Source organism: Cryptomeria japonica, chromosome 8 (genome assembly GCF_030272615.1).
Source record: "Cryptomeria japonica chromosome 8, Sugi_1.0, whole genome shotgun sequence".
Lineage (NCBI taxonomy): Eukaryota > Viridiplantae > Streptophyta > Pinopsida > Cupressales > Cupressaceae > Cryptomeria > Cryptomeria japonica.
In genome coordinates this window covers 718,480,260-718,552,348 of record NC_081412.1, presented here as the reverse complement: position 1 = coordinate 718,552,348, position 72,089 = coordinate 718,480,260, and the positions used below count along the sequence as shown (strand labels likewise).

At 34.5% G+C, this 72,089-nt stretch overlaps 1 protein-coding gene across 1 annotated transcript; it reads left to right on the top strand.

The window, feature by feature from the left end:
* The first annotated feature begins 24,360 nt into the window (after positions 1-24,360).
* LOC131074205 (serine carboxypeptidase-like 45) lies at positions 24,361-65,491 on the top strand. Its single transcript, XM_058010766.1, has 10 exons — positions 24,361-24,604; positions 24,861-24,962; positions 25,064-25,159; positions 63,315-63,407; positions 63,542-63,627; positions 63,800-64,084; positions 64,193-64,350; positions 64,921-65,013; positions 65,106-65,223; positions 65,321-65,491. The coding sequence occupies exons 1-10, from the start codon at positions 24,361-24,363 to the stop codon at positions 65,489-65,491; spliced, it is 1,446 nt and encodes a 481-aa protein (XP_057866749.1).
* The last annotated feature ends 6,598 nt before the right edge of the window (positions 65,492-72,089 follow it).

Below are 72,089 nucleotides of genomic sequence, written 5' to 3'. Positions count from 1 at the left end.
ATGTGTTATGTAGATGATTTGTGGTTGGTATCCACCCTTTAAGGGTTGATTTATATGGTGTCATAATTGACACTACTAATTCTGATAATATTAAGTTATATCAAACAGTGGTTGCTTTGTCAAATATGTATTTGTGTAGAGATGTTCTTGATGATGTCCTTGGTTGAATGTCCACCATCAGGGTGGTGTTGATGCCTCACTATGTATTATGATGATAATAATGCATTAAAGAGTAGTGATAATTAAGATGTTCATATTATGATTACTATTGTGTGCTTATGGATGTAATGTTTCTTATACTCATATTTGGATGAAAAATTTATTATCACGATGATATAGTATTAAGATGAGGATTAAAATCATGATGGTGAAATAAATTTTTCTCATTGGTCTTATGCATACTACAAGTTGTTGTAGTATCTTCTTTGTTGCTCCTGAGTGAGAAAATATTGTTACAAAGTGTTATGGTATCTAGAAGTTGATGAAGAGTGAGAATTATAGGAAAGTGTTGAATACAATCTGGAAGAATGTTCCACATTCCTTTTCATTTGGTGCTATGGTCTTGTGGTTTTTTATATAATTTATATTCTTTATGGATCTTATACTCCTATCTTTTTAGGTCCCTATTGTTGTATTTGATGTTTTAAGTTAAGGTAGTATGTTGGTAGATTGATGACTAGTTAGGACCAGTTTAGAGAATTCTTTGCATTTCTCCTCATTGATTTTTTTGTTGATATAACTTGAAGTACATGTTTATAATGCTTTTGTTGTTTCTTAGTTAAAATTTCAAATGATGAAGTATTTCGGAAGTGTGTTTCTTAATGTCTTAATGACTATGTTTTTTGGCATTCTAATAATGAAGAATTATGTATCGGTTTGGTTTTTCTAGCTTGTTTTGGATTGGACATGTTGAATAAGTGTATGAATATTTTTTTGAGAGCTCATGGAATACCTCTATGTGGTGCACATGATATTGGATGATTTGATTGGTGATGCATTTTGTGTGGTGTTCATTTTTTAGGGTAATTTATAATTGTCTGGATGATAGGGCTTATTATCTTACTTTTGTTGTGTCCTTAGGGATTTGTGATATCATTGGAGTTTGTGTTGATTTTTATTTGGGTCCTAATATGTTTTCTGGGGATACACATTGTGTGACTTCACTTAGAAGAAGCGTTTCTCGACTTACTAGCTATGTGCTACATATTTCAGCTACATGTTACCTTGTTGTTGACCTTGGAGGATGTGAACTAGTGTGAGTGAGGTTTGGGGTTACATTAAAATATGTTAAAAGATGTTTAGGTCCTCTTTATGTCCTATAGTGGACTTCTTTCACCACAATTATGTTTTGTGGCCTACCTAGTGGGATTACTCCAAGTGTACCCTATTTCTGACAACTTAATTGATGTTTTGAGATGATTTGGATGGTATATATAAGGTTAAATAATTTTTCAAAGTGTGTGGTTTAGTTTGGACTATGGAAAATGTGAATGTGGAGTAAGATTGTGTGGTGGAAGTATTGGAGTTGAATTTCCTACTGGTTGAGGCAGAGAGTCAAGAGGAGCTACATTCAAGGGAGATTGATGGATGTAATGATGCTAAAGGATTGTTTTATTGTAACTCATTTTACATGCATCTATCTCAGATATAGTGTGTCTCCTTAGCAAATCCATTGTATCTTTTCCTGAGGTAGCGAACCTAAGTTTGCAAGTCCTAGGAGTAGTTAGCTTCTTTGGGCAGTGAGCACTAAAAAAAATTGTAACATTGCCACTATTAAGAGATGATGAGTCACACATGAAAATGATCCCACTTCCTTGTCAAAATATTTTAATTTACATAATGAATCTCAACTTTCATGGTATGCAATCCATATATGTACATCTCTATTAAAATATAAAAATAGACATATGATATAGATTAGAAGCTAATAGTCATATATTTTTCTTGAGATTACTCTATACATATAAGATAATTATTTAAATAATATTACATTTATTATTTTAGTTCTATAAATCTCTTGATATTTAATTACTTTATCTCACAAAGATTTTACAGACATATTTAACTTCATTTATATTTTCATCTAGAGAGATATCCATAAGGATTAAACTTTATTACATGATCTCTAGGGTCAACCCAATCCTTGATCTCTAACACATCATATTCTCTGACTCTTTTAGAATTAGTTGATTGGGCCTCCCTTGCTAGACCTCCTTTATGCATTTGCATTAGGAATTACTCCCAATCTTTAATCCCAAATTATCTCACTTGATAATACTCAATGAATCAATGCATTCTTCTATTTTGCATTCTATTTCATATAAGGTACCTATGGTAAGGTCAAATTCCATTTACTAATAAGTCTCATGTGTTATGTGTCTAATTTTTTTAAAATATTAAATTGTTCATTGATAAAGAGATTAGTTTCTTATAATAGTGAAATTGATAAAGAAAAGTGGCTCCTTTTCAAGGAAATATTCCCCTTGTGGACATAGTGAGATCCTAGATGAAATCTCTAAGGTGCATACAAAGTTCTAATACAAGGTCTTCTCAAAATTCCCATCTTGAAATACTACAAGTTCACAATTTTCAAACATTATTTGGTGACTCTTGGCCCCAAAAAAATTAGATTAAAAAATTCTCTATGTTAAAATCTTTGGTCTTTGATGTTTGACACAAGCTTAACCTAAAAACATTGTAACAACTTACCATTATAACAACCCTAACATGAATATATCTCATCAAACCTTTTAACTTGTTATTATCAAAGCCATCCATTCCTATTTGAACTTAATAATCAAGTACTTATTGAGATATCTCACCAAATGGAATACAAAAAATACATTAATCAAGCATGTATCATGTGCATAATAATTGTGATAGCACACATTATTGACAAATACATAATTGTGAATTATCATGGCTTTCTTAGACTACATTAGGAAATCAAATATTTATAATCTATTGGATATTAAAAATTATGAATAATAACTTTATCTCTTTTTCCCACATCAAGTTCAAAGTTTTCATAAGAATTATGCTCAAAGAAAGTATTCATATGCATTTTCTCTAACTTGCTAAAATCATGGGTTGGATCCAAGTGAAAAAAAAGCAAGTTAATAAGAGCTAGAGATGTGGGAAAAACTAGTTAAATCATTATATAAAGTTTTCTTAAATAAATTATAAGAAATCATATAATTTACCAAATAAAAAAAATGTTAATACTCAAGAATATCTTATATTTGAGCTACATCGAACTAGAAATCACGTCCTTTTGAAACTACAACTCATTTGTACATCATTATGTGTCCCAATATTTTGTAAACAAGACACAAATATTATAGAAAAATCCTTATCAATAGTCAAAGCATGATTCCCAGAAATATAATTATCTTCATATAACCACTCCATATGCTGACAAACATTCCCAATTCAAGTTGGAGAATAAAACATAATACATCATTTAAATCATCATACGATGTAATATGAAAAGCTTCAAAACATGAATTAAATATTTTAGATTGTTTCTCTAGTTTAAATTATTCATATCCAATTCTCAAAATATAGTTTTAGCTAAATGAAAACTCTAATCAGCCTCAAAATCTATAGAGGTAAAAAGGGGGGGTACAATCACCTTTTTAAGTGTTTCTAGTAATATTCTTTCACCCTGGCATCCAAGAGGTTCACAAGAGGAGAATTAATTAAAGGAATAATAGACCCTATCTTCTAGGAGTTAAAAAAGTAAATTTTTCTACACTTCCTTTGTGTAAGGCCAAAAGTAGATCATCCTCCCTCTATGAGAAAGTCACTTGGTCGTCTGCTTCAATACTTTATTCTAAAATATGATAGTGCCTTGGGGAGTAGCAATTGGTCCACATAATTTGGAGGCATAATTGAATAAATTGCCAAAGGTGTTGAGGAAATTTTTTCCTAAGTTTAGAGATGGAAAAGTGTCAATAGACAGGCATTTGGTTGCATTCTTCACTGCGTGCAGAGTTTTGAGTGTTCAACATGAGGATGTTGGACTAAGATTATTCATTTAGACATTAATTGAAGGTGCTACAAAATGTTTTTATCATATTACAACTAGGTCAATTACAGCCCAATAATCCTCATCCAATGACATATTTAGACCCTATGGTCTAGAGACTGGTGAATGCCATCATTGCATTGAAAGGGTAGTTGCCTAAAGCTAGCTATTCTTTCCAACAGCCATACCAAGATCTTTTAAGGAAAGGTGTAGATCTACACTTTAATAATAACAATGGTGGTAGGTAGTTATAGCTTCCATCGAATCGATAGAGGTTGGCGATACAAGCACCACCTCAAGTAGGTAATCCCAACATGTATGTATTTCACTTAACAATTGATTATGATGGCAATACCTACCTTAAATGAATAGATAATGGCTACTACAAATGAGGTAGTGGAAGAGGTTACAAATGTAGGTAGTGGAAGAGGTTACACATGTAGGAGATATTAGAGTACAAGTGGCAACTATGTAATTAATTACTTGGAGTATGAATCAGATTCTAAAAGAGGAGGTGATATTTTCACCACCTTGGATGAACCCTATCACCACCTTAGATGAACCTTCATGTGACGTGCTAACCAAAAGTCAACAAAATGCAAGTGAAAAGGGTGTACCTATTATTTAAAAGTTCAAACCTATACTATAAATAATAGCTGCCCACCCAAGGCTCCAATTCTTGCCATTGCAACCTACAGGTAGGACCACTAATAATTTTGATGTTATTGGATTTTGTAAGTCTTTTAAAATTAAAATCTCCCTTACTGAATATTTAAAGATGGACCCAAGTGAATTAGATAGACTAATCAAATACATCAAACCATAAGCTACCCAAGCTAACCCATATGAAGATCAACTCACCAATTCTAATGTTTCTACTTCTCATCTTTCATCAGATACTAAGAACCAAGCCCCTACTTTACTAGATATCAAGCCAAATCTATTTTATGTGTCTTTTTTCATTAATGGTCGTAGGCTTAGCAATTACATAAACAACTTTAGAGTGACTAACAATGTGATGCACTAATCTATAGCTAAATATGTAGGGCTCTCCTTGATCAAAAGGTACTACTCTATAGATTCTAAAAATATTCCTCTAATAAGATAGATTAAGGATGGTCAAGTACCACTAGCCACCTATCCTGGAAAGAGACTTAAAATGACTATAGTAAGTTCTGATATTCCTGTTGTAATACCCTAAAATTGGTCATCTAAACCATGGGCCCCTAATCTTGACAACATCAACAAGGTCCTAACCAAAGGCAATTAAATTAATCTTGAGCATATTATTAATTCTTTAATTATCAAAAATCACATGGCAAATCAACTACTCAACATTAATTAAATATTGATTTAATTAGTCAAATCATTTCCAAGAATATCATTTTGATCAATTATCCCATTTTAATTTATTAAATATCTTTGCATATTTAATTAAATTAATAAATTTGCCATTCAATCATGCAAAAATGATTAATTTATTACAAAAGATGAATTAATTTATTACAAAGAGTTGAATTGAAACAAAACAAAAATAATAAAAAGAATTGAATTAAGAGAGAAATCAAACTTAAGATATTATTTCTTTTTCTAAATTTAGAGCTTGAAATCAGAAAAGCAATTTAATTGAATTATTGAATTATTCTCTAAAATTGGAACTCAAAGCTTTTCAGAAAAAGAAGTTCAGTTGCATTGAAAAGACCTTTTTCTTGAATGAATCAAAGATGTGCATGGAATTAATTTATTATTATTTTCCAATGCAACTTGGACTTCTAATTTGAATGCATTTCAATTAAACTATAATTGGAATCTATCTCAAGGTTAACTCAACCCGATTTCTCAATTATTTTCAATTAATCCTAAATTGAGCTTTTTGTGATTCTCTATAAATGTAGTCTTTAGCTCTCATTCCAATTCACCCCAGATATTTTTGAGAACACGCTTGGAGATTATTATCATGCTAATTTCGCTCTGGAGTCATTGAAATCATTGTGCTTTTTTAGATTACTTGCATCCATTTTACATTCATTATTGCTTGCATCCATTATTGCTTAAATTGGTTATTATTGCTTGAATTATTCATCCATCTTGCATCCATATAGCTTAATATCATATAGATTAAATCCTTCATCTTGGTGTAGTCTAGTCACTAGTATTGCTTATAAAAAATCTAAGAGCAATCTTATACTCGCATCTTTTAGAAGGCAATTAGTCGCTTTGCTATGGTTTATTTCTTATTGATTATTGATTACTAACCATGCATATAATGACTTAATTGAAGTGTCGTGCTTGCAGCTACAAGTTCACTTTTTCACACACACATATCTGGCACCCACCGTGTGGCTCGAAGACTACATTTTTTTGGCCTCCAAGACTGACTGCTTTATTTTTTTGTTATTTTCCAGGTTTCAGATTTTTTTAGTTCTTTGTCCGTACATCTCGTATGACAATTCTTACAGGCTGAAATGACAAACTACAGGTGTCGCACGAATTACAAACACATTATCGTATGAGTAAACCTTCTGTCATACGAGCAGATCCTCTGTCGTATGATCAGAAATCATCTGTCGTATGAGCCAACATCATCAACAATCTAGTCTCGTACTATACTGCATCTTGTCTCGTACGAGTCAAGTGCCTGTCGTACAATTTTGTATTTTTTGGTAAAGGAGGCAAATTTCATATTTTTTTCATTTTTGATTGATTATTTTGACGACTGACCCTGATTGTTTATCTGTCTATCTCAGATTTTTTCACAGCCTAACTAGTTTTTACAGAACACTCATCGAAGAATATGCTTGTCGTACAAAGACAATATGACTACTGATTCGTTGTCTTTGCAGGTTGCTTGAAGGAGAATCGACTAAATAGTGTGTATTATTTAAATTCATTTTTAGGAACCTAACTTGCTATTTGGTTAAAGAACAAATCTATCTTTTGTGCTTTTAGAAGATTCTGAGAGGTAGGAGAGTATGCTCTCATCTTTTTCTAGACAATCAGAAATCCAGACCCTTGAAGCTTTTTCTTTGTTTGAGATTTGTACATCTTTAGCAGGCTTGCCCTCCCAAGGGGTTGAAAAACTCTTAAAGCTGTTACGGCCAGTGTGAGGGGAACGACCTAAGTGGGAACGACTAGACACCAAGTACTCCAACCCACTATAAAATAAACGTGATTTGATGAAAATCAAGTCAACGGTAGTGCTCCGGAATAGCTCTCCTCCGTACCTTCGAGTATATTAAACCTTGGTTTTCAAGGCTGGGAGACCTCTTAATTGAGTTTATACCTCGATGCGCTGAACGGATCCCTGACTAAATCTAATTTAAAATTAGAAGCTACCCGGTTCATCTCCGAAAGGGGGATAATCTTTGTGCAAGAGAGATAGTAACTCTCCCAAGATACTTGTCATTTCGTGCCCCCATTAGCATTTGGAGTCGGATAATACGGCATTGAGAATCCATTGTGTGAGACTCAGCGGTCGTATTCTGATTAGCTATTGGGTGTGTACCTGAGTCTACAAGCAAAGGTTTTCTTTCCTCACCAAATTCCTTAGGGTTTGCATGCTGTGATTGGAGTCACTATACATACTACTTGTTTTATGTGTTTTCATCCCTGAAACAAAAAACTGAAATACAAAAAATTAGTGAAGACCATAAACAACTTAGTGAGTCGAAACTCTGTCTGTGTCAGGAACTAGTCCATCCTCAGTCAAAACTCTGTTCGTGTCAGAAACTAGTCCATCTTGAGTTAAAACTTTGTCCGTGTCCAAAACTAGTCCATCCTCAGTCAAAACTCAGTCCATGTTAGAAAATAGTCTATCCTGGTCAAAAATCAATCCATCTCATAATTGGTCATACTCAGCAATCGAAAAAACTCAAAATTTCTAGGCTTTGTCTTGTAAATAGTCATACGAGTCTGATAATTCATCATCCTATATCACATCCTATGTCGTACAAGTCTTCCGGTTTGTCGTTATAGACCCAATTCTGTGTCGTACGAGTCATTTCATTCTGTCATCTGGCTCTGTATCCTATTTCATACTAAATAGAACTGCTCTTAGTCTTTTGTCATCCTACACTTGCCCATTTGTTGTATGATACGAGGCAGCAACTCATACGAAATAGAATTATTGTCATCCTGAAGTTGCTAAATTGTCGTCTGGTCCAGAAAATCCTATCGTACGAGTCTCTGGTTTTGTCAGAACAGAACAATCAAACTTGCCTAAAAATAGCTTGCAGTGAACATAATACTGATTATCATTTTCTTGAGCATTAAACAGATCAAGACAATGTACCTCTGCCATTTACGTTGCACGATTTGGTCGATCACCTCTCAGCTATTTCAATCAACTACCTATCAAATTTTAGTTACTTAGATAACATCTTATATAGGATAGATCGTTCCTAAAACCAGACTGCATCTTACACTATGCTTATAATCAACTTGGATAACGTCTTAGACAGGTTAGATCATTCCTGAAATCAGACAAAATCTCAGTTGTTTCTCCCAAACAATACTCTAAACAGAACAACTAGCTTTGAAATTGATCTTGACCTCTGCATCACAAAACAACTCTAGGTCACACTAATCCATAAAAATGCCTATTCAAACCAGGAGTTCTGGTAAGAAACAAGCCAAAGGCAAAGAACAAACCTTCACTTGTCAAGATAATCCATTCTATGTGAAGGATCCCCTCACTGACATGCCATCGCCATCAGGCGGACCAATTTTTGATGAACCAAAATCTCCCATTATACATGAGACAGAATACAATGATGGAAATAAAAATGACCGTAATATTCCTAAAAATCATAATGACTCATCATCATCAAGTGAGATTGACGAAGCTACTGAACCTCCAGAAAAAGAAATCCTTGACTATCAGAAAGACAAAGACTTTAGAAAAATGATGAAAACTATCATGACCTGAGAAAAGGAAGACTATTTCTTAGAACTAGGAAATCAAGGTGCCAAACTTCCTATTGGATATGATGTTCAAACAATTGTTACTAAAAGGGAAGACTCACCTATAATCATGGTACACAAACAGTTACTAGCTTTGCGGACAGAGCTCATAGAGCTGAAGAATAAGGACAAGTCCTTGAAACAATATTCTCTGGAAACAATATGTCCCTTTCCATTTGACAAGAATTTACACATGCCTCCATTCCCTTCATGAGTGGAAATCCCAAAATTTGACAAATATGATGGTACCTTAGATCCTCAAGATCATGTTAGGGAATTTAGTGCTGCTTGTATGGAATTCATGCATGATAAAACGTACCTCATGCGTCTCTTCCCAAGGAGTTTAGGGGGTCAAGCAATGAAATGGTTCTCAAGTCTACCCAAAGGAATAAAAGCATTCGAAGAACTAATCCAACTATTTTTACAACAATACTCATACAACATTCGACATCCTGTGACTATGATCGATCTTTGTAATACTCAACAGAAAATAGGGGAACATCTTCTCACTTTTCTCCAATGCTGGAGAAGGATGTTCTCTAGGTACCCATGACCTATTCCAGACTCTGAGAAAATGGATATATTTGTCAATAACTTGGTCCCCGAACTGAAATATAGCGTACAAATGCAAGTACACCCATCAATTAACAAAATGGTAGACAATGCCATTCGAATGGAAGATGTGCTCATAAAGAAGGGGGATATCACACCTTGGAAAGAAACACAAACAAGATCTAGCTCTAAAGAGAAGAACAAGTATTGGAAATTTGCCAAAGACAACAACAAGAATGTTGTTAATGATGGAGTAGTAGACACTGTCAAAACCAACTGAAAATCCACAATATTCAACCTGGCTAGTGGTAGACAAGCACTTAAAGCCGTTGAGATTGCAACAGAGAATCCGCCAAAGAAAAAAAAGGAATGGTTCAAAGACAAGCCTTGGCTTTCCAAACCTAAGCGTGATTTTACTCCTCTTGAAGAATCATATGAGTCTGCTTTCAAAACTTTGTTGGCAAACAACTTGATAACACTACCAGATAACTCCAAACCATATGATCCAGATGTCAAACCAAGATGGTGGAGAGAAAATGAATACTGTGACTTCCATCGGAATAAGGGTCATAACATAAACAATTGCATGAAGCTAAAACATGAGATTCAAGATCTCATAGATGCTGGTAAAGTTGTTATTGGGAATCATCCAACCAATGCTGATCATAAAGCATTTAAAGACCCTTTGCCTGCTTATGAACAAGGTGATTCCTCAAAGACCAAAGGAGGTGCCAAGGTAAATTATGCTTATGCCAGCTAGGACAACGTTATCAACATGATTGAACCTTCACACTCAGAATATTGCAATGTGATTATAGTTCAAGATAAACCAAATGAATCATGATATGCAAAAGCTCTGACCAGATCTCAAAAGAAAGTTACCCTCCAAGGAGCTAGTTCTTCCAAACCAGCTCAAGAAATATCAAATCCAATAGCCTTGCCAAACAAACAAAAGGAATCAACCTTGGACAAATTTAAAAGATTAACCTTATCATCATCCTCTAGATACAACGTGGTTGAACAGTTGAAAAGGATAAATGCTCAAATTTCAATTTTTGAACTGCTACTCACAAGGAAATCCTAGACAAAGCATTGCTCACTACCAACGTTCCAAAAGATTTAGACATTGATCGGTTTCAGTCTATGGTGGGTCATTTGACTTCACCTCACTATTTGACATTCTCTGAGGAAGATGACAATTCATTAAATCATCCACATAACTAGCCATTGCATATTGAAGCCATGATCCACAAATATAGAGTTAAATGTGTTTTGATAGATGGAGGTGTGGGGTTGAATATCTATACTTATCATTTGCTTACACAACTAGGATTCTCTGAAAATGTCATTGGTCTAGGCAAGAAAATAACAATTAAAGCCTATGATGAAGAAGAGAGGACCTCCAAAGGTTTGGTATCATTACCAATTAGAGTGGGATCGGTAGAGAGTGATGTCCTTTTCCAGGTTCTTGATATTCCATTGTCATACAATATATTACTGGGCAGGCCATGGATTCATGAAATGAAGGCAGTACTATCAACATATCAACCATGCTTAAAGTTTCCTTATAATGGAGCTGAAGTCAATATTCCTGTTGATACAAATGTCATCTGTAATGCATTGACAAAAGGTGCAGATACTTTTGTGCCTCATAATAGGGTAGCCTCTCCAAATGAAGATCCAGAAACATTGATGGAAGACTTAGAAAAGAGATTGAAGATTACAGATACCGACATGGATGGCTACAAGATAGAACCAGTACTATCATTAATTTCTCTCCCTCCATCGCCAAAACAGTTGGGCAAGCCATCAGAGGCTATGAGAACACAAAATTCAGTTTTGAATACTATATATTATGGTCTCTTCATACAGTCTTCTACCTCCTTGGTGGATGAAATAGAAGAGGATGTTGTGCTTAACTGGCTCTTTAAGGAAGATAGTCCAAATGAGGAGGTATGACATTGTGAGATTTCCTCAAACCAGTATGGTCGTGGTTACAAAATGATTCAACGCATGGGGTACTCAGGTACTAGTCCTTTGGGCAAACAAAAAGAAGGTATTACTGAACCAATTCAGCTACAAACCAAATCCACACATGATAAGGTTGGACTGGGATACAATTCTAAAAGGACATCTGAACAAAAACATGTTTCTAAGTCTAAAGGCTTGAAAAAAATATCGCCTTTAACATTACATGAAGCAGACACTAAACAAACAAAAGTAGAGTGTAGAAAAGAGAAAGAAGAATCAACGGTCAAGAAAGAAGAAATAGTCAGTGCTCAAGCTTTGACGGTATCAGCTACAATAATACAAGAAGTTGAGGTTCCTGAGGATATAAGAGATGAAGTTGTGAGAATCAGAGAATTGTTTGCACCATTAAAAGTTCCAGTCACATATACTGGTAGGCAACAAGTAAATGATTCAGAGACTGATTCAAACGAGTATGAATGGGGTCCTGACTATCTTTCAGACACATCTGCTACAGAAACTCTAGAGGAATCTAGTGGTGTCATAGATGATACTCAAGAGCTGATGCACATAAAACTAGAGAGGGAAATAAAAGAAATTAGACAAAAGAGGCAAGCAAATTATGAACAATCATTGAAAGAAGGAACAATGCTAGAAAGCTTCTCATCTATGTGTCCTTGTCCCAAAACAAAACAAATTAGTTATAGCACTACACAGGAAGAGTTAGAAGCTGTAGAACAAGAACTAGTTATCAGTCCAGAAGAAGCTGAATGGAGTAGATGAAAAAAAATCACAGAAATAATGAGATCATGTCAATAGGTGTGTCAGATACAAATGACAAATGAACTACAATATGAAGGAATTTGTAGAATTAAAGATGTTAGTATTGATACCATACATATGCTTACTAAATCACCTAACAGAGACTTGGAAACTTCATTCGACAACTCTGATGATTCTGAGGACTCTAATAATAGTCCTATTCATGATGATACCCACTCATCCTTAAATTCTGAATCATCTGATACAAACAATGAAAAGTTGTCTACTAGTCTTATTGTTGTTAAACCACGACATGATGTCCAGTCCGGCGTAGTAAATGACGTTACAAGTATGTCTATTGGATTAGATCGATTAAATATTAACGTGAACTTTAATAATCATGATCTGACTCTTCCTGGTCTCGAGACACTTACGCAAGGTATCATTCTGGAACTTGACTTTTCAATCCGCAGTTGTGATAACAATACCGTTAATGCTCTTGAACCTATCCAAAATTTGTCCTTAATACATCCCGAATTGATTGACTGTACTTTACAGAATCAACCCATGGATATACCTACTTTTGCCAATGACTATACATTATCCTATTATCTCAATGCAGTTGAACCTATGAACTCTTCCACCAGTGAACGGAGTGAAAATATGACTGAAGAGGATATCAAGTATCTTAGTCGCAAAAACAAGAAAAATAAAAATAAAAGATCTGATGGCGAAAACCATACAGTGGTGGTGTTAGAATCTAAAAAAGAGAAAATAAAGGATGTACCTAAAGGTGAAAACCTCTCTGAGGCGCCTGAAGGTGAGATACTTGGTATATTGCCCAGTCATTTTCAGGAGTGGTCTTCCATATTGATCGAGCCAACTCAGCCACTAAATATCGAGAATCAAGAGACACCACAAATTATTCACGTAGCTCAATCACTATCAGCAGAGGAATTGAAGGATTTCACTCAGCTATTCTTAGAGAAGAAAATAAATTTTGCATGGACGTACTCTGATATGCCAGGCTTGGATCTTGATCTCATTATGCACCATCTCTCAATCACACCAGGAGTAAAACCAGTTAAACAAAAACTTTGTAAGATACACCCGCATGTCACACTATTGGTCAAAGCTGAACTAGAGAAACTACTTAAAGCTGGATTTATCAAAGCAATAGATTATGCTGAATGGATTTCCAACATAGTACCTATGTCGAAGGTAGATAAATCTATTAGAGTTTGTATAGGTTTTAGAGATCTCAATAAAGCATGTCCAAAAGATGACTTTCCATTGCCAAATATTGATATGATAGTTGACATGACAGCTGGGTATGAGATGTACTCACTAATGGATGGATTTTCTGGCTACAATCAGATTAAAATTGCTCCTGGAGATCAAGAAAAGACAGCTTTCACCTATGCATAGGGAACCTTTTGCTGGAACGTTATGCCATTTGGGTTAAAGAACATAGGAGCGACCTATCAGAGAGTAGTTACAACTATCTTTCATGACATGATGCATAAGAATATGGAAGATTATGTTGATGACACCTTAGTGAAGACTATGAAAAGATCAACTCATATTCAAGAGTTAGGTCTTATACTTGATAGAATGGAAAAGTTCTAACTCTGATTAAATCCAAAGAAGTGTGCATTCAGAGTGACATCTGGTAAACTACTTGGCTACATCATTTCAAAGAAGGGCATCGAGGTTGATCCTAAAAAGGTCCAAGCTATAATGGAAATGCTGCCTCCAAAGAACATCAGTCAAATGAGAAGGCTACAGGGATGTCTCCAATCCATTAGAAGATTCATTTCTCAACTAGAAGACAAGGCTCAACCTTTTACAAAAGTATTGAGAAAAGGAATAATATACAAGTGGGATCAATAGTGTGAACAACATCTTCAGCAGATAAAAGAGTACCTATCTAATCCACCAATATTGACGCCACCTATTCAAGGTGAGCCACTAATCTTATATATATCAGCAACTAATTCATCATTGGGGGCACTTCTGGTGCAACAAGATGACAACAAAAAGGAAAGAGCTATTTACTACATCAGCAGGACATTGGTGTCTTATGAAATGAGCTACAGTATAATAGAAAAAGCATGCTTGGCATTAGTCTTTGCATCACAAAAACTGAGGCACTATATGCTCGCACATTTAGTCAAGTTGGTGGCCAAAATTGATCCACTTAAGTATCTTCTTAATAAAGCAACACTCACCAGATGATTGGCAAAGTGGGTAATGATCCTTACAGAGTTTGACATTGAATATGTGGAATGCAAAGCCATAAAAGGACATGTAATTGCTGATCAACTTGTTGAAGCTCCACTTGAGGATATTCAACCACTACACATTGAGTTCCCAGATGAATCACTAATGCATCTTACTCAACAAACCTGGAAGATGTTGTTTGATGGTTCCTTTACTCAAAATGGTTCAGGTGCTGGCATACTATTCATTACTGCTCAGAAGTACTCAATTCCAAAGTCTTATACGATTCTATTCCCTTGCACAAACAACATTGCAGAATATGAAGCTTTGATGAATGGAATAAAACTAGCCATTGAATGGAAGGTTGCTGAATTACATATTTATGGAGATTCTTAGCTGGTCATCAATCAAACCAATGATATATATCAGACTCGAGATGAGAAATTGATGCCTTACAAGAGGATGGTAGATGATTTCAAGAAGTATTTTTCTTTTGTATCATTCCAACAAATTCCTAGATTAGCGAATAGAGCAGCAGATGCTATGGCTACCTTGGCATCTATACCTGAGCTACAGGAGTCCAATTTTCGCTTTGATTTCCTGGTGGAAGAGTTATATTACCCTGCTTATGATTCTCCTGAGACCCAAATAATCTGTTCTATTATTGGACATGACTCATCCCAATACAACCACATCTATTCTTATCTATGTGATCAAATTATCCCTGAAAACTTTACTCGTAATGAGAAAAGAAACCTAACTCGAAAAGCTTTGTGGTATGTTATCATAGCTAACGATTTATTTAGATGAGGTTTAGACGGTACTTTTCTTAGATGTCTAGAAACTAAAGAATCTAAACGTGCATTATCAGAAGTCCATGAAGGTATTTGTGGATCTCATTCGAATGGTTTTACTTTAGCTCAGAAAGTATTACGGACTAGCTACTACTGGCCAGATATGGAAAAAGATGCCATTAAATTTGCTAAGATTTGTGAGAAATGTCAGCTTCATGGAAATCTCATACATGCCCCGACAAGGGACCTCATACCATTTATAACACACTGGCCTTTTTAGCAATGGGCCTTTGATCTCATTGGTAAGATATATCTGGCTTCATCCAACGGACATAAATTCATCATAACTGCCATTGAGTATTTCACCAAGTGGGTAGAGGCAGTTCCGCTCATCAAAGCAACTGGTAAACAAGTCGCCTTGTTCATCCTAAACTATATAATTTGCAGGTATGGGATACCTTCATCCATCGTGACTGATAATGGAGGACAATTCAAAAATAAAGATTTGGATGAGCTTTGTGAGAAATTCAAAATAAAACAACACTGGTCATCGGTATATTACCCTCAAGGTAATGGACAAGCTGAGGCATCTAACAAAAACCTATTGACTATCTTGCACAGAACAATGAACATGTCTAGGAAGGATTGGCATCTGCAGCTCAATCCTACACTATGGGCTTATAGAACCAGTATCAGAACACCTACTGGGGCTAGACCTTTTTCTTTGGTGTACGAGTCCAAAGCAGTATTACCTATTGAAGTAGAAATACCGTCTCTAAGAGTTTCGTTGCAAGGTCTTGTTACTGATGAAGATCGTAGAATATCTAGATTGCAAGAACTTGAATTGCTAGATGAGCATTGGCAAGTGGCATTTGATCATCTCAGAGTGTATCAAAAGAGAATGTCCAGAGGGTATAACAAGAAAGTTCGACAAAGAGAATTTCAAGTTGGTGACCTAGTTCTGAGAGAGAATCCAAAAAATCAACAGTTTCACGACAACAAAGGGAAGTTTGAACCCAACTGGATGGGTCCCTACATTGTTACTGTAGTATTCGTCTCTAGTGCCTATCAACTCTCAAAATCGGAAGGAGAATAGCTCCGTGAATCGATTAACACCATCCACTCGAAGAAATTCTTTGCTTAGCACTCTCTGCTCCAGCAAACTTGTACAATTGGAAAAAGTCCTTAAAAAAATCCTAAAAAATCAAAAAAAGTCGTGAAGAAACCAATTAAATAAAAACTAAAAAAACTAAAAAAAACTAAAAAATAAAAAAAGAAAAAATTGCCCTGGTGAAAACCTAGCAAATAGGCACCTTGGTAAAAAAAAATTTGAATCTCTGCCAAGAAGGTGAAAACCTAGCAAATAGGCACCTCTTGTACTCAAGCACTCCATCTATCAACGCAACATTGGCATTTCCCGCTTTCAAGTATCTTTTGCTTTCGCTTGTACATATTTTTAGTCACTTTTGTGACATCCTGGCTCGTTGGAAACCTCATGACTTGAAACTGATCAATGTCCTAGTCTTAGGTTACTCGACACAACACATTACATATCCTAAGCAGTGTCAACCAAGTCATTATTCCGTCAGTGAAACCTGGTCATCCACTCCAAGTTAGTTACCTGTCTCCTGACTACTACAGAGTTTTTATCACTGAGTTCACAAGCAAAACAACATAATGGAAAACAATTACTAAATAGTTTGGGCTATGAATGAAAATTTTCTTTGTATGCTATCTTTTATATTAATTTTCAATTATTGTCCCTCTAAGTAACTTGAGGAAGTCTATTGTGACTAAGAGAAGCAAGGATTGGGGGCATAATATTTTCTTTGTTTTCTACTTCTTGGAATGATTTCGATGATTTGGAAACATATAAATTAGCTGGGTGTCTATGATAAGAGCCTTCACATTAAGGTGAAATCGCCTCACATACCTCGACTCCGCTTATTTGTATGCTATAGGGAGGTCCATATCATTTCTTTGTCTGTTTTGAGGGAATTTCTTTATGATGCAATTTGGGTCCCTACGAAATCTGTCCAAGGATATGAACAAAAAAAGGGTCATTGCGGACAAGATAACTAACATTGCAAATTGAAAAAGAAAGGAACTCTAACCTGCCTGTTGTGTTCGTTATGCTCAGTGATGAATCTTAAGTATTTTAAATCTAGTGACTAGGTTTAGGTTGCATTCCGCATATCATTTTGCATTTCATTCTGCATTTTTGTGAGTCTAGAGTGATTTCAGTATAGTAATAATCTCCTTATCTTATGAATGAGTGCTGAGAGCGTCATCATTTCTTATGCTAGGTGGTCTTTTTTATCATTATTTCTTCGATCGAGTACTTGTGTTTTGAGATGTACCCTTAGCTAATATGCCTGTTCTGATTCCATTTTCGGGATCGAAATCGAAATTTGAGATCGTTTTACTAGTCAATTTTAAAATTTTGACCACTTAGCACTTTTTTCTTTTTTCATCAAATGCTCATTCTTTCTTCAAATTGCGCTCAATTTCAAACACTGAGTCTTAATTCAATTTCATTCTACGCTCAATTTCTTATCAATCATCGGCAAAATTTTCAAAAAAATCGTCATGATCATTTTGTGCTCAAATAAGTTATTTTTTTCACACAATTGCCTATAATCAATCCCTCGCTATCTTTCGATTTCGATCTCGAGGGGGCATACTCACGACCTTATGACTTCACATCTCATGAGTTGAGAAAAATTTTCAAAAGTTGAGCAAAATCTTTTCAATTAAAGAAATTCAATCCTTATTGATAACGGACATCTCAGCTTCATCGCTTCACATCAAGTTGAGATCTCTCGATCATCTGAATCAATCAATCGCTAAGGGGCATATCAGTTTCATCACTTCAAATCAAGTTGATATTTGTCTTTCATCTGAATTAATCTCTTAACATTAATCAGTTTCATCACTTCAAATCAAATTGATTATTCGTTTAAACTCAATCAAAAGTTTAAAGAGTTTCTTTGATCACACTAAATCTAAGCAGGTGTTCAGTATTCATTTCTTGATCAAGCTGAATGGTTCATTCTTCGCTCATCATGTCTTGATCAATCAAGTTCAAGATCAATTTTTATCATCACTCACTATATCTAAGATCAATCAAGTTCTAGATCAGTAAGATCCGCTTCTTGATCAATCAAGTTCAAGTTCGGTATCTTTGTTTTCTATCGTTCCTCAGTTCAATCAAGTTTGGGACCAGTATCACTTTAATCAGACCTCATTTAGATTTGTCGCTTCGAATCAAGCTAAACACCTTGCTTTTTTATCTAGTTCGTGATCAATCAAGTTCAAAACTGGCATCTCCTAGACATCACACATTCTTTGAATCAAAGCGCTGCTCGCACATTAATTCAAAGAGGGGCAAATGTAATACCCTAAAATTGGTCATCTAAACCATGGGCCCCTAATCTCGACAACATCACCAAGGTCCTAACCAAAGGCAATTAAATTAATCTTGAGCATATTATTAATTCTTTAATTATCAAAAATCACATGGCAAATCAACTACTCAACATTAATTAAATATTGATTTAATTAATCAAATCATTTCCGAGAATATCATTTTGATCTATTATCCCATTTTAATTTATTAAATATCTTTGCATATTTAATTAAATTAATAAATTTGCCATTCGATCATGCAAAAAGGATTAATTCATTACAAAAGATGAATTAATTTATTACAAAGAGTTGAATTGAAACAAAACAAAAATAAAAAAAAGAATTGAATTAAGAGAGAAATCAAACTTGAAATCAGAAAAGCAATTTAATTGAATTATTGAATTATTCTCTAAAATTGGAACTTAAAGCTTTTCAGAAAAAGAAGTTTAGTTGCATTGAAAAGACCTTTTTCTTGAATGAATCAAAGATGTGCATGGAATTAATTTATTATTATTTTCCAATGCAACTTGGACTTCTAGTTTGAATCCATTTCAATTAAACTATAATTGGAATCTATCTCAAGGTTAACTCAACCCAATTTCTCAATTATTTTCAATTAATCCTAAATTGAGCTTTTTGTGATTCTTTATAAATTCAGTCTTTAGCTCTCATTCCAATTCAGCCCAGAGATTTTTGAGAACACGCTTGGAGATTATTATCACGCTAATTTCACTCTGGAGTCATTGAAATCATTGTTCTTTTTTAGATTACTTGCATCCATTTTACATTCATTATTGCTTAAATTGGTTATTATTGCTTGAATTATTCATCCATCTTGCATCCATATAGCTTAATATCATATAGATTAAATCCTTCATCTTGGTGTAGTCTAGTCACTGGTATTGCTTATAAAAAATCTGAGAGCAATCTTATACTCGCATCTTTTAGAAGACAATTAGTCGCTTTGCTATGGTTTATTTCTTATTGATTACTAACCATGCATATAATGACTTAATTGAAGTGTTGTGGTTGTAGCTATAGTTCACTTTTTCACACACACACCTGCCAGTTATGACATGTTGTTAAGAAAAAACTTCTACAAAGATTTGGGAGGTGAAATATAAATGGATTGGTCACATGCTCTCGTCTCGATAGGAAATAAGAAGGTTCAGTTAGAGCTAGAGGCCAAAGATAAATTCATAGATTTGAAATTAGCTGATCCTAGGTCTCAAATGCTTTATGACGAGATGGAGTTTCAAAATTATATACTTTTCTCTGATAATATACTAGTCAAAGAGTCATTGAGACCTGACATTACTTTAGAACTATGGATCGTCAAATTTGATAATAGTTTTTCATCTTTTGGTTCTACCATAGGAGTTCTACTGGTCTCACCAAACATAGAGAATTTTCCTTTTTCTTACAAGTTATAATTCACGAACAAAACAACAGTCTCGAGTATGAAGAACTCATTTTGAGAATAGCCATGGTCAGAGAGAAAGTATCAAGATGTTGGTGGCAAGAGGTGATGTAGATTTGATTATGAACCATAACTAGTTTTGGGATGAAATTGAGTTCTTTGATGTCTTTTTCATCAAAGTAGTTCTGAGAGAAAAAAAGTCTAGAGCTGTCTCACTAGCTATATCGACATCTTTATTGCCTTGTCAGGTCTAGATTTTGGGATGAATTCTTATAGAATTGAGAATGGATATTAGCCAAATGTACCTAACAATGTAGAATCTTGGCAATTTTTTGAAATTAATAGGTAGATCAAATCTTTCTTAGAAAATGTTGAGGGATTTGTAGAAACCTACTTTGAGGGGAGTGAATCTAATTGCAAATAATTCTACCTAGATGAGAAGAAGGCATGGAACAACTCAAAGGCAATAAGGTTCCTAAAGACCTAGTTTTGCTTGAACAGTTCTTCAATAGATGTGATGGGTATATTAAAAGGAAAATGATTTATTTTTTTAATACCTATGGTGAATCTAAAACTATGACTATTGGGAGCCTAGATAACCCAAAGTTGTTATGTATCGGTAAGTGTTTTACACCTATACAAAGAGATAAATTGATTAAACTCTTGATAAAATATAAATATGTATTTCCCTGGTGATGTGATGATCCTAAAAAATTCATGAAAGAGCTATTTCAGCATCATATTCCTCTTTAACCTATAATTTCTCCTATTTGGTAAAAATAGAGGAATTATAATATGAAGATCATTGATGCCCTTTTTAGAGAAATAGATAAGATGTTGAAAGCCACAATCATGTACTCCATTCATCATTCTCTTTGGGTAGTCAACATATTTTTTCATTTTTGTATGGTATTTTGGTAAATCTATCACACTATGATCATATGATTGAAGACATCATACATTTGCAAGAAATAATTTCCATATTGACAATATATCATCAATGGTGCCTTATCATATGCCACCAATATTGGATGACATGTATGATAACATATACTTTTAGACATCAGATTGACATTAATGAAAACAGATATTGCTAACACGTGTCCTGCCCACTTTTATTGATAGAAAGGGACATAGAAAGTGTGCATGTATAAGAGTTGGATATGGGGATAAATATATAGATGGTAAATTATATATAAAAAATGGAAGAGGGAGGGACATAGAGAGAAGAGAGGAAATATAGAGAAATACAAAAATATGGAGAGAGAGAGAGAGAGAGAGAGAGAGAGAGAGAGAGAGAGAGAGAGAGAGAGAGAGAGAGAGAGAGAGAGAGAGAGAGAGAGAGAGAGAGAGAGAGAGAGAGAGAGAGAGAGAGAGAGACTCCAAATGTGTATGAGAGAAAGATCATAGGGTAGAGGGAGGGAGTGATGGAGGTACAAGTCTAGAGTTAAGGGGGAGAGTGTGAGATAAAGAGAGGTGGAAAAAGGGACATAGAAATATGATGATTTATACAAATTTTTTACTCACTTTAGAACACAAATTCCAAATATTTTATTATTATTATTTTAATTTTTTAAGTATTTTGAGATGATTTTTGTAAAAAAAATAAAAAGGGGACTTTGTATGCAAAAATTGTGATCATGATGTTTAAAAAATGAAGAATTAATTTTAAATTATTATAATTAGATGTTGGTGCACAATCTAGAAAAATTGCATAGTCCATTGTGTTTGGATATTTGAATCACCTTTCCAATGCCTATACAACATTAATATTTTGGTTAAAAACACAAAAGATATGTCAATTTTACTTAGAGTTCTTTGTGAGCTTTTGGGTTATTGATATTTTCTTTGCAATAACAAATATCTATTTTTTGTCGAAATTGATATTTGTTTTATAAAGATAAAACTAATTAAAAAAACAAGAAACCTATATTATTTTCTTAAAAGGAATATTCATTTCTTAGAAATAGATATCTGTTACTAATGGATATCCATGACAAATAGATATCCATTTTTTCACACATTAAGTTCTTCTTTGATTTTTGCCTTGGAAAAGCTTTGGAATTAGTTTTGAGAGTGTGAAACCTATGAGATCAACTCCTCTAACACATTTAGAGGTTTCATCCTCTTTTGAAAACTTCACCTTTCATGAGAATGACTTTTTTAATTCAAATTTGATAAGACAAAAAGAGTTGATTCAAAAAATTGCCAACACTTTATGAATATAAAAATATGCCTTATTCTTAATTCAATAGATAATTATTATTAATTTTTTACATATACTATTTTTGATTTTTTTATAGATAAGGTGATTTAAAAACACACATTTTTCAAACCATGTTCACACACTAGCTATAAGTTTATAAAAACAATTTCCTATTTTTTATGACCAAGTTAGGTTGGCGCAAAAATCAATTTTTTAATATTTAAAAAAAAATCCTAATAAAAAATTCATAGCTAATTATTTACTTGTACTAAAACATTGAAAAATAATTATATATATATATATATATATATATATATATATATATATATATATATATATATATATATATATATATATATATTTATATATATATACTTACTACAAACTACATTCAATTACTAAAAAAAAAAATTCTACAATATTTTCTTAGTTGTTTGAATAAGCTATTTAATTTTTTTCATAAAATTGCTTCACTTTGTTTTTCTATATGTTTGACTCATCATGATCCTGCACTCACTCAAATAAATCTTTTTATCTTTAATGTGCATCCCATAAATACACTTTATCTTGAACACCTACTATAATAGCTACCCAAGTAAACAATAAGGCCATTATATATAGTTGTTGCCCACCCCAGATAAGGCTAATTCAACTAAATAGTGGAAGAGTTTACATTATATAGCTAGACATTTTGACTTGTATAGAAAAGAATAGGATTAGAGAACTATTAATATCATGATAACTAGACACTTTGACTTATAGAAAGGGATAGGATTAGAGAACTATTAATGTCATCCATGGATTGACCCTTATAAATACAGGCACCAAGGTTCAAATCATTGAGTAATGGTGGATCAATTAATGCCATAGATCTATCGATCAGTCAAGATTTTATTTTTTTTCGAATTTTCACAAAAAAAAAAAACCTAAAAACCTAGTATACTCTATAAACCTAGTATACTCTATAAAGGAGGGGATGCTCCTATTTAAGTTTATTATTCTATCATTATCCAAGACAACCTATATAGGGAATAGGCTCCAAATTTTTTTCTAGGAACACTCTATCTCATATTCAAGGTATACAAGAAGTACGGCTAGCCATATCCAAAAAGATCACGAATCTAAGACCGAGAATTCACAGTCAACTCATCTCTATAAATAATCTCTCTATATAGAGAGATCGATACAAGATCTATCTACATTATTATCTAGATCAGACTATAAGATTGTGGGAAAGGAGACTAGGTCAAAGTGTTTTGGAGGGAGAGTTATTAATAGTAAGGAGTATCCTCAAATCTCATTCTCGCGATAAGTATAGCGTAGCTTGAATCTACAACCATTAAATTTCCTACAATCTACTCTAACAATTGAGTGTGGAAGATTCAAACTTTAATATCAAAATGAGCATCGAAGTTAACGAAAATAGATATGGGTACCACAAATTTCACCAATAAACAGTATCTTTTCTACAGTTTTTCATTGAACACGAAAATAGCAATTTTTTTTGGAACCCTAATCCGGCATTGGAGTGTAGTAGTTTAACGAATATTTGAGCCATGTGCAGACAGATAGGCAAAAAAAAATTGATCGGCCCTATGTTATCTTTTATCCTCTATTCTCAGTAATTGTTTGCATGATTATCGTCGTCGTTTCCTATAACGAATAATGGCAATCCCGCACATATTCCGTATAGTGTTGAAAACAGCTCTTTATAGGTTGTCTACACTGTTTCATTATTTGAGAAATCTATAAATAATAGTTTAAACCCTGGTACCATCAAACGATTACAAACAATTAAATGTTCAAACTAGACTAAGACTCAAATAATCAAAGTTCATAATAGCCTTGAATTCTGATTCAAATTCTACCATCAATTATTGTTGTTTCAGGAAATGCATAGTTTATTCTAAGATGCCTGCCTTCAGCCATGAATGACTCATTGGCACTTTAATAATTATTTTCTCTCCCCTTTCTGCTTTTGTTGTCCATAAAATTCAGTGCCATCATAACAAAATCATTGCTTCAATTCTGTCAAATGGGTTTTAGGAAGGTAGTAGAATTGGTTATTGTATTTGCACTACTTATGGTTCATAATGCCATTGCTGCTCCTGAATCTGATCTTATAGAGAAGTTGCCTGGCCAAAGAGAGAAAGTTTCCTTCAAGCAGTATGGTGGGTACATTACAACTAATGAAGAGCATGGTAGAGCATTGTATTATTACTTTGTAGAGGCCCAGACCAATGTTACATCTAGGCCCCTCGCCTTGTGGTTCAATGGAGGTAAAATAATCTATTAAAAACCACAATGGAGGTAAAATAATCTATTTAATTTTTAATAGATACTTTTCATGGATTGTGGAAATCTGATATCTTTAATAGATAATCTTCATGAAAAGGAATTGAGGTGAAAACTCTTTAGCTCTTTACTATCATGAAAATTCAAAAACTTACAGACAATCTAACCCAAAAACGTTACAGCTTAGAATCCATTTTTTTATCATAATCTATAATACCCATCTTTGATCAATCATTGCAGGGCCTGGATGCTCATCACTTGGATATGGAGCATTGAAGGAGAATGGCCCTTTCAAATTCAATGGCAAAGGTTGGGAGGAAAACAAGTTTTCTTGGAATACAGGTACAGATTTTCAACATTCGTCTGTGTATGCTTAATCCTTCTATCCTTACATCACTCAAATCATGTGCTCCTCAGTGATATGTAAAAGTTGTTTATGGCAGTGACAAACATGCTTTATGTAGAGAGCCCAATTGGAGTGGGATTTTCTTATTCAAATACAACTTCAGATTATCATTTGTTTAATGACACTTTGACTGGTAATTCATCTCCCACCTTTTTAAATTCATGGAAATGTTTGTATGCTTGTCTGTAATGTTGTACAATGAGTTTCAATACTTTTGTCATGAAATCTCTTATAGTATCCTTATTGGTAATATATAGAATTTCAATGTTGGTATTACTTGGAAAGGGAAAAATTAAATTAATGGCCCAAGTATGTATGCCAGGATCATTCAATGAATCTTGAATGAACAATAAAAGAAATAAATATTTTTTTAAATATACTCAGAACATTTTAGATCGGTAAAACAGTATAATCAATTGTTGATCATTCTACGCTAGTATGAAAAGTAATGATCAACAAAATTTGTTTAAATTTTAATTTGAAGTTAAAAATATATATAAATTTTTCGAAAAATGGTACTACATTTTATATAAAACTTGGCTTGGAATCTTATCACCTGCAATTGCTACAGAAAGAATAGAAAAAAAACACCAATGTAGTAGCAGAAATCAAAATAGAAATAAATAAAAAGAGCTTTAGATACACATAATACATAGAATTTCAGATTAAAATAAGTAATATACAAAATATGAAGCAATAATTGACAGTAATATTGGTTCTAGCTCTCATTCACTCTTATTAAAAAATATGGCTGGAATTTTAATGAACATTAAAATTTCTCTGTGTATAAGTAAAATAAAATGTAATTAGCTGCGATCAATGCTAATTTAGGTTGGACAGATAGAGTTAATAAGTATTAAATTAGTAGTATTTTGTTTAATGATGTTTTAATTAAAAAAGTCTATGTCTTATTTCAGTCAACCAATCCCTAATCCATAATACCATTAGATGTGTCTTTCTTGATATTTGATCTTTGTAAAATAGAAGAGATATTAATAAAAAAAAAATTAAATTAAGGGTCATTTTGAAGTTCAAATGGCTGGTAAGGTTGTGCTAAGGCTTTGGGTTACTATTAGGTTGTTCAAGTCCACTTTTAATGTCTCCACTCTGAAATACAATTTAATAATAAATGATAATAATAAAATTAAAATAAAATATAATAGAATACAATTATATATAATTAAATTTTAATTAAGTTAATGAATGGTCAAAGACATGAAATGAAAAGTTGTGACTCCCTCAAACATGAGATTTAAAAGGGAGAAGAGAACCTCATTTGAGGGGAAAATTTGGAAATGAAAGTGCAAATCTGATTGTGAAAGGTTGTATCCCTTTCAAAGGATAGAAATAATGAAGAGTTTCACTCTTTCAAAGGGTGCTAATGGTGAAAGGGTGCGCCTCTTGCCAAAGGGGATACATGATAAAGAGGTGTGACCTCTCCCTCACATTGAAAGATATAAAGGAAAGAAATCAAAAGCATCTAGGGAGATCACCATTGATTAGATCAGATTTGAATTGTTATTGAGTTACAGGCATAGAAACACCTGAAGAAATAAGAATCGAAGGATTCAGAATGAATTTAATAAGATATTAAATATTCAGTAATTCATTTGATTACCACAGTTTGCTAATTTATTATATGTAGATGGAATTCCTTCATGTGTTCTGAATATACCCAATCATGGTAAGAGAAGGAAGAAGAACATCGAAGAATGCAAATTGAACTCACAACAAGTAAGGAACTCTCTGCCATATTCAAGTTTATGACATTAATACATTTTGGGTTTTACTATTAAGAGTTAAAGGCACTCCCTCTTGTGACCCTCCTTTAATAACTAAGAATTATAACTTAGGGTAAACTAGGGTTATTTATAAAAAAAGACATTACAAGTGGTATCAGAGCATGATCTTGCCAGTTGGTAGGGTAAGGATAAATCATTTATGCATTCTAATCAATAAGAAGGGATGTATTGACTTCATTCAAAAATATGGCAATAACTAAATGACAATGGAAAGACAATATGAGAGATTGTTAAACATACATGTATTATGCAAAGAAGACAATCAAGTATATAATATATACACTAGATTAAGAGATAATTTAATGGAGATCTAAGGTGAAGTATATGAAGAGTTGGTAACAACCTTTGGTAAAGAGATTGTGGATACTTTATGACAATCTTATGATCAAATTATGGAAGACTTTATAGTAGATTTGTGGAAGAAATTTATTGTGAATTATGGAATAATAATTATTCCAAGAGATGGTTAGATGGTCCTGGTTGGATGATCCTACCTCTTGTGGATAAAGTAAATTGGCCCAAGAGATGGTGTCGGTCTTGGTTGGATGCTTCTGCCTCTCATGGATAAAGAGAATTGGCCCAAGAGATGGTTCTGGCCCTAGTTGGATGCTCCTTCCTCTTGTGGAGTGGTTACTTTGAGAGATGATTCTGGTCCTAGTTAGTCACTCCTACCTTTGGTGGGTAAAATGAAATATTGATTGGCCCAAGGGATGGATCTAGTCTTGGTTGGATATTTTGCTTCTTGTTGACCAAGTAAACTATACCTACATGTGCTTGTATTTGAATATATCCTTGTGTCTACTTCGTGTATACTTCTTGTTTTCACATGTATGCTTTGTGTTTTATGTATACACTTCATTTTGGGCATATCTACTACATAAATATTTATGATTAATGATTTCTATCATTATGAATTCTATTTTTCCGTTGACCTAGAAAGATGAGTTCATTTAGGAAAGAATGTTGCAATTAAGGTGTTACATGTGTGTTATGCTTCTAATCCCCTTCTCAATGAGTGAGGATTTCACCTTTGTTGTCTCAAGGAATAACCAAACATAGTTCTTCTGAGTACAATTGATGAGAGAGAACCTGTCTTAAGATTAAAAATCTTCAAGGGTTAGTTAGGAATACTTGCATCGTGAAAATTTAGTTAAATTGATCATTTCTTGAGGACAAGCAATCTTGAGTGGGGTGAGTTGTAATTTCACCACTTTGAAATAAAATTGAATGATAAATGATAATAATAAAATTAAAATAAAAATATAATAGATTACAATTAAACATAATTAAATTTTAATTAAGTTAATGAATGGTCAAAGACATGAAATGAAAAGTTGTGTCTCCCTCAAACATGAGATATAAAAGGGAGAAGAGAACCTCATTTGAGGGGAGAATTTGGAAATGAAAGAGCAGATCTGATAATATAATTGTGAAAGGTTGTATCTCTTTCAAAGGATAGAAATAATGAAGCGTTGCACTTTTTCAAAGTGTGCTAATGGTGAAAGGGTGTGTCTTTTGCCAAAGGGGATACATGATGAAGAGGTTTCACCTCTCCCTCACATTGAAAGATATAAAGGAAAAAATTCAAAAACATCTAGGGAGATCACCATTGATCAAATCAGATCAAAACTATTATTAAGGTATAGGCACAATAAGGCTTGAAGAAATAAGAATTAAATGATTCAGATTGGATTTTATAAGATAATAAATATTCAACAATTCATCTGATTGCCACAGTTTGCTAATTTATTACATGAAGATTGAATCCCTTCATATGTTCTTAATATAACTAGTTGTGGTAAGAGAAGGAAGAAGAACATCAAAGAATGCAGATTAAACTCACAACAAGTAAGGAACTCTCTATCATATCCATGTTTAAGACATTAAGACTTTCTGGGCTTTACTATTAAGAATTAAAGGCACTCCCTCTTGTAACCATCCTTTAATAACTAAGAATTATAATCTAGGGTAAACTAGGGTAATTTATAAAAGGGACATTACACACTCATTTGTCCCTAAGGGGAGCAGTGGTAGTTGGTTTAACTATTGTGGGCATTGATCATTTAAAGATTTTTAAGCCATCCAAAAGGAATGAGCCAATTGTGGACACCCCTTAGGTCACAAAAAAATAAAATAAAAAAGGTTAAATGTATTCAATTTTCTCTTTTTTGTCTATATTTTTTATTAATAGTTTATTGATCTCTAGGGTTTAGTTGGTAATTTGGTGGGTAATTTTATAGAAGAAAGGAGTTTACAATTCATGGGAGATAGAATTGAAATGGTAAATGCATCTTTATTGCCATGTACATGGCATACCCTTTGTAAAATTGTATATATGCTCTAGCTAATTTGTTGTTTCTATCTAGCTATCTATATCTCTATGTGTCTATTTTTGTAATACTACAAATATGTAGACATAGATTACATGTCATGAAGTTTGAGATTCATTATGAAAATTAAACAATTCACATGTGGAGTTGAATTGTTTCGATATGTATCATCTCCCGATGATTGTGTGGCATGGTTGATATGTTGCTAGATAACTTTGCATAGGACAAGCTCCAAGAGTACCAATTTAACTACCATCATGAATACATTGTTTGATGTCCAAAGTGTAATTCTTGAAATAATATGGTGATTTGCATTATGATTTAGCCTTTGCAATTTGGCCTAGAGATGTGTTTGACCCTTCTAAATCTGTCTTAGACACTCCTAATAATTTATTTAATAAACCAATTGAACAACAGATATATTCATAGTTGACTAATAAACATCGCTAGTTTTATTTCTACCCTTCAAATTTATATTTTTTTTATGCCCTTTGCTGATCGAAAAACAAATTATAGACACCAATCTAGAGAGATAGGGGTGTAATCGGATAATAGGTGATCCCATAATAGATTAGAAAGATTCTATCAAAGGGTTGTGACAAGGATACATAAGTATAAGGTACAGTAGAAAGTCATTAGGTGACTAGGACTAGGGGCTAAGACTAAGGCAATAGATAAAAGATATACATGAAAAGGAGATATAAGGAATGTATATTACATATTAAGCTATTAATATAAAGGAATCTATCTTGCTGCTCTAATACTGTGTATAATATTTCTTTTTGATTAATTAGTTACATTGGATTAGGGATTCAGTTGCCATTTCAATAGGACCGTATATTGGGTTAAAGACTAGAACTAGTAGAAATCCTTTGGGAGAAGATATATGCTCTACCTCCTTAGAATTATCAAGTTAACATGTTTTTCGATGTTGAGACCCTAGTAAGGTTAGGTTCTATTGGGGTATTGCTAGTGACAAGTTTTAAAAATTCAATCAATACTAAATCATAAGAAGAACATGGAATGAAGATAAACTAGTAAAAACACTATCTTCTTGATGTCTACCTTGTGAGAGGGGGTAAAGTACCTAGGGGATGAGGTATGGAAATGAGGAGAATGTATTTAAAAAAATGAAGAGATGTGACTATTAAGGAAATGAATCAAGTAACCACTATAGGATGCAATATAGAAAAAATAGAAGACCAAATCATGGACACCCATGCTGAAAGGAGATAGTAAAAACACAAAAGAGGTCAAGGAGAAAATGAAGACAAGAAGAATGGACAAATATAATGGTGAAGGGAGGAGATTAAGACAAACCTTGGAAAAAGAGGAAAGAAAAAAGTGAAGAGAAGAGCACACCAACAAGGTTGTTGTTGAGCATGTCGATGTAGGTGAAACTAGAATAAAGAGAACAAAAGAGAAGAGACAAAAAAATAGAAGAGGGTACTCAAGAGGATCTAGACTTAAATTTGAAGAGATGAAATAAATAGTAACCAAGATGTAGTCAACAATTGAAAGATTTGAAAAAAAGTTGTTAATAGGGTTTAGTAGTAGCAATATGGCTCCTACCCTGCCATGCCCCTCAAAGGATTTTAGTATTGTTATAGTATGATTGGATGACAGGTTCAAGGTGCTATTAGAGATGCTAGAAAGAACCCCCTTCTACATCGATGGCCATTTGGAGGAATTAGTTAATTCAAGTGAGAAAATTAAGAGAAAGTAATAAAGAGAAATAAGTATTTATAATCAAGAGTTAAATGAAGAAGTGCAACCAAAAGAAATGCATTTTAAAAATCAAAAGATGAAAAGAAAGTCTTGAAGAGACACTACCCCTAGACTAGAACCCATCCCTATCCAACAATAAAATTTGAAGAATTAAAAAAAAGAAAATAGAAAAGAGAGAACAAAAGAGAGGAGAATAGAAAAAGCATAGTAGAGAAAGTAGTGAGTAGGAGATACCTTGGAGTGAGATCCTAGGAGAGGATTACTTTGACATAAGGTTAAAAGGAGATAAGGGTAGGGAAAATAAGCCCCAAAATCATTAAATTAAGAAGGACAAAACATCAAAGAGGAAACTAGTAAAGAATCTAGTAGTTCATTTATAGTTATCAAGCAATCCTAGGAAAAACCCTAGTAATATGGATAATACAATCAAGATCCCCATATTTTGTGTAGATATCACTGATGTTGAGAAGCATTGCTTCATTTTATAATCAATTTGGGAAGAGATTGGAAAATTGTTAGATAAAGATAGATTACTCTAGATTTTGTCAAATTGGTGAAGGATGAGGAATTAGAATGGTATGTAAAGAACTACCCAAAACACTCTAGAAAATGGGACAAAGTAAAATTAAAATTTCTATTGAATTTTACAACATAAAAAGTCCCCATCAAGAAAATCACAAGAATAAATAGCCTAGCTAACACAAGGATCATCATCTGTTAAAAAATACGACAATAGGTTCAAAAAATTATTCAAGAAATTAGAAGCACATTTGTTATAAAAATAGAATATTGAATGGTTCATTTATGAGCTGGACCAAGACATAATAATTGGTTTGGATGGGACTTCCAAAAATATACAAACTTGATCCAAATGGCTTACTAGATAGAGGCCTAGATCTGGAGGAAATAAAAAAAAGAATAGAAATAATGAGATTTTAGAAAGCTTGGAAGAATAGATCAAGAAGCTAGCTCTATAGCAAGAAATAAGATAAAAAAACTCCACAGAATTCGGTACTTGCGTCTATTATAACCGAGAAGGACACATCTAGAATGATTTTCCTAAAGAAGGCAAAGAAGACTGTTGTTGCAGCTCTAGAGAAGTCAAGAAAAACACAATATATTGAACCTATTGCTAGGATTAGGACTTACACCTTACTAAGGATTGTTCAAGATATATACCTCTAGTTTAAAATGGAGGAACCAAATGCTATTCAAATTGGGGTCACAATCAAAAGGACAGAGATGATGTCGGCTATTAGATTCGTGTATGGCAAGATAATTGGAATGTGTATGTAGCACAAGGAAATCAGAGTTATTAGGATGATAGAGATTCCAATAATAGAGGAGGCTAAGGTAGAGGACGAGGAAATAGAAGAAAAAATGATGCTAAATGCTTCAATTGTGTCAAGATAGGACAGGACATTATGTCCCAGAATGTTGGGTTGAGAAGAGGCTTAAATACAACTTTTGTAGAGGCGATGATCACATTATGTTTAACTGTGATAAATATAAAGAATTCCATAGATATGTAGAGAAACCTTCCACGCGAAATGATAAACTACAAATGAGAGCCAAAGTAATCCAAGTGCCAGTGGAGTGGACTAGCTATAAAGGACTTTTGTTTTGTTGAGGATGCATTGGATCCCTACGGGATGAAGAGTACCACCCCAAGGAATCAAAGTTTATATATGATGGACATATGGACCTCTAATACCTCACAAGAAAACAATTTTTAAGAACTAGCAGCAAGGAGGAAGAAGAGAGATGTAAATAAGAAAAAAGTAAATGTGGTGACCAGACAAAGGACAGACACCAGGAATGGTAGAAAGAAGTCAGTGGTATAAGGCTTTGAAGAATGTTATAGTCTAGTGGAAGAAGGAGAAGAGGAAGAGGAAGAAGAAGAACCCATCCTACTTAAAGCAAATAAAAGGCAACATGATTGGGTTGATACAAGAAGCAAACGAGACAATTGAACAATAGTTACAGGAGGAGGGAGCTTGTTTTACTGAACAAGATTTCTATACCTTAAAAGAATAATAACAATATTTAGAAATAATGATTTAGTAGTAAAACTAAAACAACTAGGAAAATATTGGAAAAAGAGGCCTCAATTGAACCATTTATCTGAAGAACAAATTTAGAAGAATAGTCCATTACTTACTGATGTTCAGCTAAATGACAATAGGGTCAAATATGTAATTTGGATCTAGGAATAGACTTAAATATTATACCATCTACTACATGGGAAAATTGGGAGAACTTCATTTAGTGAATACCCCTATGAACACATGCGTACTAGATGGGTCTAGAATGAATACATTTGACGGAAAAATCTAGTTTAAGTGAATATAAATGGGATCGAACAATGTGCTAACTTTGAAGTAGTTTGGATGAAGGAAACCTTCAATACATTCAGGGCTCAAATTGGGCTGTAGATTGTTTAAAATAAAAAATGGGATTTTAGATTCCGAGAACGAAGAAAAATCTTTTGTTGATGATAACCGATTTGTTAGAATTCTTCTGGTTGACTTAGAAGATACATCCTATTTTGATTAAATAGCTCAATAACATATTGGGGAAGATGTGAGGAACCTATACACAATATTTAGCCTTCTATATCGACAAGGAGAAGAAAAGTTGAACACTAAAGGGGAACTTGAACTTGATAGTGAAACCAAAACTACAAACAGTAATAAAGTGTTGGAGGCATTGGTACATAACAAACTGAAGATCACAACACAAAGAGTACATGGCTTTTGGAGAGTAATCTTTGTACATACTAGACCTAAATCACCACATAAATCAAATGAGAGCTGAACTATATAAACACTCAAATGTAAGCTAACCAAACCTCACCATATTGGATCCCTACTCAAATATGCATTCAAACATACATCAGATACCATGAGAAAGTAAAAGCTTGCAAAAGAATAGAATAAGGAGGTTTGGAAACAATATTATGGCATGAAACGCTGGAAAGGTTGGATGCAGTATCGAAGAATAAGACAAAAATATATTCTATTTTCTTGTAACATATTGTAACAATAATGCACATTAAATGCGAGCAAATGGTAGAGGATAACAATTAGAAAAGACTAGTTATAGTGACTAATGGGCAAAAAATGATGTCTCCTTAAAAAAGTAATGAATAAAAGGTAGAGTATGCAAGGTTCCCAAGAAGAAGCTTGATGTATTTAAGGACTTCCCAAACTTCACCCAAGAACATGAATGGGTTTGCCTCTTGATAAGCCTCATAGGATCACCAGGCTATTAAATAAATAAATTATTAGGTTGATTAGAGAAAGAGCCCTACTTCTGAAGAAAGGCATGAAGAATACAAAAGTTGAAAAGCTTATTAGAGCGAGTTTCATAGCAGGAACTTGAATATTACTATCATCACTGACAAAGGGGTACCCTTCTATAAAGGTGATTGTCTATAAGATTTATTTTATGAGTCAAGAAGGCACAAGCATAGTGTTCACAATATATATTGCTTACCTAATGATGGAACAAAAAAATTCAATCTTTGTGAAATCTTGTGACAAGCGTTACTAGACAATGCAAACCAAAATAAGGACAAATTGCCCATTCTGGTAATGGAGCTATGTTATTTATTCACACATTTTATTTCCTCAACCAACTATGTCAATTTGGGGATAAGAACTCGAGCTAGGATAAAGCAATAGCTTTCGAAATCATAGATTGTGTTAGAGCATTCCCAAACTGTCATGTCTATATCCACTTTTTTTGGGGGTATTTTAAGAGATTCCAAAAGACAATACAAGAAAGTCACCGACTCTCCCACCAAATTGTACAAAAAATACTAATAGAATAGTATTTTATGTGGATAAAGACTATGTACTAATCAATGCCCTAGAATCTTGGACTTCCTGGATTCTACCCCCACCCTACGATATCTTTGATAATGAGGTAGATGTATATGCACAAATCCTACTATATCTTACCAAGGGCCCAAATGAACCACAAGAATCAAATTAAAAAAGATTTTTTTGACTCTAGCTCCTAAGAAAGAAATAGCACTAGAAGAAAAGAAGAAGAAAAAGGAGGAGCCAGTAGAAGTTAAATAAGTAATGTTGATCGATCAAAGGAGGTTTGAAAGATTATAGAACCTCAAATAGTTGTTAAAATAGAAGGAAGCCAATCAATCTTGAGAAAATTGGAGACTACATTGGTTAGGGCTACAAAACAAGAAAAAGAGGAATCCAAAGCTCTACTCAATATGAGCTCAAAAAGATGAAGCTAGACCAAGCATTAGGTGAATCAACCCCTGCCATCCTCCTCCTCATCATCATCCAGTGAAGAAGAAAAAGAACTGCTAACAAAAGGGTCTATCCCCACCTCCATTCCTCGCACCCCATAGCCCCCCTTCTTGATGAAGATCAACTTTTCCAAACCTTGTTCATCTCTTAGACTTTTAACAATACCCTTCTTAAGTATCACTGCATGCTCCTCATTAACAAGCATATCACCAAAAGAGCCCTCATTCGGTTTATGATAGCCTAGAATTACATTGTTGGGGATTTTTTCAAAAATATCCTCACCCTCATAGAAACTTCTATCACACACTAGAAATTGAGAACAACAACAACAAGAGAACCTAAAATTAATAGCTATTCATACAATAGCTCTAGGTTCAACTCCACCATAGATGCAAAATTTCAAGAAAAAGTTGGACACTGAACTCTAGAACAAGAAACAATTACACAAATTGATGGTGAACAAACACGAGGAAACTCAAAATACACAAATGTTGATTACAAAAGTAGCCACCAAGCGGCCTACAAGACATTGTGTAAAAAGGAGAAAATAAGGAAGTTGAAGGAGCCCTTAATAACCCTCCTCCACCACCTCACAACAAAGCATCTAGAGAATCATTTGGTGATACATCCACAATGACCCAAATCTAGCAAACTCGCTAGACTAGTGGGTAGAACTGTTGAATGACGGATTGATGAGGAAAGGTGAACCCACCAAACTAGTAGGTGAAACTACTAGAGGATGAAAATGACAAACCAGACTAACTAAGATGAGAAAAGAATAGAGGATGAAAAAAAAGACAAAAGATGACTCAGATTGAATTCACAAGAGATATATACTAGATATGCACAAGAAGACATGTCAAAAATGCTTACAACCTGTGTTGTACATGTAGGAATACCTACTACATTGGGCTCACAACATAAGCACTAATACCACAGAGGATAGATAAATAGAGCTCCAAGCCTATAATGACATTTTCCTTTTCTCTCTCTCAAGGAGGCTAGATAAGCCCAACCAAGAGATTCCTACCTCAACCCAAACAAGTACATCATGAGTAACTTTAGGGTATGATTCACATCCCTTGCACCAATATAGTGGAGGGTGAAGTATTCTATATAGGCTTATACAAGTGGCTAGGGGTGCCCTCTAAAGACCACAAGGGTACACGAGGCACATCAGTGAACTCCACTCCATCACAAGTGTGGGCTGGGATGGCCGGTTAAGCCCTTCGTACTATCTGTGCACCCCTATCTTGGTATCACCCAAGTTTCAGGATTTTCTAAACATGATGTGAAATAAATTTGGCTGCAAATTTTATTCTGACCTCTTTATATACCTCATTGGTTCATTTGGTTTGGGTCATTCTTTGGGGTGATCAAATCCCCAAACAAACCTCTTAACAAAATAAAAAGAAGATAGCATGTGTTTCTTAGACCCAAGGTCCACAAAGGTGAGGGGAGCAGATATGTACACTCTAACTAGGATAACAATAAGCGTGCAAATGCGCTAAATATGAAGTTATGTAATCATTCTTTCCTTTAAGAAAATTAAGTGTTCCTAAATTACTGAGAAAAATGATTGTCCTTTACTACATCTCGCAAAAGATGTGCTAGCAGTTTATGCTTTTATATTTTGTAATTGAAGACAAGGTACATAAAAATTTGATTAGATTCCAAAAATTATCAAAGACATTGGTGTGTTAACCCAAGGCAGGTTGTGTTGGCATAAGACACTATTCTAGTGATGTTTTGGTGGAGATTGATGATGTATGGTTCATGAGATTTGTTAAGAGTTGTCATTGATGGCAAATCATCCCATTGATCTTATCTAATATGGATTTTTGGATATCTGGATGTCCTAAGGATGTCTTGAGTAAGTTTTGGTAATTCTGTCAGTGATACTTTATGTACAGTCTAGGTGAGCAGTTCTGATTTTTGGTGATGTATTTTTGGCTTTAGTGATCTAAATTAAGTTGATTGGGTATGAGAAGTAGATTATCACACAATCCTAACCTATGATGATGTTTCTTGAGAATGTTAGAAGATCTAGTATCTGGTAGAGAAGTAAAATAGGGTTACCTTCATTATTGATGGTGTAATGTGTGGACCGAATTCTTAATTGAAGTTGATTTTGGTGGTTGTTTGCAAGTTCAAGGTAATTGTACTAACTTATGGAAAGTGTGTGATCATATGTTTTTGATTTGAAACATGGTTTTGTAAATATTTGAGCCAACTTCAAGCTACACATTCCATATTCTGATATTCTGGGAAGCCAACTTGTGGGAGATCAGTTTTGCTAATATAGATATATTTAAGATCGACTTGGTTAATGCATTTGAGTATGGATATGATCTATAACATGATTTTGGGAGTGATTGAGTGCAGTTTCATGTGTGCACCTTGAATTTAGTTGATCCAGTAATCAGTAGCAAGGTAGAACATATCAGTTTATCAAAATAGTACAACATATCACTTTGTGTCTAACTGAAACTACTATTTGGCATAGTTAGATGTTTTTTTTGGTTCCTTACTCATCGCAATCATTTTTATTATCTTGTAAGGTAGTGAGCCTTCCTCTGGATTGTAGCCCTCTTGTACTTGAGCAGTGAGCTCTAGGTAGTGTGCCTGAATGCATGTGTATTCTCCTCATGTAATATTGTTTTACTACTGGCCACAGTATAATAATATTGTGGGTTCGAATCCCACCATGGTTTTTCCCTTTCCTGGTTTTCATGTAAAAATATTGGTGTTATGGTTATATGCATATTTTCTTTGTGTTTTTATATTTCATTTTCTTACTTGTGCATTCAGTGATTAAAGAATCAGATTAACAGATTCATAAATACTGGAACACTGATTCCCCCCCCTCTTAGTGTTCATTGATTCCAACAATTGGTATCAGGGCCTAGTTCCTTGGAAGAATCCTAACATCTTTATTTAGGAAGATCCAGAAAATTGAATCAATGGACTCCGGTTTGAAGAGACAACTTACTGTGGCACTTGAAGATCTTGATGCAACAATGAAGAAAAAGAATAGCCTAAAAAGAAATTTGAATGCAGCTGAAGACTTCATTGAAAACCTAAAAGATCAATTGAACACTTCTTAGGAAAAGAGGAAGGAGCTAATGGACAAGTTGAAGGAAAAAGAAGAACAAAGTATTAACAATCAAATTATACAAGACAAGACTGATGAATGTGAGAAGTTGGCCACGGAGAATGCCATTTTGAAGAATGAGATGCAATCTATTGTTATGAAGCTGATTAAGGAGATTCAAGACTAGAAAAATAATGAAGAAAACTTGACTCAATCCTTGAAGGACAGATCTGTTGAATGTTGTAGATTGAAATATGAGAATGATTAGTTGAAGCTTGAATTGGTGCAAACAAAGAATGATGGACAAGAACTTGAGAGACAAATCATAATTCTGAGAGATGAGCTGATTACTACTAATGAGTACAAAGAAAATTTTAGAGCTAGTTCAGCCCATTTGGATGAGATGCTGGATAGTTAGAGACATGGAAATGACATGCAATGAGTTGGATTTGAGAAAGGAGAATCTTCTGGTTTTGGTTAAAGCAACCATCACTAAAAGAACAAAAAACCTCTAGTAAGATAGCCTAATGCCTATAAGTTCAATGGTAGATTTTTTACTTGCAATAGATTTGGTCATATGGCAAATCAGTGCAAAAGTAGGATGAATAATAGAATGATGAATAATGGTCCTACCTTTACTGGTCAATGTTTCAAATGCAACAATTTTGGTCATAAGTCAAATATGTGCAAAGTGATGATCAATTTGTAGAATAAGAGGTGTTATGCATGCATGATGTTTGGACATATATCTAGCCAATTCAAGATGAGACAAAATAAAATTAATTTTATACCAATACAGAGAAATGTTGTCTGCCATGCATGCAACAAACATGGACATATTGCAAGACATTGTAGAAGAAAGAATGCATTGGTGAACAAGAACAAATTTGATCAGAAAGGAAAAGAAGAGGTAGATAAAATCAAAGATCAACATAAGAAGATGTGGGTAAAGAAAGAAGATCAAAATGTGTAGAATGGCTCCACACCTGAATCCAATGATGGAACCTCATTTGGTAACTAGGGTTTTTTGGCCTTAGGGGGATTTTTTAATGCAAATCTTTAGAACCCTCTCTTCTGATATCTATAACCAGTTCCAGAAGGTTGTAGATGATTTAGATTGAGCATGCAGATGATATCCAAAAGATTTGTGACAATTTGATAATCTAGTAAATTAAATAATGGAAAGTAAGGTAACCCGAAGCTTTAAGGTTGAGTGTTTATTAAAACTAGAAATTAGCTTGAAAAGGGCATTTCAAAAGCTTATTCTTCACAATGTGATCAAGAGAAAAGAGCAGAGTAGATGAGTGAAAGAGATTTGACAACAAAATCGAGCTTGAAGCGATGATTCAACAATTTCCTGTACCGAGTTGTGAATAAAGAGGTATTTATCCACTCACAGGCTATCGTTTGAAACCCTAAAATCATCATGGCATTTGCATTTGGTGTTTCTACCCCTCTAGTAGTTCAGATTTCTAAGAGGGCAAGGCCCATTTTCAAAAGGCATTCTTTCAAATCGGTTAAAGATGATATGGAAGGAGTGTTTTCATCAATTCCATATGGTGTTTTTCACAATGAAGATATAAGGGCATAAATTCAATGTGACATTGAAGAACTTGGAAATTTAGATATTCTCTCACTCTATAACAAACTAATGGTAGATAGTCTTGGAAACCTGAAGCCAAAATACAAGATTCTTTATGACAAGGGTTTTGCGTAATTCATCTTTTGCAGTATTTGATGAAACAGAATGGGTTTGATACATTCTCAGTGGGATTCATGATGAGTTCATATGGTTGGAAAACCAACATAAGGTCACAAAGTAGGCCATTCAGGCAGACACATGCTTGAGTGCAACCAGTGAGATTCCTAGCCCAAGGAAAGTGTAGAATAATATTGTGGTAGTTGTTATCAGTTCTCAATATGATAACCAATCAATGAAAATCAGTGATATAGTTGAGAATAATGTGAGTTTCGCCTCAATGGTGGTGGGCTACAAAGTATATTAATCTAGCAGGAAAAATTGAGTCTCTCGTACAACATTATTCATTGCATATTAGATGCTTAAGGAGGATAAAAGGTGTGATCTTTGTTTGGTACTTTTAAGTGAATTGTTGATCAACTTGAAGAAAATAAAGCAAGACAAGAAACAAACCTTCAAGTTTGGATCCCTTATTGTTTTTTTAGTAGTATATTTCTTGAATGAGATCCCTAGTATGCAAATTAAGGAAGGGTTGTTGGGTATAGGTGACAACACAATGAGAATATCTACCTTATGCGGCCATTTCAAGAAATTCCAAGCCTCTATGAAAGCTAGAGAAAGAATCCCTTAAGAGATAGTAGAGAAATATGAGAAGACCATTTGTTTTATGGTTGATAAGGATCAATTCCATGTGGAGGCTATTGAATCGAGAAAAGTTTAGATCATTCCCATGGGGTATGAGGTTGATGATATTATGCTTGATGCATATGCACAATGTCATGCCCCGCTAGGGAACCCGGTAGGACAAGAACAAAAGTTCCAAAATATGCTACAATTTTTTTTTAACATACATCTACAACTTCTAGAAAGTAAACATACTTAATACCCTTACAGGTTCCCTTTAATGTTCATCAACATAATTGAAAGATATAACAACTTAACACGTAACATAATGTGCATAAAATAAACATACAATGATCTTCTTAATTTTGAGCATGATATAATATTTCACAAAACATTAACTTTACTATCTATTTGATACGCTACAAAGCTTTTATCATTTCATTTGAGACCAAAGTAAAAGTACATAAGAATCCTATTTCCCATAATCCCATTCCCACTATAGAATGAATAACTATCCTTTGCATCATTTTCCCCTTGATTATTATTTACAACATCCATGCAATTAATACTTTTCATTTGATAACAACATATATAATAATGCAATTGTAGTTTCTATTATTGCCTTCTACTCAATTTTCATAACACAATAAGATCATAAAGAGATAGGATAGGAAGGGTAACATAACTTTTAAAAACATTGTTTCAAATACAAAGTAATCATCCCTTATCATAGTTCCTATAAACTACCCTCCCTTTTACAATGCTTTTCATAAAATTACATGTTTATTATAAGGCCATTCATGGCTTACAAATAATCTTTACAATATTTGAATGTACTAGTTCAAAACCAAGGTCTTCAACATCTTCAACCAAGGATCAAGAAGCATCATCAAAAGAGATCACGAACACACCTCAAAAAAATATTTACCACCCAACCACGTGGAACCACAAAGGTCCATGCAAATAATAGGGCAATACTAAGGCCATAAGACATGTTTCCCCAAAACAATAAAAAAGAACCACATATCACATAATAACATCAAATAACATCACAAAAGAGAGAGAACTAGAACACCTACTAGGTGGGTGTCATCATATAGCCTTAATGTCGGATCCACCCTGCCTACCATGTACCGCGGTCCCCTCTCAAAAGGATCCACCTAGCCTGTAACAATGGTCACGGTACTCCAACAAGCCTATATGGACTAAAATAATCATTTATCTTATATTAGTGTGTTATAGCCCAACCCAAACCAAGTTCAGTTTAAAAAGGTTATCACTTGAATTAAAACCAGTCATAGGATCTCCTAGCAACCACTTTGGGTCCTAGCAACCTATAGTTAGCCACCCACCTAGGGTATCTAGTTACCCTACTCAAACATTCATCAAATAAAAATAATAATTCATCTCACACAATTAGAATATAAGTTCAATTACTCTCCCATGTCCTCCAAACCATAAGGATGATTTTGACCCTTATCTCTAGGCCACAATCAAGCATGAGAAGGAGGTGGCCAATGCATAACATATATAAAAAACTTATTTTATTTTTTTCATCATGAACACCTCACATACATGAAATAGAGGTCTTTAAAATAGAGGTACCTACTATAGAAAGCACCCAAACTCAAAGAACAACTCAAAAACCCATAAAATTGAACCATGTTTCCTTGTTGTTTAATAGATATTTATCTCGATAAATGGTTTGAGTGAAGACTAAAATATATTTGAGAAAATAGTATAATGATTTATATTTAATTTGAAATAATTTTTAGCCTCAACCAAAGATTATAATAAAAGTTTATATAAATTTTCTTAAAACTATTTAAAACCCTCTTTGATAGAGTTGTGTAAAAGAGTTTGTTTATAAATTAATTTTAAACCATTAAAACATGAAATATTTTGGATTATTATAATATTTGGAGTTATCTTTCGTATCCATTTATTTTAGAATCATTTGGTTTTAGTTTGAGGAATATTTTTGATGCCCTAGTGACACAAACAATGATTTTTTTTTAGTTTTTATTGACATAAAATTAGTCTCGGTACGGGGAACTTAACTTCCAAAAAAACCATTGGATTTTCCTACATTTTGGATATGTTTTAGTACATCTTGATTTATACGTTTTCACTGAAGAGATTTGAAAAATAGTTTTGTAATGAAAGTTATGAATAACAGAATCAGAACTATCAAAACTGGGACAATCATAAGAATGGAAATCTTGTTTGTTGGGTTGATACTTGACACTTGAAGAATACTTGTTGGTTAAGATATGACATTTAATTATAGATCTTGTTGAAGGAAATGCTTGTGAAGGAAATGAACTGGAAGAGAAAAATGATCAACCAGAGGAAGGGGAAATCCTTGTTTCCCAAGAAGAAAAGACTGATTCCTCTCTGCTCATGCCTAGTCTTGAAATACAAGAACCCCAAAAATGTTCAATTTTGGGCCTGAACCTCTCGGACTTAGTCTGGAGTTCAAAATCAACTAACAATGATTTAAATGATTCAAATGATTCTAGAACCCCTAACTGGGGAAATGAAGAAGAAATTTCCAAAATCCTAAACAACCCGGTAGCGGCTCCTGAGATAGATGCTGAATGGAAAATACCAAAGCAAAGGAATAAGAAAGGAACTACTCCCTCGACTTCTCTTCTAAGGAAATCTAGCAGAATAGCTCAAGTGGATGTCGGGTATACCTCCTCCTCCCCAGGTCGTCCCTCTAATCACATAGTTAGAATCAAGGAGGCCAGCAATAATATTGCAGATGGAACCCAGAAGACTCTTAAGGAGTTAGGAATTGGTAAGTATCTATGAAGATTATTTCTTGGAATATTAGGGAGCTTAATAACCCCCATAAGCATGACATTATCAGGAACATTATAACGGATAGTAAACCTGATATCTTTCTAATTCAAGAAACCAAAATAAGTAAAGAGAAAGTTGAATCATTGAAGTTTTTCAAAAATGGAAATGTCAGTGGCGGTAGCTCTGAAGGTGCTTTAGGAGGCATAGCAACCATTTGGAATCTTAATTCTATCAAAGGGAAAGTTATCATCTAGGACAACAATTTCTCGTGTATCAAATTTGAGCACCTAAAAGATGGTACTTCATGGGTCCTCACCAACATTTATGCTCCCAACACTTTGAAGGCTAGAAATTTCTTCTGGAAAAAACTTATTCAAGCTAGGGACAGCTTCAGGAATCTTAGTTGGCTGGTTATGGGAGACTTCAATACTCCTTTGAGAGAGGAGGAAAAATATGGAGGAAGCACCCCTCAGCAGGAAAGAAGGTTGGCCCTTATGGATTTCATTAACTCTAAGGCCCTCAATGACTTGGAAATACAGGGATGTAATTGTACTTGGACAAACAGGAGAACTAGTAATGATCTTATCCAAGTTTGTCTTGATAGGACTCTCATTTCTGATGACTGGTTTAGTCATTATTTCTATTCTCTGTCGGCCCACATTGAGGTTCGTTCAGATTATTTTACCATCACCTTCATTGCTGACTCCATCAATAGAAGGAGAAACTTCCCCTTCAGATTTGAAAACATGTGGACCCTCCACCTAGACATCAAAAGTAATATCCAGAAATGGTGGATCATTCAAGTTGAGGGAACTGCTATGTATAGAGTTGTTAAGAAGATTAAGAGTGTAAAGGACAACATAAGAATCTGGAATAAATCCAGCTTTGGGAACATTTTTGAGGCCAAAAGCAAAGTCCAGGAAGACCTCAAAGAAATAAAAACTCAAATCTAGAAAGATGGTTTCAGAACTGTGTCCATTGCTGATGAAAATGAGACTCTCAAAAAATATCATAATATCATTACCAAAGAGGAATCCTTTTGGAAGCAGAGATCCAAATGTATCTGGCTTAAGGAAGGAGATAGGAACACAAGATTCTTCCACATGTCGACTACCAAGCATAAAGCAGTTAATAGGGTTACCAAACTCGTGGTGGATAAAGAGGAGATTATCAAGGAGGAGGAAATTAGAAAGGAAGCTAAAAGGTTTTTTTCGGAATTGCTAAAGAGAGATAATAGATTGGATGCTGAAGCTCAATCTTCTTTTCTTCTTAACATCCCTTGTCTCATTGATGATCATAAGAATGCCTCCCTTTCTTCCATTCCTTCTAATCAGGAAATAAAAAATGTTGTCTTCTCCTTTGATGGTAACAAAGCGTCGGGCTCGGATGGTTTTCCAATGTTCTTTTCCAAGATTTCTGGGATATTGTCAAGAAAGATGTTACTAATGGAGTCAAGGAATTTTTGGGGGCTAGGAAACTTTTGAAAGAAATCAATGGCACTTTTTTGGCTCTCATTCCCAAATCTCAAGGTGTTGACTCTATGGACAAATTTAGACCTATCAATCTTTGCAATTCCTTTTATAAGATTATCTCTAAGGTTCTTACTTCCAGATTGCTTTCTATCCTTCCTACTCTTATTAATCACCAACAAAATGGTTTTGTCCTTGGTTGTCAAATTCTTGACTCTATTATTACTATCCATGAGAACATCCACTCTCTTGTTAAAGCTAAGAAGCAGGGTCTCATCCTTAAGCTTGATCTCTCCAAAGCCTATGATAGGGTTTACTGGTCTTTTCTCTTGAAGGTTCTCATGTCTTTTGGTTTCTCACCCAGAGTTTTGGATCTCATCACCCAACTTATCACCTCCACTTATTTTTCTATCCTTATCAATGGTTCACCTTCTCCTTTTTTCCAAGCACCTAGAGGTCTTAGGCAAGGGGATCTTATTTCCCCCATCCTCTTCATTATTATGGTAGAATGTTTTGGAAGGAGTATGGAAAATTTGGCTTTGCAAGGCTCCTTTAAGGGTCTCCACCCTTCCTCTACGGATCTTGTTTGTTCACATCAACAATTTATTGATGATACTATTATCATGGGGGAATCTAGTATTTCTGAAGCTAAAATTTTGAAGAGTACTCTTTGTAAGTTTTCCTCTGCTTCGGGTCAGCTTATCAATTGGACTAAAAGTGAAGTTTTTTTCATCAATACCCCAGAGAGAAGACAACAGAGAATCAGTAGAATCCTAGAGTGTAGTATTGTTGATCTTCCTACAAACTATGTTGGTCTCCCTATGGGCACTACTCCTCCTGACTCCTTTTGGAGTTCTCTAGTGGACAAATTCCAGAAAAAGTTAGCTGGCTAGAAAGGAGCCCTCCTAAGTTAGGCTGGAAAGCTCCAACTTCTTAAAGCATCTCTTCTAAGTATTCCGATATATGTTCTTAGCCTTTTCAGAATTCTAGTTAAGTATGTTGATGCTATCAAGAAAATCCAAAGAATATTCCTTTGGTCTGGGGTTGAGGACAAGAAAAGAATGTCCTTGGTGGCTTGGGACCAGGTTTGTAAACTGAAGAGCCATGGTAGTCTGGGCCTAAGGAGGATCCAAACCCTAAATGAAGCTCTTCTATCCAAACAAGTTTGGAGAATATTTCATCTTGATCCCGAATGGTGTAAAATTTGGTGAAGTAAGTACTCTCTTCAGTCCTCTTCCCTTTCTTCTTTTATCAATTCAGATATTAGTATTAATGGTTCCCACATATGGAATTATGCCTCTAAATGTAAAGAAAGTATAGCTAAAGGAGTGATATGGAAAGTTGGAAATGGTAGAAAAGTTAAATTCTGGGAGGATCCCTGGCTTTTTGATAAACATTTGATAGAAATCAATGAATAGGCCCCCTATGCTCCCTCTTGTATAAGATCTTTTGGATCCTTAGTTGCTAAGTACTAGACTGGTAACAAATGGCAGAATATTGAAAGCATCCACCCAAGCCTTTCAAGATCCATTTGTCTGCAGTTTGGTTGAACAAAGAGGTTGACTCCCTGATTCTTGAAACATGATCCCAAAGGCACCCTAACTGTTTCCTCTATGTATTGTGTTTTGTCCCCTGATCCTTTAGGTAATCCATTTTGGTCTAAAGTTTGGATTAGAGGCCTTACCCCCAAGATCAATTTCTTCTTTTGGATCGTCCTCCATAATAAAATCTTGACCCTTGACAACTTGAAAAGCAGAGGCTTTGCTATCCCTAATAGTTGTGCTCTATGCCTTCAAGAAGAAGAGTCTGTGGACCACCTTGCCATTCACTGCCCCTTCTTAGCCTCAGTCTGGGAAATATTTCTCAATAGTTTTAGCATTGCCTGGGTGTTTCCCAATACCATCACATATTTTTTTTCCTCCTGAAACATAAAATGGACTAATTCTTTATTGAGATCTTTGTGGTAGCTCTCGCTTCCTCACATCCTATGGGGACTATGGAAAGAAAGAAATAATCAAATCTTCAGGGATGTTTCCCTTAATCAAGATATTGTGTTCCAAAAAATCCAATGGGTGATTTAGGAAAATAAAGAGATCATTAAGGGTCCTTTTTTTTCGAACAATTCACTGGAAGCAAATATTTTAAGGGTGTGGAACATGAAGAGTACCGATAGTCCAAACCTCAACCATAATAAAAGGCTTGATTCCAAATGGCAAACCCCCCCTCATGGCTGGTTCAAAGTTAATTTTGATGGTGCTGCCAAAGGTAACCCGAGTCCTTTAGGCTGTGGAGATGTTCTAAGAGATGACAAAGGAATGTGCAAGGAAATGGTTGATGTCCCTATTGGAATTCAAACTAATCATAAAGCTGAGGCTATGACAGCTCTCCAAGGCATCATCCTAGCAAAAAAATGGAATTGTCCCCACCTATGGATTGAAGGGGACTCAAAAAATATTATAAATTGTCTTAAGGGGGTCTCAAAACCTTCATGGTCGATCAACAACATAATCATCTCTTCTAGAGACCTTATTAGTACCTTTAAAAAAAGCTACATTTCCCACATTTATCTAGAGGCCAATGGCTCTACTGATTGGGCTGCCACTGCGGCGATTAACAAGGAAGCAATTACCATGTGGACGGGAGAACAAGGACTCCCCCAAGATGTCAGGCAAATCATTTGCTATGATCATTATAGTAGTACTCCTAAAATACTTGATGGACAGGATAATTATGAAAAGAACTGACTTGAGTACTTCGAGTCATTATAATAATGAGAGACTCATTCATCATATTACCAATGCCATAAGTTCCCACACTTTTTTGGTGACTTTGATAGTTCTAAAAAGCTCACTGGCTAATTTGCTCTGCAAGTTTCAAAATTTGGTGTTGAACAACGACAATATGGGTGGTAATAGGAGGCGATATGAACCAAGTAGTTGTAAAGAATGGAAATAGAAGGAGGAGGTTTACGGTATTCTATAGAAGGGTGGCTTCTCAAAATTCATGGAGAGACTCCACGGTCGAGATGGCATGGTCACCAATTTTTTTTGTAAAAATTGGAAAAAGGGCATGCTGAAAATGGGAGACCAAACTGTAGAAATCAATGAAGATTTAATTGATCAAGCTACAAGCCTCACAAGAGAAGGGTGCAACTTCTACTGAAATAGGAAAGTCAATAGGGAAGCTATTGAAAGATACCCGGATACTGAGAAAGAGAAAAAATGACTGGTAAAGTTGAGCAAAACCTACTACCTGCCCCAAGCTTTTGCCAAACCCTGGCAGGAAGTCCTCTTTGTTTTAATGCGATACATCACTATAGATGGTAGGTTCACTAAAGTTTATGGTTATGACTTTGTTCTACTGAATCACTTTAGGAACAATGATAAGGTTAACTTCCCTTATTTTCTGCTTTGTTTGATGAATGTGTCCCTCAAGGCCTACAAAGAGAACCCACAGGGTGATACGGCCATGCATCAAGGCCTTATGGTACTAATCTATGACCATCTTAAGGCCAACCAAATTGCTCGGGTGCAGCACTCTGCCGATTCTAAGGATGAGGGGTCTGACCCTGCCTTCTTAGAGGAAAAGGAGTCTGAAAGTGACCCTTGGATTGATACTGAGGACAACATGGATGTCTTAGATTATGAAAGTGGGAAGAAGAGGAAATACATCAAAACCAAGCCCTCATCCTCTAAGGGAAAAAAGCCTAAAGGTAGACCCCTTATTAGAATTTCTTTGGAAGAGGAGACTTCAGACGACTTTGAGGAGGAAAACCCTCAAGGGCGGCTGAAGAAGAAGACAAAAGCTCCAACCCAGGCCAGGAAAATGCACAAGAAGAAACAGGAGACTGTTAAGGAACCGAAAGCCCACAAGCAGGTAAGGGCCTTGGAAGATGATCCGAATCTCGAAAAGGAGACCATGGAAGAGGCTCTTAGGGATATTGACACAACTACCATCCAGCACACCCCTAAAGAGGAAAAGGCAACACCTAGAAAAGTTGACTCCCCCTCTAACCCTCCCCTCGAGGGTTTGCAAGGTTTCATGGAAACTATGGAGTGGCTTATTAATGGTTACAAGAAAGCTTTGGACGAAAATAAAAAAATTTGTAACATAATCTTGATCCTAGAAACCATCAATACAGGGGAAGGGAAGACCATGACCAACTTCATATAGGACCTGAAAAGCACCATTGCCAAAGCCGAAGACATAAGAGATGCTTTCAACCCCAGGTTCAAAAAAATTGAGAAGGATTTGCTGGAAAGAAAGAATCTTGTTGACACTAACGACCACACTCTCATGAAAATTGTCAGCAAAATTGGTAAAATTGAGGAGTGTCTGAAGAACATTGTTGAACAAAGCCTTAGCATCCTGAAGATTTCAGCCAACAACACCAACACTCTCATTAGCAAACTGGATGATGAAAAGGAAATCCTGGACATTGACCCAGAAATGGAAGGAACAGGGGAAGCTCAAAGCCCCAAAACCTGCACCAAAGGCAAAAAGAAGGACAAAAAACCTAACAAGGAACTAGAAGACCTTAAAGTTGTCGGGGCCACTTACGATGAGCTAGTGATAAAGGCGAAGGACTTGTTGAAGAAATTTTTTGTGTAGCACCTTCTTAGTTTCTTTGTTGTTGTTAGTTTTGTTGTCCTTTCAGTTCACTGGCTTTTTGCTAGTCTTTTTGTATGTAGTTCTTAAGCACTGATCTTTTTGGTGTCTTATCTTAATATCCTTTGTTAAAGGTTTTAGGTCCTGAAAACTTGTTTTTTTAATTAATCAGAACATGGTTCAATTTTATGGGTTTTTGAGTTGTTCTTTGGGTTGCTTTTCCTTCATAGGGGTTTGGGTGCTTTCTATAGTAGGTACCTCTATTTTAAAGACCTCTAATTCATGTATGTGAGGTGTTCATGATAAAAATAAATAAATAAGTGTTTTATATATGTTATTCATTAGCCACCTCCTTCTAATGCTTGGAGTTATCTTTCATATCCATTTATTTTACAATTATTTGGTTTTAGTTTGAGGAAGATATTTGATGCCATAGTGACACAAACAATGATTTTTTTTTGAGTTTTTATTGACAGAAAATTAGTCTCGGTATGGGGAACTTAACTTCCAAACGAACCATTGGATTTCCCTACATTTTGGATATGTTTTAGTACACATATATTTATACGTTTTCTCTGAAGTGATTTGAAAAATAGTATTTGTAATAAAAGTTATTAATAACAGAATCAAAACTATAAAAACTGGAACAATCATAAGAATGGAAATCTTGTTTGTTGGGTTGATACTTGACACTTGAAGAATACTCATTGGTTGAGATATCACATTTAATTATAGATGTATTTTTATATTTGAATCACTATAGATCGTAAAAAAAAAATCATATAAAAAATAAAAATACAAATAAATACAAGAGTCATTACTCCCCAACATGACTCATTTTCTCCAAAATGAATTTCCCAACCAAAGCATATCTCTTACACAAACAAGGAAAGAAGCAGATGAAAGTATTTCTAGAATAATATACAGATTTTAAAATTTAAATTATGCAAGCATAACATACAACACAAAAATCACAACACAAGCAAACCACATGGATTCTTCCTGGAATGAGGCCTGCCTTGCGTCATGCAAAGAAAATCTTGTGAGAAAGAACAAGCAAAAATCCAACCCCTTCCTATGAAAATCTCTCTTCCTACTCCTAAACCTTCAAATTTCTTCTGATTTGTCTTCTTAGAAAATACCAGCCCCTTCCTCCAAAATACAAACTTCAATAAATAATACCAACTTGTATAGTTGGAGAGGTTGTTTTACGAGAAGCAACTGTTCCAACCTCTATGGTTGGTATTATTTATTAACACTAACTATAATAGTTTATTTAAAATTTAATAGATACCCCATGAAAATAGGTATACTAAATACAAGATAGCTAAATAAAAATGTCAAATAACACATATAGCTCAATGGTAACTATCAAGAGTCATACAAAAGATGTTATAGGTTCAAAACTCATTGACTAAGATAACATTATTTTAAACCTCGATCTTTTTATTTTATCCCTTTTTTTCATATATAGAATTAATAAAAACAAATCTTATATTACACATACACACACACAATATATGTGTGTGTGTGTGTGTGTGTGTGTAGGCATATATGTGTTCACCCATATATATATATATATATATAATAGAACATAATACATCTATATTAATTTTGTTTCATCTTTTTAATGCAACAAAACATAAGCCACTTAAATAATTTAATGTGTAGGTATCCTATCAAAGAAATAATCAAACATTATATAAAAATCATTACCAACAACATAAATCAGAACCAATCAACATACTCAAACCAATACCCATCATAAACATGACATTGCCCAACCCTCAAGATAGGGTGATCTTCCTAAATGGGAGACCTATGTCCAATAGGTTTACTTGTGGGAACTTTGGTGTTATCTCTGCAACAACAACATTCAAGGATTTAGAGGCACGCTCAGACCTATGTAGCCAGGTGGAGTCGATGCCTAGTACCTACAATCATGCATCACCGAAATGATAGAAATATATATCCATATAAAAATGACAAACAAGGAGGGGGAGTGCGGCATCATGTGGGTCTCCGTAGAGTAACTACAACTACCTCCCCTCATCCTACAAATATCTCATATAATAATCTATTCCAAGCATGATTGGGTTAGCATTGTTAGCTCGAGATAATAAACATATAATATAGCAGCCATATGAAAAGATTATCATAATAAAATCATGTACATAAACCAATGAAACCCCTAACTCACTAATGCATCAGATAACATACTGAACCATAAAGGTGAAAATATAACTAAATATGTCTCATCATCTACTCTAACAAGGAAATATAGAGTCCAATATCACCAAATATAACAAATAATGTCCATGCCAATAAAAGTCTCTATGGTGGGTATTACACACAACATCTATTGAGAAAAATCATAGATCAAAAGGAGCATGGATTTGGAACTTTTCAGGAAAAGGACCTAAGCTTACATAATAAATTCACTAAAGCTGATAGGAAGAGGAAAGTGAGAAAGGAGGTAGAGGAACTAGCTAAACAGATGGGCATTACCAGAGAAGCAGTGTAGAAGGAAAGATAGAAGAACATTTTGAAGGAGGAAGATGTGGCAAAGACATAAGCTAAACCACTCTTCCCAAATAGACTAAAACCAAGCCTAGAAAATATGCACCTACCCCTGGTGTGCAGAAACTGGTACCTCCAGCTAAGCCTAAACCAACAACATCTTTTGGTGGAGTAGAGAAAAGGAAGAAGGAGAAGTCCATAAGATAATATACTGCAATAGAAGAGGAAACAAAATTGGAAGAAGAGGTGAGGCAAGTAAAGAAGACTGCCACATATGCAAGGGTAGTCTAGAAGCCTACATCTAGTGATGCTCCTCCAATTAAGAAAGATAAGTCACAAGGAGAGCCATCTGGAAAGGCTAGAGATAGCAACAAGAATAAATATGAGATAGATCAAGCTCTTAAGTCTTGTAAGATAGAAGGTAGATTTGAAATAGTTCCTCCCATGACTTTGCAATGGTTGATTGATGAGATTTTGAAACATGGTAATTTGAAAATTGAAACTGTATATTATGAGAATTTTGAGGATGAAGATCAGGGAGTTGTTGAAAAGGCAATTGTAGAATATATGGATAAATTTAGTAAGTTCTTGATATAATTATCATCTATGATCCCATAGAGATTGTATAATATCTTGGATGCCCAACGACACACAACCTGTATAGAGGATGAAAGGTTGAAATAATTTACATTAGTAAAGATATGTCGAGAAATAACTAGAGAAGAAATACCTAAGATTTTGGGACTTGCAAAGAAATTTTTTTGAAGCAAGCAGAGAGTGAATAAAATAATGATCGGAAGGTTAGATGAAGTAGTGAAAGACAATGAAGATATTTTGAGAAAAAAATTGAAAGAGAATAATTTTCAAGTTATTCCAAAGTAGGTTGACTCCTAATGGGAAGAACATTCAAGAAATGACACTTCTACTTCATAGATCCATGTATAGACAAATGTTCCATAGGATCAACCAATTGTACAAATTAATTTGGCTGGACAAGAAGCTCCAATTTATGCCTCTGACAATCAAGCAGTGGATAACTCCGGTGATGCTACTCAAAATCCACCAAAGATTAATATTATAGAAGAAATGATAGTAGAGGAGTTAGGTGAAGCTGCGAAGCATGATGGTTATTACAAAAAGGGTGAAATGGATAAGAATGAAGTGATTGTGAAGGAAAAGGGTGAAGAAAAAATTGTCGAGTCTTCAGAAACCATGATATAACCACTATCCCTAGTTAAAGGAAAGAAAATTGTAGTTGAGGATGATCTTTCTCATGGTTTGGTAGACTTAAGCACCCTATCCCCTCTTCAAGCATTAAAGTTGGCCACTCTTCATAGATCAAGGCTAGTGAGGACTTACTCAAGTCCACATCTGAAGAGAAAGAGGTAATATCCTTAGGCACTACATTTTTGGAAAAAAATGCCTAACCTAAAGTAGAATACCAATGAATCACCCTCTGGTAAGCTTAAGGATATTTTAAATAAAGTTGAATCCGATTTTGTATCATTAGAGAAAACGACAGATATAATTTTTTTGAATAAGTTCAATGAGATGAAGCTTCAAATCTATTTGAAAACAATTGAAGCTGATAGGGAATTTTTTAAGACTATAGTGAAGAGTGTAGAGGATGCATTAGATGATGGAAAAAATAATTCAAATCATGTCTATTTTTGCCCAAGTTTACTACAGATATCGATAAGAAAATAAGAGATCTTGAAGGGAAGCTAGCAAGTATTGGTCATTCATTTGCCCCTCATTCAATCTTCCCTAGTTTAGTAGAAACTTAACTAATGGATTTTACTGACAAAATAAAGGGCTTTAATAAGGAAAAAGAGAAAATGTTAAGTAGAGTGGGGGAAATAAGAAGCCTGATCATTCCCCGAATGGACACCTTGCTTGGAGCTCAACAAGATGTAGTCAGTGCTTTAGGTAAACCGGTTTCGTCTGATCTCAAATGCATTGAAGTTCATGCATACATGTTTGGTGCTCTGATTAATGTTTTAGATTATTTCCTAAGAGGATGGAATGGGTACTTGCAATCCTTGAAGGTTACCTATGCAAATATTTTTAAATTCATGTAAATTACTTCATTCTTTTGTAGTTAAATTTTAGTGGATTCCTACCCTTTTTCATTGATGTAAAAAGGGGGGAGAATTTGGAGAGAGTTGGCGAGAGTAGTAAAAAATGATGTTTATCCTTAGGGGGAGTCAATTGAGTGTACAAAATTCATATTTTTGAATTGCTTGTAGTTTTTGGAGCATTTTTCACAGTGTTCCCATCAATGCCAAAGGGGGAGATTGTTGTCATAAGATGTACTATTTCGGTGATTCTTTCCTGGAGATTGACGATATATGGTACATGATATTTATTAGGAGTTATCATTGATGGCAACTTAGCCTATTGATCTTATCCAGTATGGACTATTGGATATCTGGATGTCTTGAGTAAGTTTTGGTAAGTTTGTTAGTGATACTCAGTGTACAGTCTTGGTGAGTAGTTCTCATCTCCGGTGATGTGTTTTTGGATTTAATGATATGAACTAAGTTGATTGGGTATGAGACGAATATTATCATGCAATCATTTCCTCTAGTGATGTTTCTTGAGCATGTTAGAAGGTTCAGTATCCGTTAGAACAATTAAATAGGGCTATCTTCATTATTGATGGTGTAATGTATGGAATGTATTCTTTGAGGTTATTCTGATGGTTGTTTGCAAGTTAGAGGTAATTGGACCAACTTATGAAAAGTGTGTGATCATACGTTTTTGATCCGGGACATGGTTTTGTAAAGATTTGAGCTGACTTCAAGATACACATTTCATATTCTGATATTTTTGGAAGCCGACTTGTGGGAGATCATTTTTGTTAGTGTGAAAATATAAGATTGACTTGGTTAATACATTTGTGTATGGATATGATGTGTGACATGATTTTGGGAGTGATTGAGCATAGTTTCACATGCACATCTTGAATTTAGTTGATTCGCTAATCAGTAGTAGGGCAGAATAGAGTAGTTTATTAGAACAACACAACAGATCACTTTGTGTCTAACCACAAGTATTATTTGGCATAGTCAAATGATTTTATTCAATTCATTACTCATTGTAATCATTTTGTATTAGCTTGTAAGGAAATCACCCTTCCTTCGGGCTTGAGCAATCTTGTAAATGACGAGTGAGCTCTAGGTAATGTGTCTGAATACATGTGCATTTCCCTCATGTAATATTTTTTTACTAATAACCATAGTATAATAATATAGTGGGTTCAAATCCCACCATGTTTTTTCCCTTTCTAGGTTTCAAAAAAACATATTGGTGTTATGGTTATATGCATATTTTCTTTGTGTTTTTGCATTTCAGTTCCTTACTTGTGGATTGAGTGGTTAAAGAATTAGATTAAAAAATTCATAAATACCAGAACATTGATTCAACCCCCCTCTCAGTATTCATTGATTCCAATAGGTTGGAGCACTCAACCCAATGATAAGGGGTACAAGGGTGATCAAATCCCTTGGTGGTGAGGGTTCAAGGGCATAGCCCCTAAAGAATTTTTTTGCTAGACCCCTAAAATGATAAAGGAAAAGCACACAAAAAATGAACTAAGCTATTTTTTTTATATTTGATTGCAAACCTGCTAAATAATAATCTAAATATATTAACTTGCGCACTATCTCGCCAAAAAATAAATTAAATATACTAAAGTACAAAGTATAACTATCAAAGAATAGAGTGTATCTGCCAAAGAACATAGTGTATCTGCTAAAGGACATATCATATCTACCAAAGAATAGAATGTATCTACCAAAGAACATAGTGTATCTGCTAAAGGACATATCATATCTACCAAAGAAGAGAGTGCATCCACCAAATAACAAAGCGTATCCATCAAAGTTCAAAATACAGAGCATATCTGCCAAAGTGGACTCAATGAATCCATTGATAATGTAAAGTGATTGATCAGTTATTCCTTGTTAGCACATAACTATCTTTTCCATCTTTACTCCATCTTTTTTTAGATATGTGCCAAGCATGAAAATCATAGTTTTATTGTTTTATCCCTATGTTGGATAAATGTGCTTTAAAACTATTGATGCTTTGGTTTAAGGAAAACAAAGGAAAGGTTCAAAGATTTTTCTAAATCTACCCTTCTTTTCTCCCCGTTTTTCTTTTACGGAGATATTATGTATTGTAAATTTAATTCATTTTTTCTTGTAATAGAAAATTATTTTATCTTTTGCTCTGAATTTTTTTCTTTCTGCACTTGTAAGTTTTCCTCTTTCTTTTGTAGCTAGATTCAACTTGTGCAAGTTCTGAGAAAGTTTTACATGGTATCAGAGCAGGTTGAGTTAGGAAGAAGGAGGAATAACGTTTTTTGTAGGTATTGAAAATTAGAGCAATTAAGAAGAATGGAATTTCCAGCCTCTAGAATTCTCATGCCTTATAATTATTTCGATTGGAAGCCTAAGATTCTCCTTCAACTTAGAAGTAGAGGCTTGCATCATATTGTAATGGTGACAAAGGTTGAACCTAATTCTGCAATTGAAAAATCCAAATATTTCAACTGGGTGGACGAGGCTTGCAGTCTCCTTTTCTTATCCATTTCTATAGAGTTATTGTTTTATGTTGAAGCATGCACAACACAAAACATGGTTTGGACTACATTGGAGACTCTTTTTGGAAAGTAAGAGGAGATGTGAGGTCACATCCTGGAGAATGAGCTCAACTTATTAGATCCAAAAAGTTTTTAGAATATTCAACTTATTGTTACTTCAACTGAAAGGTTGTCGAATTGATAAAGCCAAAGAAGAAAACAAGTTAGTTCTTTCAATTTTGACAAAATTGGGTCCAAAGTATGTTGTTTTTGTTTTTGCTTTTCACATAATCAGGCTAACAACTGGATCAACTTGGAAAATGCCCAAAATCGATGCTTTTATTGAGTCTTTGATACATGAGCATGATAAGCTCATAGAGATGGGTACCTTGAAAAACTCCAAAGCTCATGCACTTGTTGTGCATGCAAGTGGTAAGAACAATTCAAAATCCAATCAGCGATCCAAAGGAAAAGGGAAGAAGGATCTTGATCCTAAAAAGGGAGCTAATTTCAAACCTTCAAATGAATCTTCCAGTTCAAAGGAAAACAAGGACAAAAAGGGCAAATCAAAGTGCAGCTATTGCAGCCATGGTTACCATCCAGAATCATTATGTATGGAGAAGAACATTGATCTAATGACATAGATACTTGAGGAAAATAATCTTGGTAACTTTATTCTAGAAAGTGCAAAGAAGAAGTAGGAAGAAAAAGAACTGGAAATAAAAGGTAATGCACACACATTAATTGCTATTCATTCTTCTCCAAATTCATGGATCATCGATTCTAGGGCTTCGCACAACATGGCTACCATAATAAATTCTCTTTCATCCTTAAAACCATATGAAGGTCCTCCTATTATCATGGGAGATAACTCTCCAGTAGAGACAATTGGACAAGGATGAGTAGAGATTGGTATTGGTAGTTTTGAGAACGTTCTTCACATTCTAAAGCTTTCTGTCAATCTTATCTCTATATACCAAATGGCACATACTAGCCCTGGAAGGAGATTTGAATTCACCCCAGATTCAATGAACATATTTGACATGCAAGACAACCCTCTAATTGTTGTTGGTAAGGCAAACCATCAATCTCACCTGTATACTTTTTTTTACTTTGTTGCAAGATCAGATTCTACTTTACTTCTAACACATGCAAATGATGAAAGTAGAAGTTGGCATGAAAGATATGGTCATTGAAATTTTAGATACATGTAGCAACTTAGTAAACAAAGGATGGTAAAAGGTATGCCTGCCATTGTATTTTATGATGGAGTTTTTTAAGGTTGTGCTCCTAGAAATCATCCTCAAGAAAAGCTTCCAAAGGTGAATGCATGGAGAGCTTCTTCTCCTTTAGAGATTTTTCATAGTGATCTTATGGGTCCATTTCCAGAACCTTCCATGAGAAAATCTAAATATATGCTTACATTCATTGATGATTACACACGATACACATGGGTGTATTTTCTCAAATTCAAGTCTGAAGTTTTTGAGAATCTCAAGATTTTCAAAGCTTATGCAAAAAGTAGTTTGGGAAAATGATCAAGATACTTCACACAGATAATGGGGGAGATTATGTCAATAATGATGTTCAACACCTTTGCGATAAAGATAGAATAGAGTTGAAAAACACAGTTCCTTACACTCCGCAACAAACGGGGTAGCTGAGAGGAAGAATTGATCTTTGAAAGATATGAATAGTTGCATGTTGAATGCAAGATCTTTTCCTTCCAAATTATGGGTTGAAGCAATCAACTATGCTTCATACATACAAAATAGATCTCCTCACAAATCTGTTATAGGAAAAACACCTTTTGAAGCTTGGAGTGGCACACAACCTAAAGTCATCCACTTTTGCATCTTTGGATCACGTGCATGCACCCACATTCCTACAAAAAAGAGGAAGCCTTTGGAGCCTCAAAGAAAAGAATGCATCTTTGTTGGCTATGCAGATGGTGCCAAGGGATATAGACTATTAGATCTTTCAAATGAAACTATCTTTATTGAGAGGAGTGTCTATTTTGATGAAAGTCTCTCTCATGCATCTCAGGAAGACCATGCTACCACTTCTATGCTACCTCCTCACACAAATGTCAAAGATGATACATGCAACCATCTAATATTATTTCTGATATATCTGAATCTGATTCAGATGAACCTAAGCATGCAAATGAAGATCCAGATCTAGATCAAAATTGGGCTTCCAATGATGATTCGGTATCCCTTGAGAGAAATCAAAGAACAAGGAGCTTAGCTGAAATATAGGAAGCTCCTCATGCACTCTTAGCTACAAAGCCTATCATTATAGTGCATGCCTATGTGGTTATCGAATCTGACCCTCTGACCTATGTAGAAGCTATAGGGAATCCTCTTTGGGAAGCATCCATGGATGAGGAGTGCAACTCTCTCATTGCAAACTAAACTTGGGACTTGCTTCCTCTTCCTTCCAATCACAAGGTTGTTAGATGTAAATGGGTCTATAGGAGAAATAAAATAGCATATGGACATGTGAGTAGATATAAATCAAGGTTGGTAGCCAAAGGATTTCAACAAATTCATGGTATTGACTATGATGAGACTTTTGCACAAGTGAAAAAAATGGTTTCCATTCAGTTGGTTCTTGCCATTGCAGCAACAAGAAAGTGGGGGCTTCACCACATGAATGTGAAGAATGCATTTCTTTATGGTGATATTGAAGAGGAAATCTACATGGAGCAACCACAAGGGTATGTACAAAATTCATCTTTGGTATGTCGACTTAATAAGTCACTTTATGGCCTTAAGCATGCATCTCGGGCATGGTATGCTAAAATGGATTCATATCTTCTATCTCAAAGTTTCATACATTGAAAATCTGATCCAAATTTTTATATGATGACAACATCTAACTCTTTGTTGATCATAGTGCTTTATATAGATGATCTACTCATAATAGGTAGTTCAACTTTAGCCATTGATACAATTAAAATTGCTTTGTATAAGAGGTTTTCCATGACAGGCATGGGTCTCCTACACTTTTTCCTTGGACTTGAAATTAGCTAGAGTGAATCGGGAATCAATATAGCTCAATCCAAGTATGCTAGAGCTCTCCTAGTTTGGTTTCACATGATTGATTACAAGCCATCTGCCACACCTTTTCTTTCTGGGGTAAAGCTTGAAGATGGAAAAGATACACCATTGGTTGATTGCACTTAGTACTGACAACTAGTTGGGAGTCTTCTGTATCTCACTCACTCTTGTCCTGATCTCTCATATGCAGTAGGAGTTATTTCCAGATACATGCAAGAGCCACATGAGCTACATTGGAATGTTGGCAAGTACATACTTTGCTATGTTCAGAAAACCATCATCTATGGGATTCATTATTCAGCCGCACGTACTTTGGATCTCCTTGGCTACACCGATTCTGATTGGGCTGGTGATAACATTGATCACAAGTCTACTTTAGGATATGTTCTTAGTTTGGGATCCAGTCCCATTTGTTGGTCAAGCCTGAAGCAATCTGCCATTGCTTTATCATTTGCAAAAACCGAATATAGAGGTGTTGTCAATGTTACAGTTCAAGCGCTTTGGTTGTAGAACTTTCTCACTGAGCTCGATATTCTTTTTCATAATCCAACAATCAGTTGGTGTGATGATCAGGGTACACTGAAATTTTGCAAAGATCTTGTACAGCGACAATGAACCAAACACATTGATTTTAAGTATTGTCCCACTTCTAAACAAATTGCTGACATCTTCACAAAGACTTTCAATGAACAGAAGTTTCAAATTTTACGAGATCTTCTTGGGGTTAAAGACACTACACCATAGTGTTGTCATGTATTGTTTGTGTCTATTTTGAGGGGGGTTTGTTCCCATTGGAATTTTCCTCTTTCCTCTTTCCTCTTTCTGTCTTTAGTTTTTTTAATATTCTCCTTTGTTAGACTTAAGGGGCAGTGTTAGTGCATAACTAGCTTTTCCAGCTTTCCTCAATCTTTTTTTGATCCGTGCCAAGCATGAAAAACGCAGTTTTATTGTTTTATTCCCGAGTTGGATAAATCTTCTTTAAAACTGTTGATGCTTTGGTTTAAACCAAACAAAGAAAAGGTCCAAAGATTTTTCTAAATCTTCCCTTCTTTTGTCCCCTTTTTTCTTTTACGAAGATATGATGTATTGTAAATTTAAATTTTTTTATTTTTTTTTAATAGAAAACTATTTTATCTTTTGCTCTGAAATTTTTTCTTTCTACACCTGTAAGTTTTCTTCTTTCTTTTGTAGCTAGATTCAACTTGTGCAGGTTCTAAGAAAGTTTTACAATCCTCAACGCTATTTTGCTGATATGTGGGAGCTATTCTGCTAGTTCATAAAGAATTCATATCGATCCACAAACTCTTCCATAGACTGTTTCCATTAGTCGAGAGTTATTGGGCTCAAATGATGGATCCTCTAAAATGTATAATGTGTCACCAGTCCCTTATCCGTAAGTTGCAAAAATACTAGAAACAACAAAACAGATTAAAAGAAACTCACGTGGGTCTCATCAAGCGTGTCAAAATGTGTGCAACAAAATATGAAATATGAGTTCAAATGAATGCTAATAATTAGTAAAATAATTCAAATACACAAAACTAAAACAACATTACAATAAGATGAAAGAAGACTAAATACAAACATAATTTGTAAAGGAATTAACCAATCTAAAACAACATTACAATAAGATGAAAGAAGACTAAATACAAACATAATTTGTAAAGGAATTAACCAATCTAGTAATCAAGACTACCTTAATGTATAAGAGGAGAGTGTACCTAACGTACTATTCTATTTCCAAAGAGATAGTGTGAGTGACTAGTGCATCACAAAGATCTAATGCTATTTTTTTTTATATAGTAGGCTTGTATGGGTTTATCTAAGGGATTCTTCTATTTACCTTGTGATTCTAAGTTAATTAAACTAAGGATCTTTCCTAAGGTGTGTGATTAGCATCGAATTTATATTCTTTTCATTTTTTTTTAAGAATAAAGATGATCCAAAATGACAATTTATCCTTAATGAGGTGAAAAATATCTTCCTAGAATTTTAAGACCCCAACAAAATATGGGACTTGACATGGTGTTTCATTATCAAATCCAAGTTAACAAATTAGCCTTAAAAAAGATAACAAAGGAATATATGTGTATTTTTAATTTCCAAAATCAAAAAATCTTGCAATAAAAGAAGACACTCAAAATTTAGTCAATTCAAATGAAATAAAACACTTTTGGTCTTCAAGGTCACCCAAAGAGACAATAAGAGAACACATATAACAATCCTAGTGAAGACACAACTTAAAAACAAAAAAAAAAAAAGATAACTTTTTTTTTGATAAAAATATATTAAATGAAATTGAAAATTTGTAATATTGAACAATCAAACTAAATACAAAAATGTAAATAATTTTAAAAATTTATATTTTAACAAATAATATTCTTTCAAATTAAAAAAAAAAATATTATAATAATTGTTAATAATAAAAATATTAATTATCATATATTCAAATTACAATATAAATATAAGAAAAGTCATTATATATTATCCTGGAAAAATTGATTAAACAATTCAAAATAACGTAGTACCACAATGAATTTAGAAACGCATGAAACCATTCAAATGCCTTTGTAAAACACATAGGAATAAGAAAAAAAAAAAAAAGATGAAACTTGAAAATAAATTAGCAAAAGGACTAGGGCAAGGAAACTATGTTGGCCATATTTAAAGGACAAGATTATATTTTTTCCTACCAAATTTTAATGCAACATTAAAATTTGGAAGCATTAGTCGAGGAATGCATGATTTCATATGATATTGAAGCAAAAGTAATTTTTTTCTTCTTCACTCTGAAAATTACAAATGTTGGAGTTATAAATCAGAAGAGTGCAAATGAAATCGTTGTTTACAGATTAAAGAAATGCAGAATACGTTAAATTAAAAAATAATGAACTAATTACGAATACAAAACTTAAGACTAATTTTTTTTGGTTAAGTATCGAAGGAGGATTAATTATAATAGAAAGGGAGATAGAAATAGAAAAAGACATAATCTACCACTAGTTTGTTTAAATTTATTTGACATTTACAATGAATTTAAAAAGTGTTAGATTTTTCTATTGTTAAATATTTAAAATATTAAAAAAATAAGTTAATGTTATAAAATGTTTAATTCATATTATAATGGTATTTTAAGCATTGAAGTAGCATTTGTTAGTTTTCATATATTTTAATCAATAATCATTGTAAATAAATGCAATGTTTAAGATTTAGGATGTTAAAATTTAGATTGATAATCAATAACTAATATAAATGAAATAAATGCAAGCAACGAATCTTGTTCTAAAGCTTAGTCATCAAATTGGATAGAGCTAATGGAGATTTACAATAATAAATGTTCATTCAAATATTACCAAATATAGACTCCATTGATGAAGCAAATAGTCTCAACTAATATGTGCTAAATTAAAGATAATTTCTTTAGTTTCCTTTCAATTAATAAAGCCAAGTAATTTATTTTGTTTTATTGTATTGAATACATTGTTACCTAATAGTATGATTAGATGAAATTCTATTTTTCTATACCTTTGATTATACACAATAATTCATTTGAATGAAAAATAAAATATTTTCATCTATTTTCTCTCTCTTTTCTAGCTACATTTCATATCATTGATATATGTAGGACCGTATTTTGAATACAAAAACTAATTAAGGTTCTTATATGTTGCAGCCCAAGATAATTTGGCATTCCTTTTGAATTGGTTCAATAAATTTTCAGAATTTAGAGATGTAGACTTTTACATAACAGGAGAGAGTTATGGAGGTATAAATCTTTCAAAGCATTTTTTGGTTTCAATTTTTAAAGAAGGTTTATATAGTTGTACCAGTCCAATTGATCAATACATAGGTATAATTTTAGACATGATTATTATTCTCATAATTAAAGTCATATTACAGGGCATTATATACCTCAATTGGCAACCCTTGTTCTAGATTACAACAAAAAGTCGAGCGTAACTCCTATCAACCTAAAGGGAATTATTGTATGTTTAAAGTTTTTTCTTTCAAATAAGTTATATGTATGTGATTTAGAAATTCCAAAAAAGTGGAACAATGTATCCTACATAGAACATAATAAAATTATACTTCTTAAAATATCATGCTACCATTTGTAATGTTTCTCACACGCATATTTGAAATTTAAAATGGTTGCAGATTGGAAATCCCTATGTTGACATAGAGATTAGTATAAATAATGGAGAATTTCAATGGTCACATGGGTTGATTTCAGATGAAACCTATCGATTGACTCAAACTATTTGCAACAATTCTAGATTGTGGATAGAGAGTTTTGTTGAACAAAATACATCTGAAGCTTGTAATAATGTATTCAACAAAGTGGGTGGAGAAATTGGAAATATTGATTATTATGATGTTATCTTAGGTATTTGTTTAGATGAGAATAAATCTTCTTCACAATTGTCCAAGCTTCAAAAAGGAGTAAGTACATGAGACCTTGAAATGATCATGTAAACTTTTTTTGAATACTTTTTGTATTAATAAGATGCAAGTTAAATTATAGGTTGATTACTGTCTATTTTCTAGCAGGTTCGATCAAAGATTATTCAAAAGAATCTAGAAGTTGTAAACGAAATCAACCTTTGTGCTAACAACGACATATTTACATACCTTAACACAAATGAGGTGCAGAAGGAAATTCATGCAAGTAGAAGTAATGATACTTACTCATGGAGCTTGTGTGATGGGTATGTATATGATCCCTATATTTTCATTTTAAAAATTATATTTTATTTATTTCATGAATGTTATCACATTGACAATTACAAAACCAAATTATATTTTAATATTTTCCAATAAATCACTACAGTGTTGTACACAAGTTGGTATCATTTTTTTTCAATTTTCTAATAATAAAATTTTCCATGAAACCTACAAGTTTGAACTATAAGAATTTACCATTCAGTATCCTAATTTGACTAATTATTTATGTGATTTTTCTTGTTTTTTGGGGAAGTCTAATTTATTTAATTGAATTAAAAATAATATAATTGAATTGAATTCTAACAAAGAAATTTCATTATAAATATCATGCAAGTAAAAAAGGTATATTTACAAATTTCGTATTAGTATCATCCACTAAAAAATGTATTACATAATAATATTAAATACCAAAAAATTAAGGGATACTGTTTATAAGCCTTTCGAAGAAATTATGTGTGTGTGTGTGTGTGTGTGTGTGTGTGTGTGTGTGTGTTTAGTTTTTATCAATGTCACACATTTAATAGAAGTAACTCATAATTCAACATGTATTGCAGGCCTTTGAATTATGATGAAAGGAATAGGGGAATCAACATCATCCCTCTTCTCAGTAAACTTCTAAATTATGATCTTCCAATTATGCTTTTCAGGTAATACTTTCTTGTCAGTTTGATGAATATCAATTTATTAATATCAACACTCGAATACTTTTGTGTGATAAAATATTAAACGAAATCCACAGTGGAGATCAAGATTCTATTGTCCCATTTACTGCAACAAGAACAATTGCTAATATTATAGCTAAGCAATCAAAACTATTCCCAATCAACACATATGGTACTTGGTATGCCAATAAACAGGTGAGATACAAGATTATTTTTTATTGAAGAGTTATTTATATATAAATAAATACATGTGACAATATAAGCTGATTATATATCATGAAAATTTAATCAGGTGGCAGGATGGACTCAATCTTATGGGCACATAGTGAATGGAAAGAATCAAACTATTCTAACGTTTGCATCAGTGAGGGGTGGATCACATTTGGTGCCATATACTTCTCCATCTGAAGCACTAACTTTGTTTAAAGCTTTCATTGGAGGACTATCTTTGCCTACTAATTGACATTCACTTTATATCAAAATAATGCCAACTTAAAAAAATAGATATTTTTAGTTTTAATCTTCTCATAAAATCCATATGCTCATCATATCAAGCTATTATTTTAGGCCAACATTAACTATCAAATAATTATCTTAAAATTATGGTTTGTAAAGTTCTTTATAAATGTAACCTTCAATTCCTATATTTTTAAGGTTATATTCATTTATCCTTCAAAGACTTCAAGAAATTCCAAAATAAATTTTTGCTAATTGTACTATTCATATTTCATTATAATATTCAAATAAATAATAGATTGTAGGAAATCTCAAAATTTTTGTTTTTATAATGTACTTTTCGTATTTCATTAAAATATTCAAATTTATTAAGAATGTATTGCAGATATTAATATAGCTTCAAATATTCTATTAATTTTTTTCTTTTTATAGTATCATGTTCATTTTATTTGTATACCACATAATTTATATTATATAATGTGTAAGAATGCACACATTCCCTAATTCCCTTAAAATTTATTGTAGCACCTTTTAATTACCTACATGTGGATTAGGGCTTCACTATGAAAGTCCTAGTGAGTATACATTTATAAATAAAAAATACTTTATTAATGTTCATTTAAGTTAATTAATTTATGTTATTAATAAGATAAAATTAACTAAAATAATGAAGTTAGGAAAAATATTAGAATAACAAATGTCAATTAAAATCAAATTTTGGAGATTAAAATATTTAGGTATAAGAAAAATAGAAAAGAATAAATATTATTTAAGGTATGGATCCACTTTTCTCGATATAGAAAATGTATTTTTTATGTTTAGAATTCATGATGGAATCAAAATAGTTTTCAAATTCATCAATTCTCAAATTTGTTCTCTAAGTAATCAATTTAGCTTGTTGTGGGAATTTGTCCCAACATGTGAAAGTGATCTATATCTCAATCGATTTAACTTGATAATGATCAAGGTTCATGTAACATTTTTTAATTGTGACATTTCTCCTTGCTAATTGTTCAGAATTGATGGTGCAAAAAAATCATTGGGAAAATTGCTAGCTTTATAAAGTCAATTTTTTTTTGGTTGACCTCCTTGATGGACTTAGATTTATGGTCATGGAAGAATGATCCAATTGAATCTCTCAAAATTGTGTTGTATAGTAATCTTGAAATCATTCTCTTGGCTTGTAGTATTTTTTAAAACACACCCATGCGATGCGGTACAGTAGAGAACCTCCCAAATAATTATGGTAATACAAGGATAGTTAATCCAAATTAAGTAGATTCTAAACATACTTCAACAATAGCATAAAATAGTCTACAAAAAATGAAATCTTGTGGTAACCATACTTGTATTACAATTTTTAGTGGTTTCCACCATAGCTTTAGAACGTCCAAGCCAAATCATATATTCTAAGTCATAACACACATCATTGCACTATTACACAAATCATAGTTTAAACATTGGATAATGTAGTCAACATGAAAATGGAAATATTATTCCCCATTCCATGCTAAATTAATCCACTAACACATTGATCACTCACCTACAAATGAATTAATATTGACACTGTTAAGAGATGGTGAGTCACACATGGAAATGATTCCACATCCTTGTCAAAATGTTTAAAATTACCTAATGGATCTCAACTTTCTGATAGTTCTGATACTTAATATAAGTACAGATCCAATAGCCAACAAGATGAGAGGGGGGGGTGAATCATACAAACTTAATCATCCATAAAAATATCAGATTCAACCTTGGTAACATATATATCAGTCATATAACCAAAAACTATCAAACATGCAAACTCAAAAAGCATATGAACAATATAAACCTCATAACACCAGATTTAACGTGGAAACCTAAATAGGGAAAAACCACTATGGGATTTCAGACCCACTAAGAAATATACCCTTCTAGAGTATGCTCGGTTAAAAGAAAATCATGTTAAAGATTACAAACACATTGCTAGATGTGACCCGGTTAAGGGATTTCCCTCAGATTTGTTAGGATCTTCACTTTGTTAGAAGTGACCTTATCAAAGGATTTCAAACACTCAATCAGAATGTCACCTTGTTAGAGGATTTACATATAAGACTGTTAAGTCCATTCGGTTAAGAGATTTCCTATCACTTTCACAAAATAACAGTAATACAATCTATCTGCAACTTCACATCTAAAATACTAAAGCAGATTCCTATTTGTTCAATACAATCTAGACATAAAACTAATCTTGTCTATCTGCTGGGCATCAATACTATGTTATTCTAATAGGTCTTCAAGCTTCTGTTCTCGGTATCGCTATGTAGCATCCTTGTGCATACACTTGCCCACATACATTGTTTATCAACAGTTTCCTATTTATAAACAATCTTCTAACTGCTTAATCTCTTTGATCACATTTCCCATGATCAATCATAGCCATCAGATCTTCAATCTTGTCTAGGTTCATAATCTTGTATATGGTGAAAATGGATACAATAATAACAAAATTGAAAGGCTAAATGAATCCAACCACTAAACCCTAGCCTAACAATGAACAAAGATCCACCATAACATATGAAGATTACCTAAGACAATGCAAATAACTCAAAATCACAAAGATTATACCATCATATGTCCAATAGGGTTTTGATCTCCATTCTTCCTATCTCCATTGATCTTGCTTGATATATTTGCTCTCAGATTTTAATATGCACAAGAGCTCAACAAAGAACGGAATGTGGTTGCAAGTAGGATCGTAGTGTAGCCAAGTACTCCAAAATCAGTCATTAGGATGTGTCATTAGGGTTTGACAATGAAGAAAGCATCTCCTTAAATAGAAGACACAATAGGAAATGGAGGGTTAAGATTGAGAGGTGTAAAAAGAGAGGTCGGCTAGGATTAGAGGGTAGGTAAAAGAAATAATAAAATAATGAAAGAGGTAGGTAGTGTATGAATTAAGAGATGAATGACATGTGTCATGTGTAGAAAAAGATAATGAATTAATTAAATAAATAAACATTTGTTTAATTAATAGAAGAAGTAGGATAATTAAATAAATAAAAATATTTATTTAATTTAGGAAAAGGATAATTTAAATAAATAAATGTATTTATTTAAATGAGAAATAAGGCTAGAAGAGGATAAATGAATTAATTAAATAAATAAAAATTTATTTAATTAATAGAAGAATTAGGCTTAGATAATTAAATAAATAAAATATTTATTTAATTAGACATGACAATTTTGGGTGTCTACATTTTTCCCCTCTTTGAGACAATGCGGCTTGTCGTGTTGTTTCAAAGAAGATAAGATGAATTGATACAGAGTTGCCCCAAGATGGGAATTATATGCCCCCTCGAGAGATTGGATGAAAATGTCTGAAAAGATTGCAGACAATCTCTCGATAAGAAAGATGGGATAGAATGGGTTGATCGGATAGAGTGACAAAGTCACGGGATGAAGAAGACTGACTCGGGAAATGAAGACGAGTGCTAGGCTAGGCTATAAGATAGGCCACGGGCAAAAGACATCCTCATTGTCATCCACACCCTTAGAAGATCACAGTGTAGAGCGAGAAAAGAGCAGCAGCAGTCAGCAGCGATGGCATTCATTCATAGATTCGACCGTGTTCGCCGATTCCAGCGACCAGCCGATGCAGGAGAGCCGGTAAGTACCCGAAAACCTCCTCGTACTTTCACGCATTTCAAGTTTTGTCATAAATGCATGTTTAGGAGCAATAAATGCGCTAGGAATAGGATAGTTGAAAAGTGCAAAAATGCGCAACCGCGTCTGTGTCAGTTCCAGGCGCGTCTGTGTCCAACAGGCACGTCTGTGTCGGGTCCAGGCGCGTCTGTGCCTGGAACCGCGTTTGTGTTGAATGCGGACGCGTTTGTGAAATGTAGCAGCGTCTGTGCTTTTTAGGAGCATTTATGTCATGTAGGGACGTCTGTGTTCCCTGGTTGCGTTTGTGTCTGGCATAGGCACGTTTGTGTTCAGAAAATGCGTCTGTGTCGCAGAAGCGCGTTTGTGCAGTCTATAAGCGCGTTTATGAGTTAAAAGCGCGTGTGTGTGTTAAAAGTGCGTTTGTGTGTTTAAATGCATGGTTTTAGTCTTTTAGGTCAAATCGGCAGTTCTGTGATGAACATACGCTGTCGATTGGATAAGCTGCTGAGAGGATACACTCAAGCAGGTCCTCTAGGAAGATTAGGATAGATCAAGGAACTTTGTGATGAACAGGGAGCACCAGGATAGGCAGCACTTTGTGATGAACAGGGAGTGCGAAAGTGAGTGACACTTTGTGATGAACAGGGAATGTCACACACGTAGTACTTTGTGATGAATAGGGAGCACTACTTAGGGTAGATAGCAACACTTTGTGATGAACAGTGAGTGTCACTAGGATAGATAACCAGATGCATTTAGGTAGCAAGTAGCATTTTATGATAAACAGTGAATGCCACGATAACTGACAAGATTGATTGTGTGACTGCAGGAGTATTTGCCGATGTTAGAGTCACGGGAGAGATTCCCGTCGACTCAGAGACTGCGACCAGAGTTGTCGATCCAGGACATGATATCCATTGAGGAGATGGGTCTCACACATGTGCTCTATGTGCCTGAGTTTCGGGCAAACATGGGGTTGCTGACTGCGTTGGCCGAGAGATGGCACTCGGAGACGTGCACGTTTCACCTGCCGATGGGTGAGATGACAGTGACATTAGAGGATGTCTATAGGATACTGCATATCCCCATTGATGGAGAGTTGATTCCCTATGACCGTGATGGTGATAGGGAGGCATTGAGACGGGTGTTTCAGGATCCCGGTTTGGAGATGCGAGCAGGTCATGTAGCCTGGGATACCATGACTGCCACAGGTTTAGCATTGCCGGCAGTTATTGGGGGAGTCATCAGTGGGTACTTGTGTCCAGACAGGGCCACACGAGGATTGGCAGTGGGCTGGGGAGGGGTATTGGAGACGCTGATGGCAGAGCACACTAGGTATGCATGGGAGCCATGTGTCCTGGCACATTTATATTATGAGCTGCATCAGTTTGTGTACCACGGATCAGTGGGTTTGGGCTGCAGCGTGACTCTCTTGCAGGTGTGGGCTTATGAGCACCTTCCCATCACACGACCCATTCATTTCAGAGGCAGAGGACAGGGGCGGAGCTTCGTGCACTTGTACGACATGATTACATCCCAGCCTCGGATTGGTAGATTGGAGCATTGGAGGCGCGTCATAGATGACATAGACATGGTCATCTGGAGGCCGTACCTGGGGTGCGAGGAGTGGGATGACGATGCATTGGAGCTACCCTATGTATTCAGGAGCAGGTATCTAATTGGGCGGACGCCCTATATTCTGGAGAGGCAGCTCGTAGACAGGGTATGCAGGCAGTTTGGGCGGATCCAGCAGATGCCACGGGGCTCGGGCATGTATGCCCGTACGGTCAGAGATCAGGTGCAGTTTGGGCCACTATTATCTTATGATCAGGGGGTGACACAGCTAGCAGAGATGATGCCGATGCCCTGGGACATGTGGCCAGAGGTAGATGATGCAGGGATGGACGCAGAGTACTCTGCATATTGGGTAGAGCATCCGTTTCCCAGGTTGACAGATCCGGCAGAGCCACTGGAGGGAGAGGGTGGAGGAGATGACAATGATGGTGGAGGGGATGGAGGTAGGGGCCGGCAGAGGCGAAGGGGAGTGGTGGGAGAGAGGCGGGTGGCACCTCAGAGGGAGGGAGGACAGGAGAGAGCAGCTCCGGTGGTGAGGGGTCGGGGTGGACAGCCCCTACAGGTGCCAGCAGCACAGGGTCCTAGACAGGGACCGAGACAGGTGCAGGCAGAGGGACAGAGGCAGGTACAGCCACAGGTACCTATACAGGCACAGGGACAGGTGCAGGCAGAGGCTGAGGGACAGGCACCTGTAGGGGAGGAGCCACAGGTAGAGGCTGAGAGCGGAGATTCTGAGGAGGATGAGGTGTTGAGGCTGCGAGAGATCTGCCAGGGCCAGGCAGATGAGATTGAGGATTTGGTGCGGGAGAGAGACCACCTTAGGATCAGGGTCAGAGACACAGAGCGGGAGAGGGATCAGGCCATCCAGAGATACACAGAGGCCGAGATAGCTCTGAGGGCAGGGAGGCGGGCAGCAGAGGATGCAGGGGCAGGCTACGCATATGTTTTGCGAGTCGGAGAGGAGATCGCCTACTGGAGGGATCTATACTATGCAGCCGTGCCAGCAGATCAGTGGGCTAGGAGCTTCCATAGATCATCGCGCACAACGATAGCTACGGGAGGGAGTCGCAGGAGACCGGCATCCAGCGGTGGGGTCATGGGGCCTCCACCACCACCAGAGAGACAGGGGGATCCTGGAGCGGGTCCATCTATAGCTCAGACTCCGTCGAGGCCAGGTAGCTCCGAGGGAGGGAGTTCCTCATAGCTATAGTGGGCTCCCATTGTATCAGTATATGTACCATTGTTGTATTGTAGACACCTGCGGGTGATTCTTTGTAGCCATATGATTCTTTTGACATCATTGTATCCTGACACATTGTGATTATATATGAGAGATGATTCATTTTTGCGGCAGCTATATGCATGTGTACCTTATGTGATGA

Bases quoted from the DNA above. Each gene is read 5' to 3' on its own strand.
- LOC131074205 (XM_058010766.1), top strand. From the start codon at position 24,361: ATGGGTTTTAGGAAGGTAGTAGAATTGGTTATTGTATTTGCACTACTT. The intron at 24,963-25,063 runs GTACAGATTTTC...TGTTTATGGCAG, and splicing joins CAAGTTTTCTTGGAATACAG to TGACAAACATGCTTTATGTA. The intron at 65,224-65,320 runs GTGAGATACAAG...AAATTTAATCAG, and splicing joins CTTGGTATGCCAATAAACAG to GTGGCAGGATGGACTCAATC.